At 34.2% G+C, this 72,089-nt stretch overlaps 2 long non-coding RNA genes across 3 annotated transcripts; both read right to left on the bottom strand.

Annotated features, from left to right (window-relative positions):
• Positions 1-37,941: 37,941 nt before the first annotated feature.
• Positions 37,942-42,184, bottom strand: LOC128556477 (uncharacterized). The gene is made up of 3 exons (XR_008370704.1): positions 42,058-42,184; positions 40,001-41,466; positions 37,942-39,348 (listed from the first exon to the last, which is right to left on the bottom strand). It is a non-coding gene; the product is annotated as an uncharacterized LOC128556477 (long non-coding RNA).
• Positions 42,185-61,061: 18,877 nt separating this feature from the next.
• On the bottom strand, positions 61,062-71,883 carry LOC123544354 (uncharacterized). 2 transcript variants are annotated; one of them, XR_008370703.1, is made up of 4 exons: positions 71,844-71,883; positions 67,153-67,293; positions 66,079-66,203; positions 61,062-62,194 (listed from the first exon to the last, which is right to left on the bottom strand). It is a non-coding gene; the product is annotated as an uncharacterized LOC123544354 (long non-coding RNA). The 2 variants fall into 2 exon arrangements; XR_008370702.1 differs by having other exon boundaries at positions 71,627-71,877.
• Positions 71,884-72,089: the final 206 nt, after the last annotated feature.

The following is a 72,089-nucleotide window of genomic DNA, read 5'->3' as shown; positions in this document are numbered from 1 at the left end:
CTATTTCGTAAGTTTTGCCTTACGTACCACCCACGTTGACAAGCAACAAATTGGTAAATAATTAGTTGATAAGAGGCAAGTGAATGGAATTCCAGAAACAATTGCCCAAAAAATAAACACAAATCTTAATATAAAATGGCTTCTAATGCATAATAGAAAAAGGATGACACTGAAAAGTTAAATGATTTGAGCCGCGCCATGAGAAAACCAACATAGTGCGTTTCCGAGTCTGGTCCATGCTGTTCGCTAACGGTTTCTCTAATTGTAATAGAGCTTGAAAGCAAACATCATTGATCATGACCAGACTGCACGGATGCACAGGCTGGTCTGCATCCATGCTGGTCGCAAAGCCACTATGTTGGTTTTCTCTTGGCGTGACTCATTTGTGTCATACGTAATCAAATTTATGGAACATAAAAAGGTGAATATTATTTTTATTATTAATAGTTACATTTTTTTCAGTACCTGATGCACTATGTTTACTAGGTAAATCTCTGTGATTTATATGGGAATGGAATACTGTCTGTATGTGAAAAATGTACAATTTCAAAATTGTACATCTTTGAGATAATTAGTGTTGTACAACAAAAACCTACCGTCTGTAGAGGGCTGAATCTGTAAGTCAAGACTTATGATTTACGAAATCAAGGAATAGCATCATACACACGATAATATTTGGCTGTACATCTTGAATTTAATTGGTGTTGTACAACAAAAACCTACCGTCTGTAGAGGGCTTAACGGAACGTGTTCCATTAAATGGATCGCGATTTTGAAGCGAGTTATTAACTTTACAGAGCCATGTCAAAAGGCTTTCTCCTCTTTTATCAGGAAACATATGGTTTTAATCCATCCAATGTACTGTAACAGCAGATCTTCTAGTTGCTATGGTTATGTTATGTAATCTCATCTAAGGTATAATACAGAGGGACAGAAATTAGTGCATTTTGTAGGTTGTGTAGGGGTTGGCCATACGGATTTACTGGAAGAGAAAATGGTGGTTGTTATTCATTTAATTTCTATGATTTACAACTAAAAGGTATTTTCTTAATACTAGTACTTACTCAATTAGATTTAGTTTTAATTAATGAATGTTAACATCTGTGATTCGTTCTTTACTGAGATTCATTTGTATGTTAGAATTCAAAGATTTATCAAATGCATAACACAATAGTTTTTGAAATGCTGATTCTAATGACCTTACTTTCTTATATTGAAACTAATTAATAAATACATTTTTCTCTTTGTCTATATCCATATTTCGCAAAATTTAAGATGGAATTTCTGTTAGCTGCAGGATTTATCAAATGATAAATTTGTATAAAACTGCATCCAAATGTATTCTCAGGAAAAATGTTGAATGATTGCTATATACATTATTTAACATATTTACCGTAATATTGAATAATTTTAACAGAAAAGGCTTTTCAAACAGTTACTGCATATCTCTGCAAATCCAGGTATTTACTATACCCAGTCTACATATAAACGATTTGCCAAAAACTGATATGCATCAGGTTTCAATTAAATACAGCCTGTAGGTTTAGGGGAAAAAATTGATCGTTGTGAAAAGATTCCATTGAGTGATCTATTAAGGATTCTGTTAGATATGCGTTCCATTAAGCGATCCATTAAGCGATCCATTATCGATCTATATTGAATTCCATTATACGATTCTAATTAGGCGTTCCATTGAATCGATCTATTGTGCACTCATTAGGCGTGTTAGTTAAATGACACATTTTTTTCATTTAGCGATCCATTAGCTCATTTGCATGTGAAATTGGAACTCGGTTTTGATGGTGTTTATTGGAATTAACAACTCGCTTGGGATTCATGGTTATATGGTTGTTTATTGACAGTGTTTATTGGGTCTTTTTTGTTTCGTTTGGGTTTATAACCATAACTGGTTTGTACATGTCGTTGAATCAATGCATATACGTTCAAACATCTGCCTCTAAAAACTTAGTCATTAAATCCTGATGAAATCAGAATAATCAGAATTTTATCTTCTTCATCTGAATTAATGGTTTGTACAGATTAACACAGGGATTATTTTCTTTGGATAACTATATAGTTTTTTAACAAGTAAATCAACAGAGTTGATTACATAAATCACGATTATTTATCGAGCATTAGGTCAAGGTCACAGGGGCTGAGTCATGTAAATTCATTTCTGAGGAAAGTTACTGAGAACCACTTGACCTATAAAAACAATACGAGTCTCTACTCTTAAGAGGCCAATATTTATCACAGATCTTTTATTACAAAATGATGTTTATTAAACTTTGTTTTTTCTTGTATTTCCCCCCCCAAAACTGCATTTTTTCGTGAATTTGCTTTAGAATTTACATCTTCCGGAATTCAAGGCGAGTTTGCTTCCGCATTTCAGATTTCAATGGCAATTGGAGGGCACATGAACTTTGTTTCATTAACAGATGTTGCATGAGTGTGTGTGTGTGTGTGAATGTATTTTACAATTGACTTTTTCATCATTATAAGTTTTCACTAACATTCGTGCAGGACAATTAAACTATTTATTTTGCAACAGTCTTTCTTATTACATTTACCAAACCTCCCTTTCCCTAGTCTAGGTTTATATGGTTTGGATTTTCCACTTCTATTACAGATGTATTGAAGGTATTTATGATTGTTGTTTTTGCTGTGGATTTTCTTATTTTTTGGTAAAATACATTAATCATTTCTGTCCTCATTTTCCTTCGGCTAAAGAATTGTTCTGAACTTTAAAGGGGCTCGTGGCCATGTGGTTAGGTCGCTGACTTCAAATCAATTGCCCCTCATCGAGCCTCACTCGGCGGCGTTGAATTTGCATGTGGAGCAAGCCATCCAGCTGCTTACAGAAGGTCGGTGGTTCTAACCAGGTGGCCCGCTCGTGATGAAATAATGCACGGAGGTGCACCTGGGGTCTTCCTCCACCATCAAATGCTGGAAGTCGCCATATGGACCTATCATGTGTCGGTGTTGAAGTTAAATCCAACCCCAAAAAAAAAATGAACTGTTGAAGTTTAAATTTAAGACAGAGATCAGCATTCCACGAGCCTTCTTAAGGTGATTCAACAAGAAGTTAACTTTTGTGAATGTGCTTGTACATCTCCTGTTTAAACAATTCACATGGCCAGTTCTTGTTGAAATAGAAACTGCTTTTGTAAAAAAGCACATGTCTCCCCCAATGCAAAGTCCTATAGGCAAGAAGTCAAAAATAGGGGTCAGTGAGCAGAAAGTCAAAGAGACACTGATGGGTTGGCTGCAATAGGGATCATCTACTTTGCATGTCCAGTCATCCCGCTGAATTTCAACGTTATTGGCCTAGTGGTTCTCAAGTCACTGTTCAGGCTCCTGTGACCTTGACCTTTGATCAAGTGACCTCAAAATAAATAACAGTCATCTACTCTGCATGTCCAATCATCCTATTAGTTTCAACATTCTAGGTCAAGTGGTTTTCGACGAGTTATATTTTCCAGGAAATGATTATACTATGACCAAGGCCCCTGTGACCTTGACCTTTAACGGAGTGACTTCCAAAATCAATAGGGGTCATTGTTTTCTTGCCTGTACAATCTCCTATGGAAGTTTCAAACATTCTGGTGTCAAGTGCGTACTAAAGTTATTGATCGGAAATGATTTTCTATGTTCTGGCCTGTGACCTGACCTTTCACAGAGTTACCCCAAAAAAACAATAGGGGTCATCTACTTACATGACCATTCATCATATGAAGTTTCAACATTCTGGGTCAAGTGGTTCTCTAGTTATTGATCGGAATTTGTTTTCCATGTTAGGCCCGTGACCTTGACCTTTGACAGAGTGACCCCAAAATCAAATAGGGGTCATCTTTCTTAGATGATCAATTCATCATATTAAGTTTCCACATTCAGGGTCAAGTGGTTTGTAGGTACTGATCGGAAATGTTTTCATGTTCAGGCCCATGGTGACCTTGACTTTAACGGAGTGACCCCAAAATCAATAGGGGTCATCTTCTTTGCCTGTACAATCATCCTATGAAGTTTCAACATTCTGGGTTAAAGTGTAACTAAAGTTATTGATCGGAAATGGTTTTTCAATGTTTCAGGCCCCTGTGAACCTTGACTTTCACAGAGTTACCCATAAAACAAATAGGGGTCATCTACTCTACATGACCAATAATCCTATGAAGTTTCAACATTCTGGGTCAAGTGGTTCCTAGTTATTGAATTGGAAATGGTTTTCATTTTCAGGCCCCTGTGACCCTCGACCTTTTGACCCCAAAACAATACGGGTCTTCTACTCTTCATGACCAATCATCCTATGATATTTCAACATTCTGGGTCAAGCGGTTCTCTAGTTTTTGATCGGAAATGGTTTTCAATTGTTCAGGCCCCTGTGACCTTGACTTTGACGGAGTGATCCAAAAATCAATAGGGGTCATCTACTCTTCATGATTCAATCATTCCTATTAACGTTTTCAACATTCTGGAGTCAGAGGTTCTCTAGTTATTGATCGGAAATGGTTTTCAATGTTCAGTGCTCTGTGACCTTGACCATTGACAGAGTTCCCCCCCCCCACAATAGGGGTACATCTATTTCTTCAATGATCAATCATCCTATTAAGTTTCAACATTCTGTTGTCAAATGATTTGTAGTTATTGATCGGAACTGGTTTCTTCAATGTTCAGCCCCTGTGTCCTTGACCTTTGACAAGAGTGACCCAAAAACAATAGGGCGTCGTCTACTCAGCCAGCCTAAACCCTATGAAGTTTGAAGGTTCTGGTCAAATTGGTTCTCCAGTGATTGCTCGGAAATGAAGGTGTGCGTACGGAGGACGGACGACCGACGGACAGTCAAAAACAATATTTTCCCCAGGAATGGGGGAAGGCCCCCCCCCCCCCTAAGTAAGGGGAGACATAATTACTTTTCAAAGAAGGTTCATTGTCGGAAAGCTTTTCATTGGAACCATAAGAATGATTTGGAACAGTTACTGTCAATTCATGCCCATTCAACAAGTTAGTTTTTCTAAGATTTTTTACCCGACATTTGTTAGTTTTAATGTGCCTCTTTAAAGAAGACTTAGTTGAAAAATATGTTTCACAGTGTTCACATGTTATCTGTTTTTCTTCCCCCTTATTTTTGATCTGTTATTTCTTTTACTGAAGAATGTTTATTTTTCAAATGTCTGTTTAAGTTTGACTGGATATGAAATGAAAAGGTTACATGTTAATGCAATATGTTGAATGGACGGTGACAGTTCTATATGTGATTGGTGTTTGACCCTGCTGCTTCTGGCTATTGATGGAAATTGATAAAACTTGAGGCGCAAATTTATTACAATCATATGAATGAGAGTCATCTGATGCCTTAACATGTGCAGTAGCCGATTCAGACGAGTTTACATCTAGATGTTCATGTTCCGCAAAAGGAACTTCAGCCACCAATTGATCGACAGTCAATATCAATGTTATTGGGTGTAACCAAAGATTCAGGCTGGGTTACATTGTTACCAGGATTAGATACGGATCTTTCGATTTCAATACCAGCATCATAGTGACAACCTCCTAAGTTGAGTAAATGAGAAAATAACTATGTGATCAGATTGTTCGAAATGAATGGTAAGTGACCTTGGATTTCAGGGTTGACCCACCAGAAATACTTTTAAAATGAATTATCTTAAGAGTTGACCCAAAGCTAAGCAATACATTCATAACCTGCAAAAAACCACCATCCTGTTCAAGATGATGCAGTTCGTTTTGCATGAAATCAGATGGTGATTGACCAGAACTAGGGATAATGAAGTCCCTAAAAGCATCGTAATTATCACGTATATAACCAATGACTTGAGACCGTAATTCTGCATACCTGTCCACAGGCACGAGTATCGGACCTGGGACAAAAATATGACTAGATTGATAAAAATCCTTGTTTTCATCCTAAATGTGTCGAAAATTAAAAATATAACAAGTAAAATATGTGCCCCCTTCAAAAGGATACATATCGTCTATTGCAGTAGGACTATGGTTCTTTGAAGGGGTATCATATTTCACTACATATTTTTCATTTTTGACTCAGTAGGTCATATATTTTGTCCAGGTCGGTTTACTCGTGCCTGTGTACCTGTCCTGAGTACTTTACAGACCAAAACTTATAGCCCTGAACAGGCAGTTACCATCCTTGTCCATACTTGCCTCGATTAAACCTCTGGATCTAGATGTTCATCTTGGCTTGAACATTTCACCACTTATGAGACCAAGATTTGAGGAAGGATCCGTGACATGAAAGATTCATGTAATTACAACCACGTCCCCCCCCCCAAATTACATGAAGGATACAAATCAAATTTAAAAGATAATCTTGATTAATTTCTTCTTTAAACACTTTCAGATTACTTCAAAAGTAATAAATTTACTGTTAAGTATGGTTTTAAATTAGTCATATAATTTTAGCAAATGCTCATATCTTTCACTTTTAATTATGCATAATACTTATGAATATCAATAAACTCAATGTTAATAATAATATTTCAAGCTGGCATATTCACTTTTTTCACAGTTTCAATGGAATGAAAAGATTGCCAGGATTTAATAAGCTGGAGCTATCACTGGAGTGTTTAATGACTCCTGTGTACAAGACTATATTGGACAATAGTTTTAGTCAAATGTATTTAGTAATATCGTAGACCAATACAGCACTGTCTTGTAGAGTTTGCTGACGTCATCCTTTTTTGTCTCTGATACAAGAGAAATATTGTCTACCCATGATTTTTTAAGTCCAAAAGGGGCATAATTCCTGCAAAAAGCAGGATGGAGTTCTGTTTCTTGCTGTACAAAGTCAGCTGTTGATGGCGAACAAGTGTTAAAAGTTTCAAAGCAATATCTTTGACAGTTTACGAGAAAAGCTGACATAAACGTAAAACTTATAAGGTAATGCAGATGCCAATCAAGTGATTCGAAAAATCAGATGAGCTAAAAAATGCATCAAAACTATAACCAGGCAATTAGAGGGAACGTGGGGATACTTTAACAAATATTCATTATAAAGAACTTATATGATCCTTGTGTCATCATTTGGCGAAGATGTTGACCAACAATACTGTACAACTACCTAGAAAATGTTTCACGCTATTTAAGTTAGCGACATTCCGCTGTTGATTGAAGTTTGTAACCGATAACTGCCAAGCTACCATGAAAACGCCAATGTTTGTAGTTTTCATTGCACATTACAATAGTGCTGTGATTTGCCATTTATCTTCTTAAGCCGGTTTAAAGAAAATGGTTTGCACTGGACAATTTTGACATGATAGTTTTACAAATTGAGATGGTTTCAATAATGTAGAAATTTCTTATACAGTATATTTATATTATATACATTGTACTTATATCACGGTATCAAGTAATTTAAGCAATCATGTGATACTGTTAGCGGGTTATTTCTTACAGGGGGAATATTTCTGCGTATTTCTGCGGTCTCTCGGTAGAATCGCAAAAATATTTCCATCAGTATATTCATCCAGCAAAAAATTTGAAACGCAAAAAATCTGCATTTTTTCATCAATGTTGTTTCACGATATGTTACAAATAGTAATCCGAAATTCACAATGGCATGGTCTAATTATCTGAAATTACCGTTGTCATCTTACAATTACCGATAATGGTATAATTAGGTGTGATGGTTAATCAAAGTCCTAACTAATAATCCCTCAGAAAACTTTTCTTATTTTGTTTGTTTGATTTTTTGTAAATGTAATAAACTGAGTGAATTTCACTCGAGTTGTTCTTTTTAATCCCTTATGAACATCTTCCGAACTACATCTTAGTAGCATGTATACTTGTCACACCCTATAAATGACTGTATTCCCCCTCTTCCTCTTGCGAGTGATCAAAACAATAAACAGACACGCAAAAGGTAAGAATCGTCTTCACATTCATTATTTGGCTCTGCACTGTATGTGTATTTAAGTTAAACAATAATCTAACATACATATGTGTATATGGTGATATAATAGATGAAACTGACTGGTAATGTTTAAAAAATGTTGACTGATCACACTCATTACATGAAAATTCACTTGACCAAGTCACGAAACTGAAGAATATCAGCCAAATTGGATTTGTATCCAAATATCCTGATGTCTTCTGTATAAGTATGCATTTTCCATAAATATATGTAAATAAAATGTTTCGTTTCTGTTGTGTTTTTGAATGAAATTAATTTTTATCTTGTCGTGTTGAAAAAACATTTACTGTATGCGAACTTGCAGTTTTGATATTTGATCTGAATGCGTATTTGAGAGAGATGATACTGTATTCCGTCTTGCAAGTACAAAGGCGATTTTGTCCTTTAAAGGTCGTAATGCAATAAAAAATAATATAATACAAATTGTTTTCTTTTGATCTGTGTCATTGTTTATAAGGTCATTTATTGTCGAACCCTCCATGAGATGCTTGTGTACTAATCCATTGCGGGTTGGGTGGGAGTGTCTGTGATCACTATCCCTACTTAATTAATAATAATTGAATGCTTCAGCGTCATTTCATGCAGTGTTCAGTGTTGTTTTACACACATATACTATCATATAATATGAATTAGAAAACTGATTGTTACACAGGGTCCCTACTATGCCTTGCAAGAAATTAACGTCGATTCCCTATGGAAATCACACGAAGAATGTTAACCTTTACGATTTTCAAAATATCGATGAAATGTGACAAGGAGTGGACTTTAGGTTGACCCCCGTCTGTCTGTCCGTCTGCAACAAAATGATCCTCTGATTAAAAAAATATTTCACCCGCAAGTATCCTGAATGGATGTACCAAGTAGAAAAGGATAACGGAAAAACATTATCAGAAATGTCAATTAATCATTATTAGTAATTCAGAAGTTAACCTTCATAGTAAACAGTCAACAAGATTCAAAAGTAGTACAAAATAGTTGAATGAACTACCCGGATTCCACTTCCTCAATAAGAAATTAAACATGTTATCGTTTACAAATACAGCCGTCGTGCGTACTTTACCTGTCATTATTTACCACTATTTCTCATGTTTGAATTAATGTAATTTGATAGTGGATAAGTGCACACATTGCGGGATCTGTCCTTGCAGATTTTAGTTCATTTTTCATTGCTAGGACCTTGTCAATCCACTTCCTGTTGTTTAAAAAATGGCCGTGAGTTTAACCTCGTCTTTGTTTCAGTATGATCGCCCAAATTCCGACATTTATCGAAAGCTGTATGTTATTTGGTAAGTATAAATGTATGAAAAAAATGATTATTAAATCACAGGGGTAGTCGTGGGGTAGGATTATCAGATATTGCCATATTTATGGTGATAGGGGTGTTAACAGGTTTTCTTTGATTTATTGGTGACTAAGTTTTTGACTCAGATTTGAAGTACCTATGATTATCAAGATTAATATTTAAGTTTCATTTACGATTTGGTCATTGATTGTGGCTCTAGAAGTGTTAACTTGCTTTTTCATTTGATTTGATTGGTGACCAAGTTTTTGACCCATCTGACCCGACTTGAACTCTACTAAATATCACAAAAACACATTTTGAAAAAAAAGTTTCATTTAAATGGTCATAAATCGTGGTCCTTGGTGTGCTTAACTAGGTTTTCCTTTGTATTTGACCTGGTGACTATTTTTGAACCCAGATGACCCAATGGCGAAACTGGTCAAAGATTTTATTGAGGGTAATATTCTGAAACAAGTTTCAGTAAGATTGGGACAAAAAATGTGACTGTTCTACTCTGTGTTAACAGTCATAATGTTGACGACGGACGACAACGTTGGACGGCAGACACAGGGTGATCCACAAAAGCTCACCTTGAGCACTTCTGCTCTGGTGAGGTAATAAGCCCTTCATTTCTTCCTCTAATGGCACTTCTGCTTGTAAAATGGGGACTTATATCATTCGTGGAATGTATTTTCAGTATAAAATAAGACAAGTTTCATGTTAAAGTTCATTGTTATGGCAAATACAAAGACCAAAACATAAAATAGAGTTGCTTTTTTACTGTGCGATACTATCAAGAAAGCGATCCACTATGTTAGTGATTCAATATGGGACCGTTCACTCCTAATCACCCCATTTTACTGTTCATATTTCCACACTTATTAATTGCAGCTGGCGATTATATATTGGTTTCTTGGTTTGAAAATTCTAGAATATATAGTCTTGTATGTGACACATCGTCGCATTACGGTGCTCATGATGGTGACATTTGTGCCAAGTTATTTCAAAATCCCTTAATGCAATAATGTTAAAGAAGTCATGGCAACTGACACGAAAAACAGACCATGTTTCCACCTTTAAGTTTCACTTTAAAAAGAAAATGGAAAATAATAAGATGGACATTTAACTTCATATGGCCGATGTTTGTATGAAACTTTTGAGAGAGGTGGGTGCAATAGCACTGAAGTAATTGCACACCCAACCCCCCCCCAATATTATGAGGACACATATACAATACAGAAACCGAACAGACAGACGCATGGTGACTGCTTTATACACCTCCTTTTCAACTTTGTTTGCGGTTTCTAAGTATGAAGAAAACACTACAGGAGCATAAGAAATGCCGATATTTTATAAGAAGTCACTCACAAAATACAGGCATTCAGTCTTTTTACAACTCGCAAGAACTTGTACAGTAATTAAGCAAGCGTACTACAGTCAGGGAAAAAACACGAATCTTTTCATTGACGGTTAATAAACAAATTGGTGGAATTTATCAATGATTTGATTTTATTTTACAAATCTAGTATTGTTTCTTTATTCAATGAAACAGTTGGAATTTACATTTAGGTCGTTATTCAAGCAAATAAGTACTTTTGACACCGACAATGTACAATTTCTGGACAAAATCAGTAATCACAAATCGGCTTTTTGCTATCATTCTACTCCATCAGGACTAACTCATTTATATACAGAAACAATCTGTTTAAGCTTCCAATAAAATGTATATATATATATCTTCAAAGCAAATCAGTCCACTTTTAAATTGCTGTTTTCAACTTTAGCTTGGCAGTTTATTGTTTTGATCACTGCAATAGAGCGAAAAGCATGAACAAAAAATAATATAAATTAAAATAAGAGATTGAAGAAATAATAAAGAATGTATAGTAAGAGAAATAAGAAATGTAAAATTAAAAGAAAGAAAGAAGAGTAAAGTTAATAAAATCTGCAAAATAAAGAAAATTGAAGAGAAAAATTGATAAATTAAAAAAAGAAAATTAAAAAAGAAAAGACAGAAAAAAGAATATAGAATGAAATAAAAATAGAAAAAAAAGTTAGTGAAAGAAAGAAAGAGGGGGGAAATGGGTAAAGAGATACAAAGAGAAATAAGAAAAAAAACAGAATGTAAAAAATTAGTAAATAAAAAAAAAGATAAAAAATTTTCAAGAGAAAAAGAAAGAAGGGAAAAAAGAAAGGAAAAAAAAGAAGAATTAGATAAGTAAATTAAATGAAATATATATTGGTTATTGAAAAAAAAAATAAGTAAAAAAGGATGATAAGGATAAAAAATCTTATGGTGTAGAATAAAGTTTAAAATATAAAGATATAGATAAAGTATATCATTATGTAAAATTAAGAAAATTGTACGAAAAAAAATATATATAATAGATAAAGTCGAATTAGTAAAGATAATATGTTGAAGAGAAGAAAAAATAAGAATAAAATAATATAAAAATAAGAATAGAAAAAAAAAAACAAAGAGGAAAAAGAAATAGAAAAAAAAAAAAAAAGAAAAGAATAAGAAAATGAAACAAAAAAAAAAGTCAAAAAAAAGGAATGAAAAAAAAAAAAAAAAAAAAAAACAAAAGAGGGGAATACAAAGAAAGAAAAAAAAGAAGAAGAAAAAAGAAACGAAGAAAAGAAAGAAAAAAAAAAAGGATAAAAAAAAAGAAGAACTAAAAAAAAAAGTAGAAAAATGATGAAAAGAAAAAAAAAGAAAAAAGAGAATGAATAAAAATAGAAAAAGGACAAGAATATAAAAGGATTAAAGAAAAAGTAAGATAAGTAAAAAAAAAGTAGCAAAAGAACGCTGAAATAAGAAAAGAAAAAAAGAGAAGATAAAAAACAAAAAGATAAGAAATAGCATGAAAGAATAAATAAAAAATAGATATTAAGAAAATGAAATAAAGATAAGAAAAGGAATAAAGTAAAGAAAAAAAAAAAGAAAAAAAGAGAATGAAAAACACAAGAGAATAAATAAAAGAAAATAATAAAAAAGAAGAAAGAAAAAGAAAGAAAGAAAAAAAAAAAGAAAAAAAAAAAACAAGTTAGAAAAAAAAAAAAAAAAAGACAAAAAGAAAAAAGAAAGGACAAGAAATAAAAGCACATAATAAAAAAATAAAAAAAAGAAGAAGAAAAGAGAGAAAGAGCAAGAGAAAAAAAAAGAATAAAAAAAAAGAAGGAAAAAACAAAGAATAAGAAGAAAAAAAAGAAAAAAAAATAATAAAGAAGTACTAGTAAAAGAAAGAGGGGATACAGTCATTATATAGGGGGTGCTGTGTAACCGTTTATGCGATATACGCAGTTTGCAGTTGTAGTGAGTAACCAATAATGTTGGACTTACGGTATATTTGGTCATTTCACATGTTATTTTATCTACAATGCTGTCATTTATAAAAGCCAAAGCTACTTAACAACAGTTACCGGTTAATTTAGTTAATGCTTTCTCATACGCTATCATTCTACACGACATCGATTAGAGGGATAATACATCCGCCTTGGTATCGAAAATGCAGAAATTTGATTTCCTTTTAAGTGAAGGGCAGAAATTAAACACGCAGAAATTTTTTCACAATTTACTGGGGAACCAAAACGCGTGAATATTTGACCGCAGAAATAACCCGCTATATGGTAAAAACAATTACATATCTTTGGGAACAGTTGAAAACATTTTTTAAGCGAAAATAGGTAATTATATGAAACACCGACAATAGTAAAATATTTGTTTGAGCATGTTATTTATCACCTCTGGCCATGTTACCGTATCAGACAATAATTTTATTGTTTAAAGCACTGTTTCTTGACTCATCAATGGTTCTTTTTATCACTGGGAATAATGCTTGTGTTTATTGATCATAATTGATATCACAAAAAAAATCCGCTATTGACATTTTGGTCTGCTTTCTTGTAACTACTATACAGTGATTTCGTCATTACAAAACGGTATTATATTGTGGGAATATGAATTTCACTCACGATCATTCAAGTAGGGTAGATTGAAAATATGTTAGGGATAGTTACAATTATAGTATTTGCCCAATTTATGTGCTCAGCCGCTTATATGTTAATTTACCTGCAAACATTTTGTTAATTGTGCTTAAAGCTATTAACTTTAAGCCAATTCGCAATCTGTTCGTATTCCGCGATTCTTCGTAGTTCGCTAATCGTCTGTCGTCATAAAAAACGCGAAATTTAGTGTTTGCGTGAATGTTTCTTAGGTTTACAGTAATCCCTCTTTGTAACAACAGGGATATTGTGAAAATGCATCAAAAAGAACCAGAAATTTTAGTGAAAAAGAGGGAATTAACTCATTTAAAATTGGGGGTTTAAGAGAGGTTATGGACCTTTTGTCATTTGATGGTCAGTGATGACGTTAAACATTAGTTAATGTTTTAATCAAACCATATTGTTATCACAGTGGAAGTGTGAAAGTGCATCAAAACTGTCATTTGAAATTTATGGATATGGTGGGTGAGGGTTGATAATCCATGAAATGTTGGTGTGAGACTTATAGCCCTTGTGTCATAAAAAAGGGGGGGGCCTATGTATTAGGATTACTGACTGACTATATTAAGTCTGTAACAATCCATGTGAAGATAACAGAGAGATGAAAAGTTTCATGGCCTGGACATGGAACTCAGTCAAAGACACCAGATAAAGTAAGGATAGCTCTCAATATCAATAGGAAGTTCAGCTGAAAAAATCAGCTGGATAATCAGTCTGAAATTCAATACAAATTTCAATGAGATATAAACCCTAAATGTTTGTCTCATGTGTTGACCAAGTTGGAATGTATAATTCTATACAAACTGATTCATTTTCCTATTGAAAAAAAGAAGGATCGAAAACAGTGAAATTATTGTACCATCATTTTTCTGACGCACAATTATTACGGCCACATAGCGGACTTGCACTCATTCAAAAACGGACAATATTTAATGAATGGTCATCAAGATGTACATTAAAATCCTTGTCATCAGAATACGTATTGTTATAAATTTATCACTCGGGCTGTGCCATCGTGATGTAATTCCCTTCGCATCTTGAAATCAAAATTCTTGATTTATTCAGCAACAAATCACTCTTGATGATATATATTATTTTTAAACAAATCCAATACGAGCATTGATCATGAAGAAATTAGTTATGTGAATATTGAAAGTAACTTTAGAATGCTTCAAGAAATGAATGATGCATTTTGCCAGAATACTTAACCTTGATCATACAACACACTGATCTTCTAAATCATCTTGAGTGACACTGAGTATTACAGGAGTCACCCAATTAATTTTTATGATTATTCGATTTTAGGTTCATTCTGCAATAGTACGGAGCTGTTTCCTCTGTGTTTAATGAAATACTTCATGATATATTTAACAACTACAGCATTAATGTAATAACTGAAAAAGAAAACTGAAATCAACGATATAAATATGCTGACTCGAGTAGTCGGTTTTTAAGCACACGAAAGTTGTGATTGAACACCTTTTCTAACATAACAGGTGTGCCAGAAACAACCAGTTAGTGCAAAGAATTTACCATGTCATTTCCATCTCTTCCTTATAATGGCATGGCTGGGTCCTGCCTGGTACAGGCTTGCTCTACCCTCCGACGGAATGACTGATGAATGTGATGATACAAACAACTTACTGATGTACCATTTCTTTTCCAGAGGAAAAGCTATTATTGAGTGCATACAATGTTGATTGCTTTGCCCAATATGGTTCCCATGCATGTATCATTATCTGAAGGACATACTTGGTTCTTAGCTTCATTCCAACTTGGACATTTGCATGGAAACTGTCCTTATCTTGCCTCCTACAAGTTTCTTGCATTTCTATTGGGCAATAGACGTCACGTGGAGAACTGGATATATTCCATATCACTGCTTGTACATTCAGTTTATGAATTTTGATTTAAAACAAAATACAAATTTTACTTGATTATAGCATGTGAGTAAAGGCGTAGTCGGCAAGATAAAATTGTTTACACAGTGTTGGTGACTGGAAACGGGATTACGCTGTCTCGAAAATCCATATCCAGGATCGTAGCTTCGCTCTCGCTGTATGGATTTCCTCGATAGCGTATATCCGCGTCCTGTCACCAAACAAGCAGTGTAAATAATATTATCACCTACCCAAATCTGTATAACATGGCATCTCTACAACTAGTATAGAAACAAAGCTTGATTTTTTAATTCCATAGCTACTTGTGCTGTTTACTACCTCTTTGTCTCATGACAGGTATTTGCAATGTTTTTTTTGGTACTTATATTGATATTTAAAAAAAGAAACTTTGCAACAAAAAATTAACATTGAAGACTTCAATAGCTTTTGCACAAGTTAATGTTATAGTATATCACTGTGTGAAATTTAATCACCACTGTAGATTTTGTATATATTCATTCACAATTATTATCTGTATTACAGTAGTGTCAATCAGAAAGTGGCTTTGTTATTTCCACATCAAAAGTAGAGACAAAAACTAGTTTTGATATTCATTCTAAGAATTACAGTTACAATGCAGTACTTTACCTCTGTTTTAGCATGTGAGTGCAATTAAGGACATGCGAACTAAATACTTCTCTTGCAAATCAATGCTAATACAACATATAATGATATACATGCTACATCAACTAAAATCACTGGTAAACTTCAAATTTTTTAGTAGCACTGAGATCGAAAAATACCTTTTTACCTCAATGCAGGGGATATACATTGTAATCAGATCTGTGTACACTCAAAACTGCTTTGAAAAAAAAGCAATGACCAGAAATACATTAAAATCTAGAATCTTAAGGCGCATACTCATTCATCAGTATACATTACCTGTTCAACAGAGGATATTATTCTCTACAGCAAGAAAAAATATTATTAATGTTAGATATTCATAATAAACTGTCGGCATCATTAATGTTTCATAAACATACATACAATAACTGTATCATTCTCTTCTTGGTTGATGACAATTTCCATATTCTCATTCTACAATAAATGTTATAACAGCATAATTGCAATGTGATTATAAACACAGTACACTGCACATTAATTATCCCTTTAATTCATATTATATTTAAACTTTATTCTATACCTATTTTATCTATCCAATCGTTCATTTGCAACACGTGACAGTTACAATATATACGGAATTTGGATTGCAGCGTGCGTACCAAAAAAATCTGTATTTTTCTGTATTCTGGACGCACGTGCGTACAATAAATCCTGTATTTTCTGTATTGTGGACGCACTGCGCGTACAAAACAAGAGCACCGCTTGCGGGTGCTGATCGTCATCTGATTTTTTTTGTGTAATAGAAATATTGTCATACCCATGATTTTCTAAGTGAAAAAGGACATCATTCTTGCAAAAAGCAGGATAGAGTTGTGTTTCTTGATGTACAGTGTCCACTTTTGATGGTGAAAAAACTGTTGCAAGTTTTAAAGCAATAGCTTTGATAGTTTATGGGAAAAAGGTGACTTTAACATAATACTCAACCAAGAAAATGATTTTCTAAGTCCAAAAGGCGGCAATAATTATTGCAAAAAGCGGCAGGGATGAGTTTTGTTGCTTGCTGTCAGGGTCAGCGTATGATGGTGAACAAGTGTTGCAAGTTTCGAATGCAATAGCTTTGATAGTTTAAGAGAAAAGTGACCTAAAATTAACTTAACTCAAGAAACTGATCTTTCTAATCCAAAAGGGGCCATAATCTTGCAAAAAGCGGACGGGTTATGTTTCTTGCTATAAGGGTTCACTTATGATGGTGAACAAAGTGTTGACAGTTTTAAAGCAATAGCTTTGATAGTTTAGGATAAAAGCTGACCTAATCATAAAACTTAAACCAAGGAAAACTGATTTTCTAAGTACAAAAGGCGGCCCAATAAATTCTTGCAAAAAGCAAGATGGAGTTATGTTTCTTGATGTACAGGGTCTGCTTATGAATGTGTGAACAAGTTTTCACAGTTTCAAAAAAATAGCTTTGGATAGTTTAGGAGGAAAAGTTGACCTAAACATAAAACTTAAACAAGAAATCTGATATTTTCTAAGTACAAAAGGGGCCATAAATATTGCAAAAGCCAGATAGGAGTTATGTTTCTTGCTATACAGGGTCAGCTTTTGATGGTCGAAACCAAGTATTCCAAGTTTCAAAGCAATAGCTTTTGATAGTTTAGGAGAAAAGCTACCTAAACATTAAAAACTTAACCAGGCAACGCTGCGCAGACGCCGACGCCGACAATCCGCCCTCAAGTGATGACATTAAACTTATCATTTTTTTTCAAAAATCAGATGAGCTAAAATCCTGTATTTCTGTATTTGGACGGTTCAACAGTCCATGTTAAACATACGATAAGACCGAAACGCGTGAAAAGGTTTGAATGTAAATCGGATGAAGTAGGCGGTCTGTTGTACAGGGTTTGATTATGCATCTTGAAATCTGGATTTAATTTGAAGTTTTTTTACAACACACAAAACGATTCAAGGGATAACAAAGATATCTGATTTAGATATTAAACGTTCGTTTATAATCAAAAACTTAAAAATACAGTAAAAAGGATCATTCAGATGTTGGGAAATTTGAAAAGTGCTTAAAGAAGCCGTTCCGAACAAACCTAGAAAATTGGTATCAGCTCTGACTGTCTGCAATAGCTAATTCAGTAGTTTTTATTTAACAGTTAAGAAACAACTAATGGATAAAGATTTTGAATGCAACGGACGGACGCGGTCAGCATCCAAAACATGTCTGCTCTAAATTCAGTTTTGGGTCGGGTCGTCACCAAACTTGCTGACAATGTTTGTGGGATTACATCTCGGCCATTTCGATACCAGCCAAAATTGTAACCAGGACACTCTTTGATTATAGTCCTTGAATAATTGAAAAAATGGAGGAATGTAGGCCTTGTCCGCCTCTTTTTAAGTCGGATGTTTTCCTCCGGGATCTTCACCAAATTTGCTAACAATGTTTGTTGGCATATAATATCACAGCCAAGTATTTCTACAACCCAAATCGCCCAAAGGATGTTGTTGGGAGGTTGCACCAATACTTTTTCTAATGATGATACGCTGAAAAACAACATTCAATGAATTAGTATGAAGTGAAATAAATATAGAATAAAAAGGTTATTTAAGGTCTTAACATTGTTCTGTATATATATTATTTGCACTTCTTACCCAAGCTGGGAAAATCTAGAAAAAAGGCTGAGAATACAATATTCAGTGAAACATTTTTAATTTTTTAAAATATTTTACTATAGAAGATAAAATAGATATATAAAAAGGTTATTTAAAATTTTATGTACAATAGAGATATATCTGGAATCATACCCAGTTGAGAAAAAACCATATTGATCTCGCTAGTGGCTCGTCCAATATGGTTTTTCTCAGTGGGTACTCGTCCAAATTATCTCCGTATTGTACTGAACAATGTTAAATTACCTAATAGTAATTCCTGACTAACAAAATTAATGTCTAGTGAGTTATTCTACATGCAATGTAATACAGTCAGAGAGCTTCAGTCAAGAGAAATGCCCTTTATATACTGGTAAAATAATACATTAAAATGAGGGAAGCACTCAATTTCTTGCACTTGTATGACACAAAATGATTTGTTGTGACATCAAATTCAAAACTTTGTACAAAGTATGGGAAGGAATTTAATCACAAGGGTGCAACCAAAGTGATAATAATAATACACAACAGAAATACAGTGGGTTGAAGTCAGCGGACTTAACTACTTGGCCACAAAGACCCGAGACAACAGCAAAGATTAATTATCTGACCTTATACCAGTTCCCTTATATGTTTTATAACTGTATTTTTTGAACCACCCATTCCTTACGTCTTCAAAAGCTTCAAGTTTTCCTCTTCTCAAGTCACATGAATGCTGCATCTCTCCCATACCTGAAGTTTTTAAATTTATTGGCTGGAGCAGTTTTAAAAGGAAAAGAAAAACCTGCATTCATATTGAATAATGTGTTCCATAAACCAGAGGACCATGATGGTCCTGAATCGCTCACCTGTTCCCACATGACCCAGTTTTGAGTAGACGTCGTTTTTTATTATTTGACATAGTGACCTCGTTTTTGAGCTCAGGTGGACCCTGTTTTGAAAATGACGCATAGATATTATCAAGATAAAAATTCTGGACCTATTTTCATGAAGATCTTATTGAAAAATATGGTCTCTAGAGTGGTCCAAAAGGTTTTTCTATTATTTGAACCTATTGACCTAGTTTTCGAAGGTACCGTGACCTGTTTGAACTTTACCTAGTATATCTAGGTGAACATTCTCACCAATTTTCATGAAGATCTCATGAAAAATATGGCCTTTAGAGAGGTCACGAGGTTTTTCTATTTTCATACCTCCTGGCCTTGTTTTTGACCGCACGTGACCCATTTTCGAAACCGACCTAGATATCATCAAGGTGAACATTCAGATCAATTTTCATGAAGATCCATTGAACAATAATATGGCTTCTAGAGAGGTCAAAAGATTTTCTAATTTTAGACCTACTGACCTAGTTTTTAGACCGCAGTTGACACGTTTTCAAAAACTGACCTAGATATCATCAAGATGAACATCAGACAACTTTCATACAGATCCATGAAAAGTATTGGCCTCTAGAGAGGTCACAAGGTTTTTCTATTATTTGACCTACTGGACCTAGTTTTTTAAGGCACATGACCCAGTTTCGAACTTGACCTAGATATCATCAAGGTGAACATTCTGACCAATTTTCATGAAGATCCATGAAAGGGTATGGCCTCTAGAGGTCACAATGTTTTTCTATTTTAAGAACTTCTGACCTAGTTTTTGATCGCAGTTGACCCAGTTTCAAACTTGACCTATATATCATCAAGTAAACCCATCCAGACCAACTTTCTTTAAGATCCATGAATCTACTATGGCCTCTAGAGAGGTCACTAACGTTTTTTCATTTTTTGACCTACTAACCTACTTTTTGTTGGCATGTGACACCACTGTTCGAACTTGACCTAGATATATTCAAGATGAACACTAGACAACTTTCATACAGATCCCATTGAAAAATATGCCTCTAGAGAGGTAACTAGGTTTTTCTATTATTTGACCTACTGGACCTAGTTTTTGAACCGCCACCTGACCCCAGTTTCAAAACTTGAACCTCGATATCATCATAGATGGAACATTCTGACAAAGTTCAATACAGGAATAACTGTCAAAAAATATGGCCTTTAGAGAGGTCACAAGGTTTTTATATTATTGACTCCTGATCCTAGTTTTGAAACCATGGTTGACCCAGTTTCGACGTGACCTAGTATCATCAAGGGGACATTATGTCAATTTTTCTTTGAAGATTTATTGAAATATATGGCCTCTAGAGAGGTCACCAAGGTTTTTCTATTTTTTGACTCCTACTGACCTAGTTTTTGACGCACTTACCCAGTTTCCGTACTTGACCTAGTTATCATCCATAGGGGAACATTCTGACCAATTTGTAAGAAGATCCATTCTACAAGTTGGGCCCTCTTGAGATGTCACAAGGTTTGTCTATTTTTAGTCCTAATGCACCTAGTGTATGACCGCACCTGATCCAGTTTCTAACTTGACCTAGATATCATCAAGATTGACTTTCAGACCAAAGTTCAGACTGTTCCTGTCAAAAAATATGGCCTTTAGGTGAGGTCACTAGGTTGTTCGATTATTTGACATACGGCACCTAGTTTTGAACCATGGGACCCAGTTCGAACTGACCTAGATATCATTCAAGGTGAACATTCTGACCAATTTTTTCATTGAAGATCTTATGAAATATATGGCCTCTAGAGAGGTCACAAGGTTTTTCTATTTTTTGACCTACTGACTAGTTTTTGACAGCAGTAACCCAGTTTCGAACTTGAACCTAGTATCATCCCAAGGGGAACCCATTCTGACCAATTTTCATAAAGATCCTATGAAAAATGTGACCTCTATAGTGGTCACAAGCAAAAGTTTACACACGCACGGACGGATTGACGGACGGACGATGGACGACGGACGCTGCGCAACACAAAAGCTCACCTTGTCACTTTGTGACAGGTGAGCTAAAAAGTTTATAAGCCAAAATATGTACCATTTTCACAGAATGTTTTGGAGATAGAAACTTGATGTAAAACTTTAACAGGATTTTCTAAGTCTAAAAGGGGGTAATAATTTGCTCAAAATACATGTCAGAGTTAAGGGACTGACCAGTGGTGTTGGTAATTGAAACTCCCCCCAGAAAAAAAATAAGTTTTCAAAAGCTATATGCCTTTTAGTAGGTAATTGATGTATGTACTCGATGCAAACTTTAACCAGAATTTTCTAAGTCCAAAACGGACATTATATTGGCCAAAATGAGGTCAGTGTTATGGAATTGCTGCTTCACTAGTTTATAACCCCGAAGACAATGTGAAGTTTCAAATCAATATCTGCAAACTTTTAGTTTTGGAGATAGTAACTGGCATTTGTAAACTTTAACCAGAATTTTCTTAGTCCAATGAGAGGACATAATTTTGATCAAAATAGATGTCAGAGTTATGGAAAACTGACCCAGTGGGTTGGGAATTGGACCTAGAAAAAGAAAAAAAAAGTTTCATATGCTATATACCTTTGAATGATAGTTGTATGTACTTGCATGCAAAAACTTAACTAAGGTGTGACGCCGGCGCCTGGGTGAGTAAAATAGCTAGACAGGAACAACAAAGGGAAGAAATTTAACCAAAAAGAAAAAAAAATTCTTACAAGATATAGATATGTCAATATACACCTAAAAATTGGAGGTACCATCCATGTTGTACCACAGAAAAGTGGTCTCGGTTTTTCCCTACAGCCAATAATAAAAAAGTTACTAAAAATAAGCTATTTATAGTATCGTAAAAGTGAAGTCAATTAAATAAATATACTGTAGTGAACAAAGAAGGGATCTGCCAAATAAATCTGTTGACATAATGAAAATTTCAGTTCAGTATCTCTCATTAGTAGTTAATGAGAGATTTACCATTGTATTTGAAATATTAAAGGGATGTAATTTGACTTAAAATTCAGTCCTATAGTATCTACCCTGATTGTCTCAGTCCAACTAATAACAATAATGAAATTTCAAACAAGTCTATAAAGTACTATATCGATAAAAATCCATTTTGATTACAATCAGGGGAGGTAATCAGATATAAAAAAATAATCTGGAACTACGATTGGATTAGGATTGGTCATGGAATCCAAGATTTATTGTTTGCTGAGATATTTTGGAAGTTTGTATCAAATAAAACCATAATGAAGTCTCTATATGGCTGCAAAGCCAAAATAGCAATTTTGGGCCTTTAGGGGCCAAACTATGGTTCCCATGAAGGCATCTGCCCAGTTTAAGAAAGGAAGTAGATCTTGTTTGGTGATACAAGTGGTGATGGCAAGTTTGGTTAATAATTCTATATAAATGAAGCTGCTATTGTGCAGACAAGGTCAAAATAGCTCTAACTTTGGCCCTTTCAGGGGCCATAAACTCTGGATCCCATTATGGGAATCTTGCCAGTTCAAAAAAGGAACGAGATCTTATGGTGACACAATTGTGTGCAAGTCTTATTAAATTTCAATCATTATATGAGTGCTATTGTACAGACAAGGTCAAATTAGCTAAATTTTGGCCCTTTTAGGCGGCCATAACTCTGGAAACATAATGCATCTGCCTGTTCAAGAAGGAACCATGATTTATGGTGATACAAATTGTGTGCAAGTTTGGTATTTTAAAATAAAAAATCATAAATGAAACCACTACCGTGCAGACAAGAAATTGTTGACGCACTCTGACAGACTGACGAAATATGACAGACGAAAGGTGATCACAAAATGCTCACCTGGGACACTATGTGACAGGTGAGCTAAAAATAAGTTTCAAAGGCTATATGCTTTTAATGATAGCTGTATGTACTTGCATGCACAACTTTAACCACAGGTGTGGACACTAATGCCGGACACCAGGGTGAGTAGATTAGCTAGAAAATTCTATCGAACAGATCGAGCTAAAATTGTTGTAATATGGTCAGAACAATACCAGAGTTTTTAGATAAAAGATGGAAAATAGATAAGACAAACACTGATCCCCTGTTTTTTTTTTAAATCAAGACAATAATTCTGTACAAGCTTTTGTGAGTCTGAGAAGTCTTGCACTTTTTGCAATGTGTTACTGTATTGCTGTGATCATGCAGCAAAAAAAATCTTTGACACAGTCCAGTTACATACCAAGACTTCAAGATGGAGAATTAGAGATCATAACACAGTTTTCAAAGCCAGGTGTGACATGACATGAGATAGATAAGCTCCCCTTAATTTTTAAAAAGTATAGTACATGTATATATTAAATATAGGAAATGAATGCTACTTTTGTGTGTTCTATACAGATTCATATAAATTTTGGACTTCTTCAAAAAGCTATCTAAGGGTCACAAGCAATTAAGCATGATTTCATGGACTGGCAAATTTGATTTCTGCTTGTATAATCAATAATCAACCAAAAAGTGGCGTTTAATTCTTAATAATTTTCAACTACTTCAGACTTTCTTTCCTACCGTAGAGGGGACAGTAAACGTTTGTCTGAACACATACCAGAAACAGTTGTATATAACCAGTCCTGTGTTTCCTTGGAATCAAGCACTGAGTGTACTGATGGTGGCGGTGCATTTCCAGATGTTTTTTGTAACAATTCTTAGAAGGAAAGTCTAATATTATATAGGATCCTGTGTCTTGCGCATGTGATTTCATTGACTGCGCATGACAGTCATGCCAATGCATGATAAATAGTGAAACACCCAACCCCCATCCCGAGCACTGGTATAAGCAGAATTTATTACCATGTGTTGAATTCACAGCCATGATTTTATCAATTTTATTCAACAAGTTTAAAAATTCAATGTGGATAGTCACAGGTGTAAGATGAATTCATTTTATCACATGTTAGCTTTTCTTGTGGAAACACAAAGGATTCCAATACTTTTTCTGATATTTAAAACAAGTCATTTTGAACTGGAGTAGCTTACTAATTCAAATGACGTCTATGTTCAAAGCTTTATTACATACTAGTGTAGTAATGTTTTATTTGAATGGCTGGTAATTACACTCCTGCATGTCAAACATGTATTAAATAGAGAATATTAGGTTACTGTCATATAAATTTAAAATTTATAAAGTGAGTCAAAGATAAATATATACAAGAGGGCCTGTAGGCCTGTATCGCCTCACCGGACCTACTGTCCTAAAGATCATCAAGATTAACATCTCTGACAAGTTTCATTAATATATGGTCAGTAATGTGGCCTCTAAAGTGTAATAGCTTTTCCTTTGATTTGACCCAGTGATCCAGTTTTGATGTGACATGACCAGGTTTCGAATTGACCTAAAGATCCTCAAGATTAACATGCTGGCAAGTTTCTGAAGATCATTCTTAAAATGTGGCCTCTAGAGTGTTACAGGCTTTTCCTTTGATCTGACCCAGTGGACCTAGTTTTTCAACCCACCTGACCCAGATTTGAACTTGACCTATAGATCTTCAAGTATTAATATGCGACAAGTTTTATTAAGATATGGTCATAAATGTGGCCTTACAGTGTAAATAGCTTTGCCTTTGATTTGACCTGGGTGACATAGTTTTTTTCTACATGGACCGATTCAATGTGGACCTTGAATTCATCAAGATTAACATTCTGCCAAGTTTCATGAAGAGATAGTCAGAGTGTGGGCCTTACAGTGTTTTAACAGCTTTTCCTTTAATTTTGACTGGTTGCCTAGTTTTTGACCATGGATGAAACTATCAAACTCCGTCCAGACTTTATTGAGGGTAAAACATTCTGCCAAGTTCATTAAGACTGGCCCAAATTGTGACCTCTGGAGTGTAAAACAAGCTCTTCCTTTGTTCTTACTGGGTGACATAGGTTTTTGGTCCCCAGATGATCAAATGTCAAACTCGTCCAAGATTTTTATTGTGGGTTCCATTCTGACCAAGTTTCATTAAGATTGGGAAAATTGTTGTCCTCTAGAGTGTTACAAGGCTTTTCCTTCGATTTGACCTGGTGACCTAGTTTTTAAACCCCCATATGACCCATGTCGAAAGACTTGTCCAAATATGTTTATTAAGGTTACATATTTCTGACCATGTTTCAATATGATTTGGCAAAAATAGTGTTCTCTAGAAGTGTTTACAAGCTTTTTCCTTTGATTTGACCTGGTGATCCTAGTTTTTGATCCCAGATGACCATCTAATACTTCGTCTTATTTTTTTTTTGTGGGTAATCATTCTGACCAAGTGTCATTGTAGATTGGCTCAAAAATTGTGACCTCTAAAGTGTTAACAGTCAAATGTTGACAATGACGATGCAAAGGGCATTCACATTAGCTCAGCTTTGAGCATTTTGTGCTCTGGTGAGCTATAAAAATGAGGCTCAAAATTCATTGTTTATTACATTCTAACTTTTCAAACCAATTTGATCTGAGTCTGCCTTGCAGTAATTATGGATACCATAACTAAATAGGTCTTTTTTTTACTGATGGTGTTATTCTGTTAGTTATGGATGTGTCCTCTTTCAAAATCTTACGGTTTAAGATCTGCACATAAAATGCGAGATCGCATTAGAATATTGCAAAAAAAGTAATGTCTTCATATAATCGTAATATTATTCAATGTTTTTGTCGAAAAGTATTTTGTACTAAAACCCACATATATCGATTTAATGCTGAAAATGGCATTATGCACACATGGGTTTTCTCCAGCAAATTGGGAAGAGGCCTTGAGCCTTTAAAATTGGGAAATTTCTGCGCGTTAACCCTCCCGATTGGGAACAAAAATTTGATATTTATGGAAAGATGGTGTTAGTGTAATAAATTTAAAACTGTATTATATATTTTATACTCAATTTAATTTTTACTGTTTACTGTATATTGACTTGACTACTGCACTTTATTTTTCAGACTCAAGTTTCACAAATCAATCACAGGCCGAGTCTTCGCGTTATTATTCTGGTTACCTCGAACGCGTATTTTAGCACAGTCGAACCATAACTTGATTTCTTTGATTTACCGCCATGCATTTATGTTTGATTGAGTAATAATTTTCCGTCTTATGACAATTTGAGTTGGGAGATTAATCAACTGGAAGTAAACAGAGAAAGTTGAATTGAATTTTACCTCCCCAGAAGTCAGACTAAAAATCTAAAATCCGGGACAGGAACATAACAGATTAGACTGGTATGCCACAACACGCAGTACTTTGCGCTATAGTAAGACAAAAAGTCTATACCCGACAACCGCTTCCCCCAATAAAACTAAAATGTTAAAACAAAAATTTAACCATTTGTTGGTGTGATTTTGGGGAAATGATATTTTGGGAAGTTCTCTGCCAGAGTTCGTTTTTGGAATAATAATCCCTTGATTAAAATTGAATAGGCCAAGTTAAAATTTGACTGCATTAACATCCACCAAATTCATGTAGTTTAAAATGAGTTCATGGAAATGTTGATTTTATTTTTCAATTAAGACTTAATAGGGGAGATCGTGTTTGTATTACATAATCCGTTGTGTATTTCTATTTATACAACTGATAAGAATAAGATTGGTTGGGCAGACGCCGTGGTGTACTTGTTTTTGGTTAACTGTGATGTTTTCCTAATGGCTTATATTTTCTTTAAACCACAATGATATCAATATGTTTGATCATTGGAAAGGATATACAAATATGCATTTATTGATAACTTTTAATTTTCATTTCGAATATAAAACAGATTTATTATGAATGCTTAAACTTACAGTGTTTTTCCTAAAAGTTAAGGGGCATCTTACGGCGCTATTTAATTTTTAAATTTATGTCATTTAAATCAGATATTCCTTTTCATAGATATGTGAATAACAAAACATGAATATCAAAAAGCATTTCGAAACTTTCTGATTTTTTAAAATCCATAAATGAACGAAAAAGTTATTAAGAATTAAAAATTCTGATCCCATACACAATGTAAAATTATTCGTTTTGCCCACAACCAGATAAAGAGGTGTTGATGTGTGACGTCAGGGTGATCTCTCCTATTCGATAAGGAAAATTTTGTTTGTTCTGGGTTTAACGCATTTTTCAACAGTATTTCAGTCATATAACGGCGGGCAAGTCATACCTAACAGTGTCTGGGATTTTCTGGACAGTACAACCTGTTCTCTGCAAGTAACTTGGCCAACGTCCCATTGTATCAGAGGTGGAGGACGAATGATTCAGACACAATGTCGTATATCAATTAGTCACTGAGAACTTAGGCCCCGCCCAAGGATCAAACTCGCGACCCGTGATCCGGAGACGACGCTCTACTACTGAGCTAAGCGGACAAGTCTCGTTAGAAAAAATTGGGTACAAAAAAACAGTTGATTCTTTTCTTAATTAAGATTTAATTTGACATGGAATAAAGGTTGGGAAACCAAAAATCGGTCTCGTGGTTTACGGAATACCTCAGTTATTGTCGATTCCGAAAAGGCAGTGGCTACGATTACGGTACCATAATCCTAGCCTCCGGTTCTAGGTAACGGAAGTTCCGTATTACTAGACAATCCTTATGGAGGAATAGGCTTGGGATTCGGAGTATTTAAGAGGCATCAAATTTATGTTAGGGACATGCATAAATGGACCATTTTAAACTTACTCATTTCACTTAATTTCTCTAATCATTTCGTGCTATCGATCGGACGTTTGGGTTAGTATAATCTAATGGCAGTGCACGGAAACTATTAAAGAATTATCTTTGTTTCGTATACACCTGCATTTTTTTCATCAAAGTCAACTACAAATGGTCTTTAATAACATACAATTTGGTTATAAATCATAAATTCAAAGTATAGAATTTTTTTTTTTAATTAACATTTGACATATATTTTTAATATATTTCCGCACTACGCCTTTGAGGATTTACTAATCCCATAACGGCGGATATGAAAACACGATTTAATTCCGCAGGCATGAAAATTTATGTGACTTGAGTAAGTTTACAACATCAGTGATGCGTGTTCCTAACTTTACGTGTTGCCTCTTATAAATACTTCAGTATCCTAGCCTATCCTCTTAAGGTAGTCTAGGAATACGGAACTTCCTTAATCCTAGAACCGGAAGTTTTACGGAAGGATTACGGTACCGTAATCGTAGCCACTGCCTTCCGAAAATGGCAAATTGATGGGAAAAACAGTTAACTGGAATGGTATTTATTGCTCAAACATTTTGTTTTTTTTTTCCAGTGTACCCTAATAGAATGTGGGAACCAAATTGTGGGATACAATTTGTAATAAATGTGCTTTTTGTTATTTAAAACGATTGGGGGGTGACTACGTTGGTGTCTTTACACCTGTTGACTTTCCAAAGAAACAACTGATTTTGACGATGAAATGAATGTAATGCTCATGATCTTCATCAAGTCCTTCGACACCTGCATAGAAATCTGAAAAAATTGTTACTTCAAACTGTTTCTAATCTACCTATTTATTTTGCATACCCCTCTTTTACTATTATTATGTGCAGCTGTAGTAGGATTGGACAGGTGAATACACATATAAATCAAAATAATTACATTAAGAGCTGAAAAACAACCTCTAACCTTGCTTTGCTTATGCCTGACCTCTCTCACAGTTTTTCTCCCCCCCGCCTTAACATTATTGAATAGTTTTAATTTTGCTGCAAGTAAAATTTTGTCCGAAGTTCAGTTGCATACCGAATTACCCATTCTCACCATGCAACGTTTGACATGACTATATACATACGTCATAACGCGCTTGACAGAACTAATAGGCAACACTGTATCCTCGATGATTTTTTATAACACTCCATTCCAGAATGTAACATCTTCCTAGATTGAATTGCAGAAAGCTAAAAATCCTTAACAAATTGCTAACACGAGTCACTTTCCATTTCCTCGCGTTTCCGTTACAAAATTTTAGTAGTAAATGCAATTACGGTACTGGCTAGCGTCCTACAATCGGACATTTGGGAATATTTTTCTAACTTCCCTAATAACTTTTAGTACAAATGAGTCACACACAGTCACATACTGAAATTTATGTATTGTTTTTGGACAAAGCCTCTGATTTATTTTCTTTGTAAACATATGGTAACTTAAAAGGTAACTTCACTATAAACTCTAGTTACAAAAAAGTCACACACAGCCACATACTGAAATTTTTTGATTTTTGTCAAATCATCTGATTCTTTTTTTCTTAGTTAAATAGGTACAAAAGGTAACATCCCTATATAACTCTAGTAAACAAAAGAGTCACACACAGTCCACATCTGAAATTTATTGATTTTTGCAAACTTGATTCTATTTTCTTACTAACATAGTTAACAAAAGGTAACATACCTATATAACTCTAGTTACAAAAAAGTCACACACAGTCACATACTGAAATTTATTGATTTTTGACAAAACCTCGGATTCTATTTCTTAGTAACATAGGTATCAAATGGTAAACATCCTATATATCTCTGTATCAAAAAAGTCCCACACACAGTCTCATAATAATATTTATTGATGTTTGACAAAACCTCTGATTCTATTTTCTTGTAACATAGGTTATAAAAAGGTAACAGTCCTTTATAACTCTAGTATCCTCAAAAAAGTCACACACATCACATCTGAATTTATTGATTTTTGACCAAAACTCTGATTCTATTTTCTTAGTACATAATAGGTAACAAAAGGTAACATCTAAATACTTCTAGTACAAAAAAAGTCACACACATCCACATACTGTAATTTATTTATTTTTGACAAAACCTTGATTCTATTTTCTTAGTAACATAGGTAACAAAAGGTAACATCCCTAATTAACTCTAGTAACAAAAAGTCACACACAGTCACTATACTGAAATTTATTTTATTTTTGATAGAGCTCTGATTTTATTTTCTTAGTATATAAGTAAAACAAAAGGTTACATCCCTATATAACTCTAGTAGCCAAAAACACCAATTAATATTATATATTTAAAAGTTTCTTTATTTTCTTTCTATTATGGAAAAAAAATTGTTCACTTTATATAGAATCTGTGTGCAGTAACAATTAAATTACAATAAACTGTCACTTTTATATCTGAATGCAGAGTGTAATGTTTTATTTGTAATGGAAGGTGTTATACAACATCAAACTTTTCATTTTTAGCTCAGTGATGCACTATGTACAATATTTAGGTGTAAAAGTTTAACTGATGAAGATGGTTGGTGCAATTGGGAATGCACTTGATTTATTCATGGAATGTGTTTTACATGTAAGAAGACTCTTTTTTCGTGCTTCCATTCGAATGTTTTCTACTTGTCACTAGGAAACAAAAAGTAGCTCTAGATCTTTTTTTTTTCTGCGAACGCTTACTGAAATGTAAATATGAAATGAAATACATTGTTGTGTAAGTGGAGCTAACGTCATCTGACTTACATTTTACGCATTCTATTCAACTCCCCATTTTCTGTTTGTTGTTTTTTTTTCTTCTTTTAAAGCGAACCATGGATGTTCTTGCGGAAAATTGGCTTTGATAAGACAATTTTTAATACTGTTTACAAAAAAACAGAGAACTATTTCTTTTAATGGTATGTAACCTAGAAGCAGGACTTTTAGAGGTTTTCTTCCTTAATGCCGCAACACGAACATTAAAGATACTGTATTGATTACTGGTAGTCGCAGATATTTAAAGGTGATTTGAGTTATCAATTCTAAATTTAAAATTGCAAAGAAAGTAATTACGTCAGACATGTTCATTATATTGTTGTCTAGTCTTTTTCTGTGTCCTTGCCATACTGGTTGCTGACCAGTTACCTGGTACCGAAAGGAAAATTATACCGGTCAAATTTAATTATTTTGCTTACATGAGTTAGGAGTTGTCAGTTAATTGGAAACTTTTAGTATTTTGTTTTCACGATCATAATTTTAGATCTTGCATGACTGACAAGGAGACTATATTGATTATCATTACCAATCCTCAAAAACTTCTCTTACTGGCAACGATTCATGGATTTGTAAATCCTATACAGTTGTTTCATTTTGCATGGAACACAGAAAAAAATCATTTCATTTCTATAAGAAATCCGAGTGACGTGTGACGCATTAAACTTTGTTTATCTGCTGTGGGCAAATGTTTTTGAAATGAAACGGGATCGAATTAGTAATTAAGTTCTTGCTTATTTGTGCACATTTTAGATTTCAAAATGCAGAAAGTTTTTAGCAAAAAAATACTCATGTAAGCAAATTATTAGGCTTAGAACACATCTCAGTTTACATAAAAAAAAGATGTCAGCTCTGCCCACCCGATCCAATGTCTTATCAGTTCTAAAATTTGAAATATGACGGATTTGTAGCCAATCATGATCTCTCCTATTGGTGAATAATATACTGTACTGTTGTTACACAAAATGATCAAACACATTTGCATCATTTGCTTGGCTGCGTGTTAAAAAACATCATTCTGCTGTGAATAGGCAGTAACATCTTGCTCTCCGTTAAAAAATTTATCCCATGTCCTATAGACACAATTGGCATTTTTTTTCATATAAAAAAAACTTTAAATGGATTTAAAAAGAAAGTGAGGGGAACAGCTCCTCACTATTTTTTCAGTTAAAGGGAGACAAGGATACAAGACTGCTAACACATCGTATCTGAACACACGACTGTTCATTGGCATCCAAGTGAATCTTGTGTCATCACTAATGCTCCCACCGTGTTCTGCAAATGCTGACTGTGATTGGTTGTGGGACGAAATTAAATGGTGGTGACGGTGACATAGCATAAGAACTAGACTGCGGCAGGTATTTCATGTTCTCTTAGTCAATTTTCTCACTGTATGTAGATTTATAGGCCATCCATGTTATCCATAAGTAAATCTTGTGTGGCTTTTGCCATTAAATGTCGGTCTCGCCAAATGGTGTTGACATATGTAATTGTTCTTGCTGTACTGACAGTACATTGCTGGTCCTCCGCTAAAACGCTACTGATATCCGTTTTATGTCTCTGAATAGGATATGCTAGTGGTGTTACAAATTATTGACTTCAATCAAAGTTGAAAAGATTTTATAGGATGTCTTCATTTAATCTACCAAAACATTTGACTCGACATGGTGAACAAACAACAAAACTGTCCATAGTTTACTTACAACTTTACTGCCTCATCATTGGTCTTATGGCTGTGACTGCTTGCAGCTTGCTTTCTTTTCATAACCTTAACTGCAAATGGGAAAGTGTTTACATAAGTTTCATCATCATCAGCACAACACAACCAACATGTAAAACAACTTAGCCCATTTTAGCTAGCAGTGACTTATTATGAAGGGAATATTGATGTGTTTTTTATCTGTTTTATTTTACAGTATAGTCTGAAGTGCATAAAAGCTGGATTGAAACAACCTCTTTGGGTTAAAATGAAGCTTTTGTAGAACTTACCAGTTATTCCACATACTTTAACACAGTGCACGTGCTGGTGTCCCTGCCGGCTCCACCTTTTGAAAGTTGTGGTAATTAAAAATTGTAGCAACTTACAGTTATCCACATACTTAAAAGTGACGTGTGTGTCCCTGCTGGCTCCACATTTGAAGTTGTGGTAATTAAAAATGTAATTACGAATATGAAAGAGTTTATTGCATAAAACAAATTACATTGTTTCTTGCAAATTTACAATTACGAAGGTGCTGGTGAATATAAATTACAGTAAATCATGTAAACATCAAAGATGGTTAACAGAAGAGTACAGGAATACGATAATAAAGTTGACATTTGGTTGATTTTCTTTAACTAATGTCTGGTAGATAATATTATTCAGTATGGTTTTTTTGTTTTACTAGAGCTGGACGAATATACAGAATATATGTGAAAAAAGTAACGAACTAGTTCCCCTTCGCTTGAATAGCAAAGTACTAAATTAGCAAGGCACTGTATAGATTTCTTGATTTTCGAGATAAAAAGAGTTTCAAACTTGTTCAAGGATGGCCAGCGGCAGAAGTAATAGATAAATATTTTACTCGTAAGTCTCTGTATTTAGGACATATCAAACAGAAAATGATATTCTGATTCTAATCGGTTCATATTTACAAATCTACAGAGTCTGTCATTTTGGGGCATATTTTGTATCTTCCGATTCAAAAGTAAGTTATGTGAGGTCGTTCTGAATTTCGTAAGAGATATTCTGTATTTAATTGTCTGGTATACATGAAAAATATTTCTCTATACCGAATTCATGTTTAAAAAGAGCATAGACTGTAAGTGGCTTGAATTGTTAATTTCACTATTCCATGTTTGCTTGTAAGGTCAAGTATTCTATTTTTATGGCCGACCAAAAAGGTATGTCTATTTCAAATTGGTGATCCCAGAAATATCCAAATCCATTGGTGTACTAAAATATTTTAATTTGAAAGGCCCACATTTTCTGTGTAGTGAGTTCTATGTAAAGTTCTACATCCTCTTTCAACATTACAAATGTTTGCTTAACAAGTGAATTACTTCCTTGTTTGAGTATATGTTATACAATATTTGAGCATGCTGGGATTTTTCTTACGTTACATAAAGGGCATTCTTCCTGTTTCTCCGTAAAGCGAGCTAAAATTAGTGGGATTGTTTTTGCATAAAATGCGCCTAAGAAAACTTTGTGTGTATAACTTTAATGGTCTCGGTGCCGTTATGATAACCCCAAAACTGGTAAGCCGAAATGAAGGATTGGACCCAACTGGAGTATCAAAAAGCTAGTTTTTGTCAACTAAAAATCCAGCATGTTCAAATAATTTAAAGATAGATAAGGTAAATGATGCATGATGTGATAAGCATTTCTGTGTACGAATCAATTGCATTTCTTGGACGCGTGATCCCTAGATATTTAAAGGAGTCAACGGTTTCATTTGTGAGTTATTTATATAAAATTTATGATACGTGTGTCTCCCGTTCAAAAATCATTGCATTTGTTTTTCGACGTGTTGATCCTTAGCCCCCCATATATTACAATAATCAACAATACTATCTAAACATTGACTGTAATGATTACAGGGGATGTTGCTAATAACACTTGGTCATCGCATACATGATGAGAAATGTAATTTGAGCTCTTTAATGGTAAAATCCATCAAGATCCGCATTAATGTTCTGTATAACATCGTTGACAAATAGCTTAAAGAGAAGCGGCGAACCTGGATCCACCCTGTTTCAAGCCTATTGTGTATTGAAATATTCAGATATGTATTTTTGGTATCTAACACACGATTTGACGAAATTAGACATAGCTTTTATTGCCATCACAAGTTTTAGAACTAACCTATTCGGCAATTAATTTCTGCCAAGAAAGTGACCTTTTCTATTTTTATCGAAACACTGTAGATAGTCTATAAGATGCGTATAATTTGGGTTACCAGAATTCAGAACCTTTGTATTAACAGATTGTAAATAAGATACAATCGTTATTAGATTTCCCTTCTGAATCCAAACTGATCTGCGAAAGAGTATCGTGTGATTTTGCCATACATTTATCTACTGAGTAATAATTGAGTGTAAACCTTTGCTAAAATATTTAAATATAATCCCTTGTAATTCTTTGGGCCTCATTTACATTGCCCTCTTAAATATTGTGGGCTAGTATACCCTCACTCCATGATGCCGGGTAGTTACCAGAGTTGAAAATTTGATTAGAAAGACTGAGTAAAAATGGCGATATAATGTCATAGCAAGATTTTAACATTTCACTAGTAATCTTGTCAGTACCTGGAGACTTATTATTGTTTTGAGAGAAAATTGCCCTATGCAGCTCAGTTTCGCTAAAATTTCTATCTAATTCCTCATTTTCGCGACCCCCAGTCTCTGTATCCCCCCCCCCCCCCCCCCCCCCCCCCCCCCCCCCCCCCGGATGAGATTGGCCCGATTCTCCAAACAGTGTATGAAAATGATTAAAAAGATCATTTACTGAAAGGAAACTTGGGACTTCTTGAGTCTTTTTAATAGTTTTATTGACTGCTTTCCAAAACTGCCTTGGGGTTTTCTTAGACAGATTTTCTAACCTTTTACCCTCGTTAAATCTATACTTTTTTCGAGCAAGTTTTTTTACTCTGTTATATTTCATTCTAGCACGCACAAAACTTCGCCTAGACGCATCAGATTTATCTTAACGAATGTATGTTCCTTGCATTATAAACAGTGTCTTTTCCTTGGAAACAGTTTCATCAACCACTCAGATCAGTTTATTAGTGCTTAGGGGTATCTGAACTTACGCCTTGACCTGTTCCACCTAAAACCTCAATGGACGCACATTACTCCTAAAATTGTTGTAAAATTGTCAACAACCCGGAGACCGGGACGGATTTCAGTTCATGTGCGTCAGTTTACTAAAATAATCCACGTGTTGTTTTACAACAAATAATTCGGCCTTGCTAGCATCCCAGATTATTCTTCGAGTGTCCTTGCATGATCCATTATCTTATGTTGGTTCATCCTTTCAACTGTTACGAGTGGGAAACTAAAGCTCACGGTGCGTGTGATCCGAAAATTCAGTAAATGATAAAATCTCAATACTTAGTCATGGTATGTAAATCTTCCACTGCTTAAAAGTAAGTAATCACAGTGCTTTCCTGGTGGGAACAGAAAGTAAAATTAACAATTTCCCTTATCTGCCAACAAGCGCCTGTTAGCGATTACACAACCTGTGCAAATACATAGATCAATTTAGCGCCTACCTTGTGCGTCAGCAATTTTATCTCGACTTTTATGAGGTAAAATATCTGCCCTGTTTACAAATGACAAATGCTTGATCAATTTGTACTTATCAACTTGATATAATCTGCGTGAAAACTGAGGTACGACTATTAAAGTCTCCGGAAACGTAATTTTTCCCAAGTTCTTTGTATTTTAAGATATCAGATTCAAGTTTTTCAAAAAAATTCATATTTCTTCTTCTGTTAATAACATTAGAAGAAGTCGGTGGAAGTAAATGACAGATAAATAATCTTCATGAAAAAATAAAGAATGTTCTATCTAATTTTAACCCGATTTTATCCATACTGACTTTTTCAACAATAGTTATATATCTTTTCATGTAGTGTTTTTAATACAATGAAATTCCACCACTTGACCGTCCTCTGTTTGTATTTTTTGACTTATTACCTAAAGTATGAATACTGTCAAAAACCCTCATTGTCATATTAAGTATTAGTTTTTGATATCATTGGTTCATTAAAGAAAACCAAGTCAGAATTCGTTAGTAATTACAAAAAAATCACTGTCACATACACTCACTTTTAAACCCATTTATGTTCCATGACAAAATGTTTATAGATGACTCTTTGTGACACCTCTAAGAAGATTCTGGTTTTTGCTCGACATTATCTACAAATAGTTTTTTCCCTACAAAATTAATCTGACTGATTTGCCGTCTTTGTAGCTTGCTCCATAACGGGAAATAATGGTCACACGACTGTGGTGTGGTAATTGCAAATTAAATTACATTTCTTGTAATTGAATGTAATTTGTAATTGGGTCATTATCACTTACATGTAATTGTGTTTTTAATTCATTACAGAGCAGTTTTGGGGTGTAATTGGGACAATTACATTTCAATTACTTTCCTAATTACATGGCACAGCTAATCCAGTTTTTGTTGCAAATAGTATATATTACATTTATAAAACCAGTGACACTTCACTTTAACATGCTAAATTGTGTGCCATGTCATAGCTATGAAAAGTATTAATTTAGGAATATTTTGTAGTGTCAAGAAATAAAAATTTAAATATAGGTTTAAAAATGTAAATGATTAAATATCTGAAGTTTACTAGTTAAATTAGAAAACATATTGCAGAACCATGATCATATAAACTTCAGAGAAATTTCAGACCTCAGATAAATACCTGACTTTACATGCATCATTCTTCTATACCGAATTTGCTTGACAATGTATTAAACTATTAAATTGGGCTGACTTTTTAGCTCCTTTTGCAATAATATTAAAGACTGATGTGATGATTTCCTGCAAAACACACTTTTTACTTTTGAGCTTAAATATTTAATTTTGAATAAATGAAATCAGTTTAAGGTGAATTATTATGTATAGTAGTACAAAGTTAAAGAACTTTGCTTAAAATACAGTGTTCATGTAAGGAAGTACCACATTTGGTATTGTATGAATGTAATTAATTACAATTTGCTATGTAATTGTAATTTAATTAATTACATTGTTAAATTTGATATAATGGTAATTGTAATTTAACTGGACATTTCTCAATGTAATTAATTACATTTTGAAGTAATTGACCCCAGGTCTGCTTCCTGGGGTGGTGCCTCTGTATCGGCTGAAGGCTGTGTAGTTATTACTTCTGGGCCAGGTAATGGTGCAGCTTCTGCGTCTTCTCGAGGTGGTGCTACATTAACTGTCATGGGTGCACGTGGTGCCTCTACAATACGTTTGCCAGGTGCCTATTGAAAAGGAATGGCCACAGGTGCCATCTGGTGCTCTGAATAAAGTCAAAACAAAGCTTTATCAACATGTTGGCATCGTTTAAATATTGACTTGAAAGCCGATGTGTCTAGCTACCAATGATGTGTGTTATAGGTGGTTTAATAACATGTTGTAATGTGAAATATTTCCATCACTTTCATTGTGATAAAGCTTGAGTAGTTTTTCTGCTGTAACAAGTTTATTGCATAATAGTGTTCTAATGTCTTATGTTATAGACAAAATGGAGATGATTTACCTGTCAGAATGTTTTCTATAACTGCTGGCCTAAGACCACAGTTATTTTTACTATATGTTCTATATAGGCACTGGACACTATAGCAATTTTGCATGCATTCCAACCCCTATAAAAATACCTGAACTCAACAGAACTATCCAAGAGAAATAATTCCAGCCACAGTAAACATTGGGTTGACCGGCTCTTTTTTCCACCATTTTGAACCAAATCACATGCGTATGAAGAATACTCTCTAGATGGCCGCAAACAGGCAAAACAGGCCCTATCAAAAAGTCATGTTATGCATATTCTGACATTTGCATTCTGTCAAATTGTACATGTACCTACTATTTCATATCTCTTCTATTAAATCATGCCATTTATTGCAGGTCTTTCACTCAAAAATTCACCAATATTCACCATCAAACAGAGGAACTATTTTTCCGCATAACCACTTCCGTATTGTGGTCAACCAAGGGCAAATAACTGTGGTCTTGTGCCTATTTAGACCTATTTTTCTCTCCAAACTAAAAAATATTTTACCAGTATAATCTCAGATGTATAGCAAATTAAATCTGAAAGTTACACCTTTGTTGAACTATGCACTAAAATTTGACAGCTTCCAATGTTACACATGGTATCTGTCAAATCTAAGCAAAAAAAAAGTTCGCGTACTTTTCAGATGAAAAAAACGCAAAATTCTATAACTTTTTTGTTTGATGAGATTTTCACCCAAAATAAAAAACAGCATGTTTCCTTAATATACATCTATCCAAATTAAGAGCCACTTCAAGTCTGATTACAATATCACTGTTCCAATTTTAAGGAAAACTATTCATATTACAAAAAGCACGTCAAAACGCGGAGTCTACTCACACGAAAAAGTCAAATGTGAACTAAGAAAAATCCTGTAGCTGTCAAATTTGCCCTTTTTAAGCAGCCCAGTATGTGGCAAATATGAGAATGAATAGCTTTTGTACATATATGTGTCATATACTTTTCAGTGATCATTCATTTATGGCTACCCTAGGTAAAATGAGCCAAACAGCTCTGAAAAATCCAATATGTGAGCTTACTAAAAAGCTTATGAGTCTTTCTGGAATGAATATTTCACTCAAATCTTACAGTTTACAGGCATTCAGTGCACTCTGTAAATGAAACATGCACACCATGACCATTTACACTGCACAAAATCTTACATTGTGTATCACAGTTGAGCATTCTGGCAAAACAGCCCCTATCTCTATAAAGAATGATTTTAATGTACATCACTGCCTGCTGAATGTTCCAAACTGGCTTAATTTCAGCAAAAACCTAAATAAATATCAACTTGAGAAAATACAACTGGTGCTCCTAATTTTTCCTGTGACTAATATCAATGGAAGTGACCCTTCGTGTGACCGAACCAGGATCTTCTGTGTGACTGGAAGGCCTTCGGCCGAACAACATCTAAAATACGAGTCGAGCTAGTCATAATTTCTTAGAATGAATACTTAATCAGTTTACATGATTGTATGTATGTGCAAAACTATATTTCAAAACAATCTGACTGCAAAGAAAGTGTGAAATGCTAAAAGTGCCCCTCAAAGCAACTTTTCTATGAATATTTATATCACAGTCTCCTTTCCCCATACTGAAACTGTCATAATGTAATATTAAACCTCAAATTCAAGTCTTATGTAAGTAAAAATGTGTCATAACAAATAGTCTGAATAACAAAACTATCAATCACAAAGCAGTCTGTCCAGTTTCCTTGCTTTACTGACTGCTAGATCTGAAGCAATGTTTACTATTTTCAGGTGAAATTAGCTACAATCAGAACTTAGTATTCACACTGGGAATACAGCTTACTGCATCAACAATTATGAACAAATTCCTGTCCAATTTCATGGTAACTGATTATAAATGTTATCTCACTACCACACATGATTTAGAAAGTAGTCATTATGGCAAAACTGGCTGAAATAATGTTATTCCACTACAATTCTATTTTCTGGCTTTTTTCTGCTTGCCGATGCAATTTAACGAAGTCTATTAAATTTTACAAAATCACAGAAAGTACCTGATCTTGATTAAAAGCATCTAAAATGGAATTATTTACCCATTCACAACACCGAACAACTGTCTTCGGTCAAATCTGAGAAGCTGTAGACATATATGTACAAAGGCGGTCAATCCCCGATTATGCGACAAACTTCACATTGTCCGAGCGCTGTCATTTCAGGTTTTTAGGTACTAAAAGTGTAAGAAATCCAACAGAATAAGTAAATATACAATTCAGGACCTCAGCTATGATGATTTATGCTCAATTAAGCATTAAGGAAACCAATATGCAAGTCTAGTGTGTGAAAATCTGCCTGTTTTCCTTCAAAATCAATTAAAATATGCCAATTTCAGGCCTAATCTGTCCAATTTTCAAGCCCTTGAACTGATTTTTCTTGCACAGATTATGATTACACATATTTCACTATTCAGACTGTGTGTACTGTGTAAATTCAAGTAACCAAAAGAGCAATTTTATGTAAACAAGAATAGAAAAAAATACATATCTGACTTTAGATCAGATTTCCTCAGTCGCAGCTCAAATTTCTAAAAAATCAAAAAATATCACATCGCGGCATTTGTAATACCCCATTTTGTTTTCCGCATACCGTATTCAAACAAAGAACTTATAAAAATGCATTTCATGCAAGAAAACCTGCAAAATTAGAAAAAATCCAGAAATATGTAAACTGAAAGTAGGATTTTTCACAAGTTTCAAGTGCATGTATACTTTTTATCCAAACTGAAGCAATTTCAGCAAATGTAATGATTAATCTAAATATTTACCAGATTTCTATGCCTACCAGCCATTCACTGTCAAAATTTCAGCCATGTAGATTGAAAAATAACAAAAATATTGACAATTTACTTTCTGACATTTTCCACTATATCAGGCCTAAGACCACAGTTATTTTTACTATATGTTCTATATAGGCACTGGACACTATAGCAATTTTGCATGCATTCCAACCCCTATAAAAATACCTGAACTCAACAGAACTATCCAAGAGAAATAATTCCAGCCACAGTAAACATTGGGTTGACCGGCTCTTTTTTCCACCATTTTGAACCAAATCACATGCGTATGAAGAATACTCTCTAGATGGCCGCAAACAGGCAAAACAGGCCCTATCAAAAAGTCATGTTATGCATATTCTGACATTTGCATTCTGTCAAATTGTACATGTACCTACTATTTCATATCTTCTCTATTAGATCATGCCATTTATTGCAGGTCTTTCACTCAAAAATTCACCAATATTCACCATCAAACAGAGGAACTATTTTCCGCGTAACCACTTCCGTATTGTGGTCAACCAAGGGCAAATAACTGTGGTCTTGTGCCTATTGCTGCCTCTACATCCACATCAAAAACATGGCACTTCTTAGCCTTCTTCATAACCCCCATGCGGACATTTTTTGTTCTTCCCCCAGGTAGCTCAGCAGCGCGCTGTTGAATCTGGCTGGCAGTTCGACAGTTCTCAGTGTCAGACATGAACCATTCAATTTCACATACTCGGGGATCTGGAAAATAAACCATTATATTATTAATACTATGTGAAAGATAAGGGTATTTACAGTTGATTTTCCTAACTATTTTGGATTGAGAGACAGGGACAATTGTAGGGTTAACGCACGTTTTTTCGTGTAACAACATCTGCAGAATCTCAAGGGATTGGTTGGTGCACGAGCCCGTAGGGCGAGTGCACCAACATAGCCCTAGGGATTCTGCAGATGATGTTTCATGAAACAAACGTGCGTTAAATGTATTAACTATTAACTTGGGCTGACTTTTAGCTCCTTTTGCAATAATATTAAAGACTGAGTGATGATTTCCCACAAACACACATTTTACTTTGAGCTTAAATTCAATTTTGAAATAATTGAAATCAGTTTACAGGTGAATTATTATGTATATGTAGTACAAAGTAAAAGAACTTTGCTAAAAATACAGTGTTCATGTAAGAAGTACCACATTTGGTATTGTAATTGAATGTAATTAATTACAATTTGCTATGTAATTGTAATTTAATTAATTACATTGTTAAATTTGATAGAATGGTAATTGTAATTTAACTGGACATTTCTCAATGTAATTGTAATGTAATTAATTACATTTTGAAGTAATTGACCCCAGGTCTGCTTCCTGGGGTGGTGCCTCTGTATCGGCTGAAGGCTGTGTAGTTATTACTTCTGGGCCAGATAATGGTGCAGCTTCTGCATCTTCTCGAGGTGGCGCAACATTAACAGTCATGGTTGCACGTGGTGCCTCTACCATACGTTTGCCAGGTGCCTACTGAATAAGGAATGGCCACAGTGGCCATCCGGTGCTCCTGATTAAAGTCCAAACAAAGCTTTATCACATGTTGGTCATCATCTTTAAATATTGACTTGAAACCCGATGTGTCTAGCTACCAATATGTTTGTTTATAGGTTGTTTTAAAAAACATGTTTGTAATGAGAAATCTTTCCATCACTTTCATTGTGATAAAGCTTGAGTAGTTTTTTTCTGCTATAACAAGTTTACTGCATAATAGTGGTTTCAATGTCTTATGTTATAGACCAAAATGGAGATGATTTACCTGTCAGAATTTTTCTTTAACTGCTGCCTCTAACATCCACATCAAAAACATGCCTTCTAGCCTTCTTCTAACCCCCATTCGTACTATTTTTTGTTCTCCCCCAGTAGCTCGTCAGCCTGCTTTTGAATCTGCTGGCAGTTCGAACCGTTTCTCAGTGCATACATTAACCAATCAATTTCACATACTATCGGGGATCTGGAAAATAAAACCATTAAATTATTAAACTATGTTAAAGATAAGGGTATTTACAGTTGATTTGCCTAACTAATATGGATTGTGAGACAGGGACAATTGTAGGGTTAGACGCACATTTTTTCGTGTAACAACATCTCAGTATCCAATGTATTGTAGGTGCACGAGCCTGTAGGGCAGTTCACAACATAGCCCTAGGATTCTGCAAATGATTTTCATGAAACAAACGTGAGTTATTGCTATTCCTTGCATAAAACAGAACAAAAGTGCTGGAAATATCGAAACAAGAGTGTCATGATGACTCCTGATCGCTCACCAGAGTAATATAGCTTCCATGTTTCAAATGTCAAACTGAAGATTTTTTTTTTAGATTTTTTTTGGAAGATTTTCTGATGTAACAATCAATAAACCCCGGGGCAGGGCAAGTTTACCCACCTGGTTCATGAATGGAACAAAGTATTAAGATAGTCTCCTAGGCAATGAAAACATATCATATATCTAAGACCTAGGCCTTCTGGTTATTTTTAGAAAAATTTTGAAATTTTTCCTAGAAGCAATCAAGATGACCCCGTCCATGGGGCGGGGGCAATTTGACCCCGTGGTCATGATTTTGAAATTTCTTTGTAGAAGTCAACTAGGCAATGCTACATGTCAAACATCTAAGACCTAGGCCTATTGGTTTATTTTAGAATTTTATGTAAGATATCCCCGTAAGTAAAAATCAAGTGACCCCTGGACGGAGGGGAGGTCAATTTTGCCCCCGTGGACAAGATTTAACAGATTTGTAGAGGTCTATCGTAGGCAATGCTACACTGAAATATCTAAGCTGAAGGCTCCGGTTTATTTTAGAAATATTTTAAGAATTTCCTATAAAAATCAAGAGACCCCTGGCCAGGTGGGGTGTGGGGTGTGGGGGGGTCAATTTTGAAACCCGGGGTCATGATAAGAACAAATTTTGTAGAGTACCAATTAGGCAATTCTACATTCAAATATCTAAGCTTTAGTCCTTCTGGTTTATTTTTCGAAAAAATTTGAAGATTTTTCTATCCACAATCAGTAACCCCATTCGCGGGGTCAATTTGATCCCGATGACATGATTAGAACAAATTTTGTAGAAGTCCTACTAGCAATTCTACCAATAAAATAACTAAGATCTAGCCTTTCCGTTTATATATAGAAAAATATATTGAAGATTTCCTATGTAAAATCAAGTGTACTCTCTGGGGCGGGGTCAAATATTACCCTGGGGGTCATGATTATGAATAAATTTTTGTAGAGATCCCTAGCAATGCTACACGAGACATATCTAAGCTCTAGGCCTTCTGTTAATATTAGAAAGGATTTGAATTTTTTCCTATTTAACAATCAAGTGACTCCCAGGGCAGGGTCAATTTTGGACCCCGGGGTCATGATATGACCAACATTAGTAAGAGGTCCTCCTAGGCAATGCTACGAGTCCAAAATCTAAGCACTAGGGCTTCTGGTTTTTGAAAATGAAGATTTTCCTATGTACAATTCAAGTGACTTCTAGGCGGTAAACTTTACCCCGTGGTCATGATTTGAACAAAATTGGTAGAGTTCCACTATCAATCATCACACCAAAAAATCTAAGCTCTAGGCTTCTGGTTTTTGAGAATAAGATTATTTAAAGTTTTTCCTTTCTGTTTGCCAAGGCAACCAGAGAAGTTCTGCATGGAAATGCAATTCTGTTGAACAATTTTTAAAGAAGGAACCATCGCAATGAACAACCCTGTGAAAGTTTCAATCAAAATCTGCCTGTGTTTTAGATGAGAAGTTTGATTTTAAAGGAAAGTGTTGGTACGTAACGACGGATGGTACGACGGAACTGTTAAGCTATCCACAATAGCGCACCTGAAGCAATTGTGCTCTGGAGAGCTTAAAACAAGACTATTCACTGCCAAAGCCGACTGAAGTTCGTCCGATTTCATGTAGGTTATGACAAACGTTAATTTATTGCATTACCAGGCAAACAGAAACAGTGCATTTTTTATACATGTTTTCGAACGGACAATCTTGTTGTGGTAATTTCTTTAATTTAAATGTAAGTAACATAAGTAATACCTCCCTTTTACGTCCCAATATAACGGTAGGAACGTTAGCTTTTAGAGCTCGAAATTATGAGAAAATGCATACACGCATCCTGTCCTTTACACAATTAGCGATGAGGTGCCGACAGAACACAACTCTCTTGGTTTAAATTAATATCTGTCCCTTACGCTTTTTAAATGTAAACATTATCATTAGTATAAATTGGTAACGATACCTATATTCTTCATATCGTTAAATGAAATCTCTATGCCTATAACACACAGAAAATTTTGGCTTTGGACACCTCACCCATGCGCGAACAAAGTTTGATAAACACAAAAATTTGAATTTTTATTCCAACATCGATAAAATCAACTTAGATTGGATTTATAAACACAACATGGTTTGGAGATCTACAAATAAATTGAAAAACTAAATAATAAATACCTTCTGTTCATCAAATGTTCAATAACTGTGGAAAAATCCTTCTAACTTTACGCATCGTCAGTTAATCTTTACATAACACACCAACACTACATCAGTAGACTGCATAATTTGTAAGTAGAACAACAAACTTTGTTTTTAAAAGTTAAGTGTAAGATTTAAAGTTAGGCCAAGACCAACTTTCACGACTAAAATTAATTTGGAAAACATAATTTGTAATTTTTGTAAATGTTGTTTGCTCTATCATAATTCAGGGATTAAATCGCGCGTGTAACCTACTTTGAGCCAAATACGCGCAATAATACAATAATATGAACGACACTACTGCATTGCGCTTATCAGCGAGAGTAATCACTTATTAACAAGTTAATAGTAAAGTTAGTTGAAAAAAATGATATTTTTAATAAAATGCAGATGAAAAAGAATTCATAAATCTCGACCTTTCGACTTCGGCCAAACTTGCTTCGGGATCCCTAATTTGCTTAACGTTGGGACCCGCAACAGCATACAAAACGTTTCACCACACAACCAGCGCGTGCTCACCATAAATTCTCCCTGTTTGTACATGTCTTTTTCCCCTTTTTTGCATGCCCGAAATCGGCAAAAAACAAAGATTTATGCAAGCATTCTGTTTCAATAATCAATCAGTTTTATTTCTTTTGAGGCAAACATGCCTGTTTAGATTCAAAGATTAATTGGCATGTATTTTTCCTTGGGAAATCTATACTTCTGTTCATAAACATTATAGTAGCTACTATTTTATTCTGAAGATGTATTTCAAAATAGTTTTGTCCAAAATTATTTTAATGTCAGAGTTAAGTTTATTTATAAACAGCTCAGGGTTATACCTGCTCTGGGCCCAAGTCAATACTATGCATGATACCGAGCGGACCAGAAGGAGTTCAATGCAAATGGGATGGAATGTATTTCCTCGTCTGCAGTATGTAAAAAGTTCATCTGACCATGAATTGAGGTGCTTCAAGTATCCTGAAAACAAGCGTTATTGAAACAAGAGTTTGGCTAATATTAATATCATTTGATAAACATCAAATAAAATTAACATCTTACTACAAATACCAGTAAAATTGAAAACAGCATAAACCTAACCCACCTTGGTAGTCCAGTGAAACATTGCTATATCAGCGGGCTATGTGTTGGTTTCAATCCCCAGCCTTGTCATCTGACGACGTGAAACATTGTACAAGTGGTACTCTGATAAGTATCTTCAATACTTGTTGCTCGGCATTAATAGCCTGGTGTCAGTACCATATTAATGATTTGGGTGACATGCTATTGCGTGATATTCCAGTGAAGCATATCACTCACTGCCACAACCACAGACAAAGTCAATTAATACGTGAACTTTTTTTTAAAAAGATGCCAATCACACCAAACAAACCTGAAAATGTGGTTTTATCATATAATACTATGTGCAATGATAAGCCATTCCAGCTTTCTTTTTTTCTCCACTCTTAGAAAGACCTCATGTAAAAAATAATTCCATTTTCATATTCATAGTTTTTTTGCATTGCATTGTTGAGACTAACTTGCGCGTCCTGACACAGGAGTGTTCGTATAGTTGAAGGAGTGAGTAGATGTCGAGTTACCGAGGTGTTTACAGTGTGAGATTATCTAGGGTCTACAGGGAGTACAGGCTACAGTTCACATAGTACATTTAAGGTGTGCTGGGTTAGGAGGCTGTACTGGAGAAGGGGAATTGGCGCACAGCCATACCCTCAACCAGCCAACTTCTAAACCCATCAACAAGTCATAATCTGAAAGTCATCTTCCATATCTCAACTGCTGTAACACCGTCTGTAAGACTTAACAATCCAGGTAGTGCAGCTTGAAGCTTGCGTGCGCCATCCTCAGCTGCATCACAGGCCACAATCACTGACCTCTGCTTCTTGAAAGTAAATTGAGATGGTTGTAGCATCTTGAAATTACAATTAAATTGTGTTTCACGTAATATATCATCTATTATATAGGTCTAAATAGGACAGTTTTAAATTTCAGTAATTGGTCAAGCTACTTCTTTTTAAGAAACCATTGTTTTCATTAGTTGAGTAAATTTTCTAGAGTAACTTTTATCAAGCTTGAAACTATTTTTTTCCATTAAAAGATGAGTAAGTACACTACAAACCATAATACCTCTGAACCTTATAAGGATACTTACCGTTTGCACCTTTAATTTTTAGTACAAAAATGCATTATCCTAGTCACATGCAGCATGTGCAATATTTCTGACTGTTGTACATCGATAATTTGATTAAGAACCTCAGTTACCATTCCAGACCATATTGTCAAAAACTTACAGAAAGCATCCATTTTTTAGTTTTTAACATACTTGAAAAGCACCCATGTTTTTTAAACAGTAAGGAACATTGATCATATCATAGTTTAAAATCCTATAATCAATTCTTTTGATAAATGAAACAAAAACTTACTTCTTTGTTTCCCCCAAATCAAAGTTGGCAGTCCACACAACAACCTGTCTGGGGCTGTAGATTTGCGATCATGGGTTCCCACTAAAGGCGCCGGTTCCCAAGTCCGATTGCCAGCTGGCTCACATCAGCTTGCCCTCAGTGGGTCAGCCCATACAACTGGTATCGTAGACATTCTGCACATCCTCATTTCTTGCAGCCAGAGTACATCTGAAATATATGTTTGCATGTCAGTCTAAATAACATTCCCCCTTGTAGCCAGTCCTTTAAGTAATTAAGCCAGTTTAACCATTTTAGAAAAACTGTCCTCTTCATGTTCTTTGGTTTGTATCAGGTTATCTTTGCTTTGTAAAGTTGGTAATTCAGAGAGCAGTATTGAAAAACTTGCAATATTTTTAACACCATTTTGTTTTGGCGTAAAATGCAAGGCCTTACTGAAACCTGTTTGAAAAAAAAAAAAAGTGGTATCTCTCCACATCATTAAATTCATTTCATAAAATTGTTTTCGCTCACCTAAAATTGAAGCAGAAGAAACCTCAGCTTTTACTTTTCAGACAATTACCCGAGCAAACACCTATAGCAAAGCCCTGTTTTAACAAATCAAAACCATACGATAAGGTTGTAAGTGTAGACCGAGTAATATACACAGCATATTTGTAGAGTGATGAATGGTTTAATCAAAGGCCTGAATGGCCTGAGTCGGCTAATGATTGATGTACTGACAGAATAGTCTACCAGTTTCAGTTTGTTTTTAGTTTTTTTCTTAAAATTTCATAACACTGCTCGAATATTACCCAAAATATTTATATCCGGATACTATTAACCTTTTCTCCAGTTTGAACAATAAATTTACAAATTGTGATGATACGAAGACATTTAGCATCAGTAGGCCGTATCTGACACTGAAGTTTTACGGTTAAAATAGAATTCTACCTCTATTTAAATCCTTTTCATAAAAAAGTTATATTTCGTTCGTGACAGCCAGCCAAACATAGACAATCCTACTTACGATTCAAAAACTACAAGAAAAATACAATTTCCTGTTTCGCCGATTTGTTTATTACTCGAAAATAATAATATAAAATCATTTTTAATAATCAGTAGTAACTAAACAAACCCGTAATAGCTTCTTCTTCCGATAATTTTATCCGTTAACGGACTGCACAATTCAACCCACGCAAGTTTAATAGAAATCATACGATGCGTGTTTACGTTTCAATATGGGAGAAATTAAGGCTGACGTGCTAGGTTTACCTAAACGCATCATACGATTCCGAGATTAGATTTTTAAAAAAGCAGGTGTGCGTTCTGTCAAATTTTATATACGTTATTAATACGCATAGAAATTATTAGACATGGCGTATTTGCATTCTTCTATACGTAATTCGCAAATACGCATCTATCTGAGCCCAGTTTAACAATTTTTGTCTTTCGCTGGATGTTACCCAAGCTTTTTTTTATTTTGTAAGCCTGCGCAATTCATAAAATGGCACATTAATCTAAAAGAGTTTTACATTCGTGAGAAATTGCACAATTACTAGTCATAAATATGACAGATTACCTGCGTATATTGTCAAATGCCTAAAGGACGCCTCTACACATGCAACACAACTTAACTTCATTCATGTCAGAGAACTGGTTGAAGTTTGAGAATCTAATGGAACTACATCCCTCACTGTGTATTTGTTCCATTTAGAGACACGTTCGTTTGGATAGCAATTACTGCGACAAAAGGCATTCAGCCTTAACGACTCAAAAATTTAGATGTTACAAAACAATCAGTCAAATCCATATTCGATTCTGTTTGACTAATATGTATTTTATGTTTACCAGTAGATAAAAATGGAAACACTATTTCATGGCACATAATTTATTCATTTAATTATAATTTTTTTGGGTTTACGTCTCCCGACACAATTTTAGGACCAATGCGACTTTCCATCTTTAATGTGGAGGAAGACCTCAGGTGCCCCCTCCGTTCACTATTTCATCACGAGCGGGCACCTGGGTCAGACGGCACAAATATAGTAGATAGACATGACATCATGTGTAAAATGTTTTAACAGGGTTAAAAACTGGTGGAATTAAGTCCCTTGAAATAACTTGCGTAGTGAAGTCTTGCTGTTATCTAAAAGGACTAATAGAAACATGTGTTAGAAGTGCAAAACTCCATCTAGATATCAATAAAAACTGAAAAGTCTATCTATGAGAAGTATCAAATTGGGGGTAGCAGACTTGAATGTATGTTATGGGGGGGGGGGGGGCGGTGGGGAACATCATTTCTTTATATTTATTTCTAACAATGCAAATATTCTGAAATAGCTTCACCTCAACACCGCCCCCAGAGAACATTTGATTAGGGTTTAGCAAGTTTATGTCACTGTTACGTTTGTCTTCCAACGTACTGAACAAGCGTCTCTTGAACAATGCATCATCTGAATAAGTTTATTATCATATTTTTCATTGTCTCTTCCCAGTTCAATCATTAATTACAGTTGTAGAGTTCATTCATGGTAGATAATATGATTTGGGCATTTTTGTGACCATATATTACTTTATTGACTCGAATTTCCAATTATGTATTGAAAAAAGCTTCTTGCAGACCTGCAAACCTTTCAAGACAGATTCACATTCATAATTCACCAATAAGAAAACAGTTTTCAACCAACAATTTGCCTAATGTCCACTTATCATTCTCAATCTTGCATATACAGCATTTTGTTTTAAATATGCCGTTTTTAGTAGTTATCATATCAGAATGGTCATATAGTCCGTGCCACGGGAAAACCAACAAAATGGTTTGCGACAGCATGGATCCAGACCAGCCTGCGCATAGCCGCCGCAGTCTTGTCAGGATCCATGCTGTTGCATTTAAAGCCTATTGGAATTGGAGAAAACAGTTAGCTAACAGCAAGGAAACCTGACCAAACTGTTCGGATGCGCAGGCCTGGTCGGACCATGCTGGTCGCAAAGCCACAATATTGGGTTTTCCCATGGCACGGCTCATATAAATAGTAATACGACATAGCATATTTTTAACAAACATTTTGTTTTTATATTACAAGAACTTGTTTGTTAGATAAATGATTATGAAAAAAACCCGTTCTGTTCAATATGAGACTGCACTGCATAGTAATACTTTCTGAAAGCAACATTACAGATGTGTACACAGGTCCATTAATTCAGTTATGTGTATGCTTTGTCTAGTCATCATAACACTGAAATTAATATACCTTGTTCTCGCAGAGTTCTGACACAGCTTGCATAATTAGAAAATCTCCATCTTAATGAAAGTTGAAAATAGACCACCCACTTCCATTATCCATCCTACACAGAATGAGGACTGCAATCCCTTCACAAAGTGGGCCAACCTCGTTTGTGGCCGAGACTCTTATAACCAGGCAGTCCTGCAACAGAAAAACAAGTAAATTATAAAAATAGAGTTTGAAATTTCCCTGTACAGAACAATTTATTAATCTAAGGAATGTGATAAAAATATTTTTCACTAATAAAGTATTTAGAAAAATATACAGATCACGTTAATCCCGGTAGGACACTATGACAGCCTCCTTGACTTTTTCCATAACTCAAAACTAACAAAACCTTGAACCTGTGATATATTTTCAAGTCAGTTGAAAACACACTGAGCTAGCTTACTTTAGACTATATTAATTGGACACAATATAAAATTCCTTAATGATTTAACTCCTTTTTTGCTCATGTCAGTGCTTAAGCACTTTATTTAGCATAGGGTAAAATGTACTTATGGTGTGTCATGACTATATTGTTACAGTAATACTGTACTTATTGACATGTTGATATTGTTAAACTAATAATTATTTTTATTATATACAATGCCACGTTGATTAAATCATTTTATTTTATGTTTTTCGGCGGTTTATCGAAATATAACGGTGAATTATATCCTGATAAACTCACTGGCCACTCAGTAAAATAATCCCATACAAAATTCCTGTGGGTGGAAAAATTTTACCAAGGATTAACGTCAAAAAAGTTTACCGTGAGCGTACGTGAAAGTCCGGAAACACTATGACATGACGTTGTAAATATGACGTCATCTTTGGCGATGCATCCTGATAAAAATTTTCACGCATATTTTGACATTTATTGAATAACACAACAACAGTAGAGCATATAGACATAAAATAAACAGAAAAATTGTTGGTAACGATGTAAAAACACGGAAATTTCACTCGTGACAACCAAAAGTATGTTATTTTCACTCGTGCCTGCGCCACTCGTGAAAAACACTTTTTGTGTGCCCACTCGTTGAAATTATAACTTATATTACACCGAAACCAACAATTATCCTCTAACTATAAAAATTGTGTTTTACTCAATTAATTCAGTTTTTTATTTCATTTCTTGGCCTAATGGAAAAGTAGATGAGTAATATTGAAAATTATAGATTTCCAACTACATAATGCAGTTTATGGCCATAACATAAATTTTAAATGAATAGTTACTATCTCTGCATTAAACACAAAAAATGAAAGCAATATGCTTAATGGCACATTGATAAAGCACATTGTTTTGCCTGGATTCAATCAGCATTATATTTTTTTCACACAATGAAAAGACATTTTTAATGGAGTAATTACACATCAAACAAAGTTGGTATGTTTAGACTATTATTTTATTTATCAATGGTTTCAGTCCTTCAATCAGGAAAACAGCACATTAATTAATAACTATATCTATCACTAAAGGTGATGACTGTACCCCCCGCAGCACTGTGACCAGTACAATGCAATCTGACACACACAAGACTTCAATAATAATTTTGACTGAATGAATATAGACTGATGTATACAGTATAGTAAACACAAAACCAAGTCCCATAAACTATCAGAATTTTTATCTAAAAGAATGTAACATGCACCCATGCACAACTAAGGTTGTACTGATCACTTGTGTGAAGTTTCATTAAACTGTGTGGCCAGGTTTGGTAGATAGGCTCCACAAGATTGCATAAGCATCCTGAAGTACATAGTATGTTAACAAGAAACAGAAGTCCCATAACTCTGCAATTTTGTCCGCTGAAAGAACCTAACATCCCCATGCACAACTACTGTTGTTACAGATCAGTTGTGTGAAGTTTTCAAAAAATGTGTCACGGGATGTAGGAAAGATGGTGCGCACAAGATTGTGTCCTATGAATAAATAATAGTCACAAAAAACAAAGTCCCAAAACTCTGCAAAATATTTATCTGAAATGAACCTAACATGAGCACCATTCACAACTACTGTTGTTACTGATCACTTGTGTGAAGTTCATTAAATTGTGTCAAGGATGAGGACAGATTGTCGCACAAGATTGTGTCTATGTATATAGTAAGTACAAAAAAACAAAGTCCCATAACTCTGCAAATTTTTTTCTAAAAGAACCAAAAAAGAAAAAAAAAAAAAAAAAAAAAAAAAAAAAAAAAAAAAAAAAAAAAAAAATAAAAAAAAAAAAAGAAAAAAAAAAAAAAATGTAGAAAAAAAAAAAAAACAAAAAAAAAAAAAAAAAAAAAAAGAAAAAAAAAAAAAAAAAAAAAAAAAAAAAAAAAAAAAAAAAAAAAAAAAAAAAAAAAAAAAAAAAAAAAAAAAAAAAAAAAAAAAAAAAAAAAAAAAAAAAAAAAAAAAAAAAAAAAACAAAAAAAAAAAAAAAAAAAAAAAAAAAAAAAAAAAAAAAAAAAAAAAAAAAAAAATAAAAAAAACAAAAAAAAAAAAAAAAAAAAAAAAAAAAAAAAAAACATGCCCAATGCACAACTACTGTGGTACTAATCACTTGTGTGAAGTTTCATTAAAGTCCTGTCAAGGGTATAAGGGATGGTGCGCACAAGATTGCGTCTAAGACAGACGAACAAACATACAGACAACCTGAACCATAACCCCCCCTTACAACTTTGATGTCGTGGGTACAATGAAGTGGGTATTTTTCCAGTCTTATACAACATAATACATTCTTACCCTTGCTTGTTGTCAGCAGATCCTGACTATGTCTACAAAGATATCCTGGCCCATTAGGTAATGTGGTTCAAAACTTGTATTACTCATTGAAACGCAAAGTTGTTTTCTCCTCAAAAACAACCGTTCTTCAATGACACCCCCAGTCAGGACGTGTTCCTGTATCAGGAGACTTCACTGACTACCTGAAATATATGAATGCAAATAGGGATAGACATATCCATTTTCCGTATATTTCCATGGATTCACAGGAATTTCATAATTAGCCATTTATCTTCACAAGTTTTTTTATAAAACCAAGATACCAAATTACTATTGAAAAGTCGTCAAAATCATCTATAAAATGGTGAAATTTTATCTTCTATCCCCATAATGACTGGATTTCAAGTCAGATCACTTTGAATTCTGACATTGTTCCAGTAAGTAGTTTTTCCAGATTTGTTTTGCATTTCAAACCCTGTTTTAGAAGTGGTAGTTTCTGCAATGGTTTTATGACAGTATTTAATTTCCTAAAATTAGAAATTAATATTTAAGTAACGAAAAAGATCCAAAGAGTTTGTACCTTTTAGAGATTTAGTATATATATTATTATTACTAACTCACTACAAGATGAAAGTAATAAAGCTGAGTATTTCTTCTTTGTTTTTACTATAACACATATTTTTTAAGGGATTTAAGCATTTTGCAAGAGCACTGGAATTGGGAAGTAGCAAAATTAATATATTTTTAATGTGATTCAGCAGCTACAAATCAATATGACTTGAGAAGTTATAAATGTATAGGAAAGGTTTACAGAATGGATTGGCAAAGTATACAAATATATTGATTGAACCATTGGAACAATTTACTTATTAAGTTGGATTCAGTTATATTGAATTGTGGTAGCAACATTTTCTGTAATATAGTAAAGTATATATAGTGAATTACATCAAATGTGGATTTGCAATACAAATGTATTATGGTATTCCACATAAAAAAAAGAATATGAACAAATGCAAATGTAAAGGTTCCGTATCAGCTGTGGAAATGTATGGATATTTAAGTACTTACCAGAAACAAAACAACTGTTATATTACAACTATGTGAAAAATGATAGCTTAATTTGAATGGACACAATTTTTTAAATGTTTTGATAGAAGCTTACCTAAGCCCTTACAATTCTAAATCTTCTATAATGAACAGTCCCATCTTACAAAATGACAACCCTTACCTGTTTAAAGGGGTGCATACCAAAAAGATACTGCCTGTATAGCTAACTGTGCAGATCAGGAACAGACTGCATGGATGAGCCTTGAACTACACTAGGATTGCAAAAGCCGAATCAGTTTTGTTTCCAGCATGGGTAATGGTTTAAGGAATTAATTTTAGAAACAGTTCATTTAAAATAAAATCTGTGAGGATACTTGAAATGATTATATGATTTTCTAACAATTAACTTACAGTAAGAAATATGACATGAGGAAAACTCACATATCAGTTGGGAAACAGTTGTTTAAAATGCAGTAAACGTATTCAAGGCCATCCACTGCACTAATTTCTTAACCACAAAAACATTTTGAAATAACAAAATAAATTATTAGAAAATTCCATGACATTTACAGATAAAGTGAAGTACTTCTATCTTAGAGGCAAGACAATAGACAACTTTTCATTTGACAAGTGCCCAAAAACAAATACATGTTAAATTCAAATTCAAAAAATTATGATAAAAGCTGAAAACTAAATGATAGTAATGCCATACACCAGTAGCATGTATGAAAAAATTGTTAGAAATGCCAAAATAAACCAATCCTTACTGTCAAATTTTCATAAGATGTGAGCTCATGATATGTATAAATATTTTATAAAAAATAAAATCTCTCATATGAAGAATCCTATTCTGTAACTCATGAATGTACCTTTCCAATCATCAACATAAAATTCTACAACAGTCAGTTTGGATTACATTCCTACTAACCATGTACAGAAACTGCTTAAATTCTGGCCCAACTGAATAGCATGGTATCACACCTTGGGTTAAAGTTATGCATGCGAAAAGTTTAAATATGGCTATAACTAAATGCATAATATCTTTGAAACTTATTTTTTCTTTTCAAGGTCACTTACCAACCTCCAACTTGTCAAGTCCACAACACTGACCATGTAATTTTGGCCAAATTATGCACCCTTTGGTTCTTTAAAATCCTGGTTACAATCTTACATGCAAGTTACATTCACCACATTGCAGTATATGAATTGAAACTTCACATGTTTATCCTTGTTTATAAATCTTGTTAAAGCTCAAGTCCATAACTCTGACAAGCAATTTGCCCTAAATATGCCCCCTATGGACTTTAACTTTTGCATGCAAGTTAATTCAAACTTGTGGCAGTTACAGGATTGAAACTACTCTAACATTTAAGGTACCGTGTAAAATTACCTTGCTTTTGGGACAACAATTCCAACAGTCCAGGATTGTCATACAGACATCTCATTTAAAGGTCCAATGTTCTGTGAAGCAGCTATGGTTTGTCAATTCTACTTGGTCTGACTATTAGAAAGGAGTGGGGTGGAAGTGGTGTCAGTGAATTTACTTGTGAGCCCAATAAATTTTTGCTTTTCTGATTTTTTTCCAGAAAGACAGATATGTTTTGCAGAGTGATCAAAGACAATTCTTTTTCATTTCAAATATTTGTTAAATTGTTAGGTTATTCAAAATTAACATTTGCAATAAGTCAATATTGAATCTTTTCCTAAGAACAATTATCTTTGAATAATTTTATGAATAAGAATCACTTATACATAAAAACAATTCCTTAATTTTGAGCACAGAAATATACTTATCCTAAGCAAAAATGGTAGAAAATACTGTTTCGATGTTCATGTATTACTTACTACTGACACTCAAGGGGCCCCCTCACCAGCCAAAACTTGGATAAAAATGGGACAAATAAATGGGATACCTGCCACATGCTCCCTGGAAAAAAACAACAAGTTATTGCCAAAGACCTCTGGTGAATTTCACAATGTATACTAAAAATAATCAATCGCGCCTTCGGTGTTTAATCATCTTATTTACTATTTTTTAAGATTTCCAGAATGCCTTAGGAATAGCACCATGAGTGCATAAGATAAAGAAGCATCTGAACTATGAACCATGTTAAATAAAGACGATACACCATCCGAAGGCCTTGATTATTATATATTCCTACATGCACCTTACAAGTTTTAATAAATATTTACACTGGACTTCATCCACCCCAGGCGAAATTTTATCCGCTGTCATGCGGCAATATGGTTGTCATAAATGCCATCATAATGCTCCTCTTACTGGTCTGCGCATCTACAGTTGTTTATCACAGATTCAAACACGGCTCAATTTGATATACAGTTAAACAAAGAATAAGTCAAGCTCTATATATTCTGTATTCAAACAACGGAGCGCGCGTACCGTAAAGTAGCACTATGACTTCAATATAATGCCTTCAAATGGCCTCATGACGTCCGACACATGTACTCTCGAGTAAATGAAGTCCAGCATAATAATTATTAAAATAATCAATGAGCATGTCCAGATGAAAACATCAAGGCATTCAGTGATTTATCGTCTGATTTAACACTGGTTCATCGTTCAGATGCTTCATTATTTAAGCCACTCGGCTAACGCCCTCATGTTTCAAATCCTACACATCCAAGACTCCGAACGCCTGGTAAATCAGAAGATAAACAACTCGAAGCCTGATTATTTTTAAAAATACAGAGCTTAATTCCTTCTTTGTTTTACAGGAAAATCAAACAATGCCCATAAAAAATCAGAGATATATTTTCCAAATTTCAGATTTTTTTTATGTAATAAATTATTTATATGAACTTCCTGTCTGACATTTGTGTGGACTTGTCTGATATAAATGAATTAAGTTAACACTTATTTTTAATAATAACAGCTTTTTAGGTAAAATCAAATGTAACAATTAGCAATATACCAATTGTTACTATTGATTCACATAAGACATTGCCTTCAATGAACTGTTTCATTTGAGGATGACTCGTTGTGGAAGACAGAACTGTATGTCTCTGCAAACCCTGAGCAGCACAAGGCATGAGTTTTCTGAAAATAGGTACTGTAAAGGAATATTTAGAGTCATTATCCTTCAGCTATAGCGCTATTGTTTACGATGATGGAAAAGTATTTAATAGTCGCGTGGTCCGGAGTTCGAATCACGACGTGGTCATCTTTTTTTTCTGATTTGAACTTTTAAAATATGTTAGAACAAAAATATCATATCTATTTCATAACATGATCAAACTTAAGTTTGAAAGAAGGTTACTTTTAGCCAAAACTGAGACAAGCTGCTTAAATGTAATATCACTTGTCCAACAGAAAAACATGTATTTCATGATTTCTGAAAAAAAACCTCCGTAAATGTATTTGTGCAAATTGCTAGTCTATGTTATAGTTCAATTATTTTCGAATTCATTTAAAAAAGGCTCAGTCACATGAGTATTGGCCTAGCAGTCAGTGCCATTGTCAAAGTTAGATATCACATTGGGTCCCAACAGGCAACAAGAATGACCAGATTTCCATGTGTAAAAGAACACAATGTTCCACTTAAAAAGAACCAAAAGTTAGTAACAACCCCAAATCACAGAGAAGCACAAACACATCCTTTGGTGAATTTATACTCTTCCAGATGCCGAAATGAGATCTTGTTGTAATCTTACTCATAAAACTGACTGACCACCGAATCATGGAGAAATTCCACAGGAACTGTGAAATCTTAAACATTTATTATAAATTCTAAATCACAATTTGATTATAAGAATATTTCCTGAAGCCATAAAAACACAGTAACAATACTACTAACAGAAATGGCACAGGATCCATTTTGCTTACAGTAATAGTAAAATTATCTTCCTTGACCTAGTAAAAGCAGAGACTTGTTCCCCTTGATTTTGTAAAAGAAATTGCTTACATTTCAAAAAGTATTTCAGCTGAAATAACCAAATGTCTCATTATTATCAGTAGCACATGATCTTTGCTAACATCATGGCCGAGTAATAGCAGAGTTTTCCCCCTTGATTTGGTGCAAAAAGAAATAATGCTTATAATTCAGAAAGTATTTTAGCTAGAATCACTAAACCTGACGATTCTTCAATAGCACCAATCTGACTGAAGTACATCTCCTATTACGCTACGCTTAGGATCTGAAGACGAACTATTGATAGCCTCATTCTGACAACCCTTAATTCCCCTAGCCAATCAGAAGGCTTACCTACGACATTTTGTTTATTTATTTTTATATCTATATTTAGCCTGGGTTTTTCCTATTTACAATTCTTATGACGACCACATCACAACTACGCCCTCATATTTTGACAGAACTCATATGTCATGGTACGCACTTGGTCACGTAAAGTGTCAGATAGCCAGTTAGCTCAGTCGATAGGGCATTTTGTAAAACGTGATAGAGTAAAGAAATAAGCGTGTCATGCATTAAAACTGAGTTAACGGTCACCGCGTGTTTCCATACACTGAAGACAGTTATTCAGTGTTATGTGTGATCGTTACTTTGTTTAAATTTCGATGTTTTTCCAAGAAAAAACTCGTAAGGATAAAATTACCGAGGCATTGACACAGTGTGCGTAACTAGTCTAAAAGCCAACGCACGTGACCGGTATCATATACACGGCAGATACTTTGTGATGTTTCCTCATTCTTTGACGGAATTCTATAAAATACAATGTGTCAAAGTGAATTACACGACACATATTCTCTGCTAAACAGTCTCAGTATTTTAAGAATATTCTGCCGCGGACCGAATGTGTACGTTATATGAACGCTGAGATCGAATTTCCCGCATGTGTAGTACCAAAAGGTCATGCGTGTTGGCCACGGATATTTCATTTCACTTATGTTGTCCTTCAATAAGCAACTACATTTTATAAAGTTATATGTTCTCTTCTGATGTAAACAAAATTTCATTTTGAAATGTTTTTTAAAAGACCGATTTGATAAACAGCGCCACTCTGGTTTTCTTTATCATCCGTGTTTGCCAGTCCATTTTTTTTCTTTTTCTTTTTTGCACAGTCAGGTTGCAAAGACGACTGTCTGCACCTGTTTCAACTGGAGCCCCAACAAATGAATCTTGTAATTTTTTCAATCAAGTAATTATAAAAAATATTTTGATCGGTTTTCCGTGTGATGTCTCATTAAATCAAAGACCTATAATGTACAATTATAGCTCTTTGATTAAATGCAGTGACCATTTGTTTTTTACCGTGATCAAACATAGCCTTTTGAAATAAACCATCCGTCGGATTCTAAATACAAAAGTGGATCCCCGTTGAAATGATCTGGATCCAGTCAGACATATTTGGAAACCAGTCAAAAATGTTTAAATACATTGCAGTCGGCTGTCTGCAAACATTAAAGGATGTGCCGCGCGAGCACTGACTGCGTCACGTGCTAATTACGGACTGATTATCAAAGTGACAATCAGACCGTTTGACACGTTTATTGATTATCTGAGGGTGCGACCAACAATTTCCTGCTTGGCAGTAGATGGTGTATTGAGATATCAGACCGAAATGTATACTTTTCTCCATTTTGACGGGACCGATTTTTTTCGTTTTTTCACTTCATGAATCGGTCTGAGAAGTCAAAAATCGGTCCAAAACCGACAAATTTCCGAAGCCCTGCTGTGGATATATTTGTCAAGTCTGTTGATAACACACTGAGCTAGCTTACTTTAGGCTATATTAATTGACACATATAAAATTCTTAATGATTACCTCCCTTTTTTGCCTCATGTAGTGCTTTAAGCACTGGTATTTTGCAATAGGGGTAAAATGGACTTAGGGGTGTGGTCATGACTTTTTGTTACAGTAAGACTGTAATTATTGTCATTATTGATATTGTTAAACTAATTATTATTTTTATTATGTACAATGCCATTGATTAAATCATTGTATAAAAATGGTGTTTAATCAATTTATTCAGTTTTTTTTTCATTTTCTTGGCTCTAATGGTATAAGTTGATGAGTAATATTGAAAATTAGAGATTTTCCAACTAATAATGCAGTTATGCATAACATAAATTTTAAATGAATAGTTACTTCATCTGCATTAAACACAAAATTTAAAGCAATGTGCTTATGGCACAATGATAAAGCACATTGTTTTGCTGATTCATAGCTTTATATTTTTTCACACAATGAAAAGAAATGTTAATGGAGGAATGACACATCAAACAAAGGGGTATGTTTAGACTATAATTTATTTATCTACTGGTTTCAGTCCTTCATCAGGATAACAGGTCATTAAATAATAACTAGAGCTATCACTAAAGGTGATGAATGTACCCCCCGCATGCACTGACACAGTACATTGCAATCTGACACACACAAGACTGCATAATTATGTGGACTGTATGTATATAGACTGTATGTAACAAAAAACAAAGTCCCATAACTATGCAGAATATTTATCTAAAAGAATGTAACATGCACCATGCACAACTAAGGTTGGTACTGATCACTTGTGTGAAGTTTCATTAAATTGTGTGCAAGGGTTTGGTAGATTAGGCACGCACAAGATTGCATATGCAGACTGTATGTACATAGTATGTTAACAAGAAACAAAGTCCCATAACTCTGCAATTTTTGTCGCTGAAAGAACCTAACATGCCCCATGCACAACTACTGTTGTTACTGATCAGTTGTGTGAAGTTTCATTAAATTGTGTCAAGGGGATGAGGAGAGATGGTGTGCACAAGATTGTGTCTATGTATATAGTATAGTAACAAAAAAAACAAAGTCCCATAACTCTGCAAAATTTTTTTCTGAAAGAACCTAACATGCTCCATGCACAACTACTGTTGTTACAGATCACTTGTGTGAAGTTTCATTAAATTGTGTCAAGGGGATGAGGAGAGATGGTGCGCACAAGATTGTGTCTATGTATATAGTATAGTAACAAAAAAACAAAGTCCCATAACTCTGCAAATTTTTTTTCTAAAAGAACCTAACATGCCCCATGCACAACTACTGTTGGTACTGATCACTTGTGTGAAGTTTCATTAAATTGTGTCAAGGGGATGAGGAGAGATGGTGCGCACAAGATTGTGTCTATGTATATAGTATAGTAACAAAAAAACAAAGTCCCATAACTCTGCAAATTTTTTTTCTAAAAGAACCTAACATGCCCCATGCACAACTACTGTTGGTACTAATCACTTGTGTGAAGTTTCATTAAATTCTGTCAAGGGGATAAGGAGAGATGGTGCGCACAAGATTGCGTCTACGGACACACAGACAACCTGAAACCAGTATACCCCCCCTTACAACTTTGTTGTCGGTGGGTACAATGAAGTGGGTATTTTTCCAGTCTTATACCAACATAATTCATTCTTACCCTTGCTTGTTGTCAGCAGATCTGACTATGTCTACAACATATCCTGGCCCAGATGGTAATGTGGTGGCTACACTGTATTTCAGTTGAAACGCAAAGTTGGTTTTCTCCTCAAAAACACCGTTCTTCATGACACCCCATCTGGTCTTGTTCCGAGACAGGATGACTTCACTGACTACCTGAAAATATATGAAGCAAATTAGGGATAGACATTTCCATGTTTCAGTTTATTTCCATGGATTCACAGGAATTTCATAATTAGCCATTTTCTTCACAAGTTTTTATAATACAAAGATACCAATTTACTATTGAAAAGTCGTCAAAATCATCTATAAATGGTTGAAATTTAATCTTCTTTCCCCATAATGAAGGGATTCAAAGTCAGATCACTTAGAATTCATGACATTGTCCAGTGAAGTAGTTTTTCCAGATTTGTTTGCATTTCAAACCCTGTTTTTAGAAGTGGTAGTTTCATGCAATGTTTATGACATTATTTATTTTCCTAAAATTAGAAATTTATTTAAGTAACAAAAAGATCCACAGAGTTTGGTACCTTTTAGGGATATATATATTTTTTTTTATTATAACTCACCTTCAAGATGAAAGTATAAAGCTGAGTATTTCTTTTGATTTTACTATAACTACATATTTTTAAGGGATTTTAGCAGTTGCAAGTGCATTGGAATTGGGAAGTTGCAAAATTAATATATTTTAATGGATTTCAGCAGCTACAAATCTATATGATTTGAGAAGTTTAAAATGTATTGGAATGGTTTACATATTGGATTGGCAAAGTTACAAATATATTGGATTGAAGACATTGAACAATTACATATTAAGTGTGGATTCAGTTATATTGAATTGGTACAACAGTTTCTGTATTGTAGTAAGAGTATATATAGTGAATTACATCATATGGGATTTGCAAATACAAATGTATGGTATTCCACATAAAAATATAGAATATGAACAAATGCAAATGTATGGTATTCCACATAAAAATATAGAATATGAGCAAATGCAAATGTATGGTATTTCACATAAAAATATAGAATATGAACAAATGCAAATGTATGGTATTTCACATAAAAATATAGAATATGAACAAATGCAAATGTAATGGTTCCGTTTCAGCTGTTGGAAATGTATGGTATTTAAGTACTTACCAGAAACAAAAACAACTGTGTTATTACAAATATGTGGAATAATTAGTAGCTTAATTTGAATGGTCACAATTTTTAAATGTTTTGATTGAAGCTTATCCTTAGCCCTTACAATGCTAAATTTCTATAATGAACAGTCCATCTTTCAATTTGGACAGTACCATTAACTGTTTAAAGGGGTGCTTACCAAAAAGATACTGACTGTATAGCAAACTGTGCAGATCATGATCAGACTGCATGGATGTGCTCTTGAACTACACTGGTTGCAAAAGCAGAATCAGTTGTTTCCAGCATGGTAAGGGTTTAAGGGAATTATTTTAGAAACTGTTCTTTTTAAATATAATCTGTGAGGATACTTGAAAGATTATATGATTTTCTTAACTATTAACTTACAGTAAGAAAATATGACAGTGAGGAAAACTCACATATCAGTTGGGAAACAGTTTGTTTTAAAATGCAGAAACGGTTCAAGCCAGCCACCTTACTAATTTCTTAAACCAAAAAAAACATTTTGAATTTACATATAATTTATTAGAAAATTCCAGTGACATTTACATGGATAAAGTGATTACTTCTAATCTTAGAGGCAGACAATAGACAACTTGTCAGTTGACAAGTGCCCAATATCAAATACTTGTTAAATGCAAAATTCAAAATATGATGATAAATGCTGAATACTAAATGCCATACACCTAGTGCTATGTATGAAATATTTGATTAGAACTGCCAAAATAAAACAATACTTACTGTCAAATTTTCAAAGTTGTGAGCTAAGGATATGTATAATCTTATTTATATTAAAATCTCTCATAGGATGTATCTTTTTCTGTAACTCATGAGTGTACCTTTCAATCATCAACATAATTTTCTACAACAGTCAGATTTGGATTAACAATCCTACTAACCTGGGACTGAAACTGCTTATATTTCTGGCCCAACTGAATAGCATGGTATCACACCTTGGGTTAAAGTTTTGCATGCAAGTATATATGGCTATTATCTAAAGGCATATATCTTTGAAACTTATTTTTTCTTTTTCTAGGTCAATTACCAACCTCACTTGGTCAAGTCCCATAACTCTGACATGTAATTTGGCCAAATTATGCACCCTTTGGTTCTTTGAAAATCCTGGTTAAAATCTTACATGCAAGTTACTTTCTCCTAAGTGCAGGTATTGAATTGAAACTTCACATGTTTATCCTTGGTTATAAATCTAGGTTAAAGCTTCAAGTCCCATAACTCTGACATGCATTTTGCCCTAATTATGCCCCCTATTGGACTTTAACTTTTGCATGCAAGTTACTTCAAAACTGTGCAGTTACTGGATTGAAACTACTCTAACATTTAGGGTACCGGGTAATATTCCTGCTTTTGGGACAACAATTCAAACAGTCCAGCATTGTCTTACAGACAGCTCATTTAAAGGTCAATGTTCTGTGTAGCAGCTATGTGTGCCATGCTACTTGGCTGACTATTTGAAGGAGTGGGGTGGAGTGGTGGTCTGTGATTTTACTTGGAGCCAATAATTTTTTGCTTTTCTGATTTTTTTCCAGAAAGACAGAATATGTTTTTGCAGAGTGATCAAAAGACAATTCTTTTCATTTCAAAATATTTGTTATATTGTTTGGTTATTCAAAATTAACATTTGCAATAAAGTCATTATTGAATATTTTCCTAAGTACATTTTGATCTTTGAACAATTTTTTGAATAAGAAGCACTTAGACATAAATAACAATTCCTTATTTTGAGCACAGTAATATACTTATCTAAGCAAAAAATGGTAGAAAATACTGTTTCGAATGTTCATATATTACTTACTACTGACACTCAAGGGGCTCACCAGCCAAAACTGGATGTAAAATGGGACAAATAAAGGGGTTCGGCCACATGCTCCCTTGGAAAAAAACAACAATTATATTGCCAAAGACCTCTGGTGAATTTCACAATGTATATCTAAAAAATAATCAAGGCCTTCGGGTGGTTAATCATCTTATTTACTATTGTTTAGATTTCAGATGCTTAGGAATTGAACCATGAGGGCATTAGATAAAGAAGCATCTGAACTATGAACCATGGTAAATAAGACGATAAACCACCCGAAGGCCTTGATTATTTTTATTCCGACATGCTCATTGACATGTTTTAATAAATATTACACTGGACTTCATTCACCCCAGGAGTAATTTATCCGACGTCATGCGGCAATATGGTGTCATAAATGACATCATAATGCTCTCTTACTGGTCTGCGCATCTACCGTTGTTTATCACAGATTCTAACACGGCTCAATTTGATTTTCAGTTAAACAAAGAAGAAAATCAAGCTCTATATATTCTGTGATAAACAACGGTTGACGCGCGGACCGGTAAGAGAGCACTATGACGTTAAGTATGACGTCAAATTGCCGCATGACGTCCGACACATTACTCCTCGCGTAAATGAAGTCCAGCATAATATTTATCAAAATATATCAATGAACATGTCAGAATGAAAACAATCAAGGCCTTCTTGTGATTTATTGTCTGATTTACCACGGTTCATCATTCAGATGCTTCAGTATTTAACCACTCGGGCTAACGCCCTCATGGTTCAATTCCTACACATCCAAACTCTGAACCCTGGTAAATCAGATGATAAACAACTCGAAGGCCTTGATTATTTGTTAAATATACAGAGCTTAATTTCCTTCTTTGTTTAACTGGAAATCAAATCAAGCCATGTAATAATCTGAGATATATTTTCCCAAATTTCAGATTTTTTTTAATATAATAAATTATTTATTGAACTTCCCTGTCTGACATTTGTGTGTGACTTGTCTGATATAAATGCATTAAAGTTTACACATATTTTTAATAATAACTGCTTTTAGGTAAATCAAATGTTACAATTAGCAATATACCATTTGTACTTGTGAGTCTCATATGACATTGCCATGCAATGAACTGTTTCATGTGAGGATGCTCGTTGTGGAAGACAGAACTGTATGTCTCTGCAAAAGCCTGTGCAGACACGAAGGCATGGTTTCTGAAAATAGGTAGTTGTAAAGATAACTATTCATTTTTATACTCGAGTAAAACTTTTATAGTTGAAACACTGAAAAATTAGAGAATGATAATAATAAAGAATTTTTATATTACTGTCACTTTTTTCCTTCATACATACCACAAAACACAAGTTGTTGCAATGACCTCTGTAATATCTGTCAGTGCAAGGTCAGTTGGCTTAAAGCAGCATGACTCCAGATCATTTGACAACAAAATTTATTTTTTTTAAATTATGTTTCTTGAAATAAATGCTATATTTCTTAAGAAGGCTTTAAAACTTAATTACTGACAAACTTTGTTACGGAAACACACGAGAATTTGCTGTTTTTACTACTTTTTACGACAAAAATTGAAAAGTGTTTGTCACGCTTTTACTCCAGGTAAACTGTCTCAGTTATAATTATCTATATTTTGGAGTCATTATCACTACTTCAGCTATAGCGCTATTGGTTACGACGATGGGAAAATGTCTTTATTGTCGCAGTGGTCCGGAGTTCGATTCCCGACGCGGTCATCTTTTTTTCTTGATTTGGAACTTTTAAAATATGTTAGAAATAAAAATTCATATTCTATGTTCATAATATGATCAAACTTCAGTTTGAAAGAAAGATTATCTTTTAGCCAAATGTGGAGGCATGCTGCTTTAAAAGTAAGATCACTTTGTCCAACAGAAACATGTATTTCATGATTTCTGAAATAAAACCTCTGTAAATGAATTTGTGCAAATTGCTAGTCTTTGTATAGTTCAATTATGTTTGATTTCATGAAATAAAGCACAGTCACATGAGTATTGGCCTGCAGGTCAGTGGCCATGGTCAAAGTTTGGATATCACATTTGGTCCCAAACAGGCAACATGAATGTCCAGAGTTTCCATGTGTAAAAGAAAACATTGTTCCACTTAAAAAGAAACAAAATGTTAGTAACAAACCCCAATTCACAGAGAAGCTCAAACACATCTTTGGTGAAGTAGACTCTTCCAGATGCAGAAATGAGATCTTGTTGTAACCTTGACTCATAAAACTGACTGTCACAGGAATCTTGGTGAAATTCACAGGAATCTTGGTGAAATCTGAAACATTTATTATAAATACTAAATCACATTTGGTTAAAAGATTATTTCCTGAAAGCCATAAAAACAAAGTAACAATTCTAATAACAGAAATGCACAGGTTCCATTTTGCTTACAGTATAGTATTATCTTCCTTGACCTAGTAAAAGCAGAGACTTGTTCCCCTTGATTTTGTAAAAGAAATTGCTTACATTTCAAAAAGTATTTCAGCTGAAATAACCAAATGTCTCATTATTATCAGTAGCACATGATCTTTGCTAACATCATGGCCGAGTAATAGCAGAGTTTTCCCCCTTGATTTGGTGCAAAAAGAAATAATGCTTATAATTCAGAAAGTATTTTAGCTAGAATCACTAAACCTGACGATTCTTCAATAGCACCAATCTGACTGAAGTACATCTCCTATTACGCTACGCTTAGGATCTGAAGACGAACTATTGATAGCCTCATTCTGACAACCCTTAATTCCCCTAGCCAATCAGAAGGCTTACTTACGACATTTTGTTTATTTATTTTTATATCTATATTTAGCCTTGGCTTTTCCTATTTACAATTCTTATGACGACCACATCACAACTATGCCCTCATATTTTGAGAGAACTCATATGTCATGGTACGCACTTGGTCACGTAAAGTGTCAGATAGCCAGTTAGCTCAGTCGATAGGGCATTTGCCCTGTAAGCAAGGGAACCGGGGTTTGAGCCCTGGACTGACTGCACATTTTTCTTACTCTTTGACATTCAACGCTATATTGATGGTTCAGCCAAATGCTTGTTGAAACAAGTCGTCTGATTGATTCAAATAAAATCAAAGCACTGAATGTACTGGAGGATCGATTGTCTCTGAACAACACAGATTGTACACATTATGTGTAAATATCAGCAAAACCTTTCCTAGTGTAAAAATGTACACAAAGTTTGACATTTAACCATATTTGTGAACTTTACTTTTGATGCAGGAACGGACGGCTTGCCTTTTGCATTCAGTAATCATATTTCACCATCCTATGACCTATCACAGCAGTATCTTGAATGGTAATCGAGAAGTAGATTTTAACAAAACTGAACTGAAAATTCAAATTTAAGCTTGCACAACAGGTGATATTAAGTTAAACGCACTTTTTGTGAAATCAATTCCATATTTATTCATTGTCTGTAAACAATATTATTGTTGAATATAACAATACAATCATATTAAAGCTATGTATATTGTATAGCTTTTGACTTTGGTATATTAGTGGTGGGTGTTACACTATAATTTTTACATTTCCCTTTTAGTCACTTTTTACGCAGAGCAGGTATGTTTTTATCCAGTCTACATTTTTTATACCCAGTAGTAAAATACTCTCCACTGGGACTTGATCCCAGACCTCCTTCTACATGGTGTAAGAAGCATTCTTACATTGAAATATGGAGAGGATTTAGCAAAATATTGTAATACTTGAAATACAATATCAGAAGAATTCAAAACAAATGTACACACATTAGAATGACAAAGTGAAAATGTATTGTTATGCCTACATGTATTTTCCTCCATCTATTTTATTTCAAGAAATTGAAAATCATGAGATTAATCCAAAATTAAATTCTTCAACCAAATGCAAGTTTAAGAAATTACCTATGTAATTATTTTGAAATAGGATGAAAATTCTTCATAAATACTTTTAGGTCTGTTGTGCAGCATTTTTTAAACCTATAGTTCTCTTGTAAAACTAGAAATACTTCAGTCACACTGGTAAAATTCACTAAAACTGAGTTGTAAGAACATACAAATTGGACACTGACTGTTTTTGGCAATCAGGAACATAAAGCAAAAGCACTTAAATGCAGTGCCACCTGCAATTTCAAAGGTGAATATTCATGCAAAGTTACATCAAAATCCAACCATGCATGAAGAAGAACTTAAATTGAAATTTGACCCCCAACTGTGACCTTGATCTTTGAGATAGGAACAAGGGGTTTATGCATGTCATATCTTCTAACTTAGATAAACATTCATGCTAAATATAAACAAGATGCATGTAAAAGTTATGATCCAGACAAAATCGGACGATCGCACAGACGAACAGATGCACACACAAACATCTACTCCCCAAAATGATGACTAAGTCCAGCTAGCCAAGCTCATCGCAGACAACTCATTTCTGTTGTTCAGAAGCTTACTGTTTCTTTTATATTTTTGCTTAATCTAGAATTTACACATGTTCAGTTAAAGTTTACTCAGGAACCAATGCTTTTCTAAAATCTTGTTTCGAATCAAAATTTTGTTTACACATAAGTATCAATATCTTTAGTAAATACATTGTAACAAGTATCAGTAAGTTTCTTCATTAAGAGAGCCGCGTCATGAGAAAACCAACATAGTGGCTTTCCGACCAGCATGAATCCTGACCAGACTCAGGGCGGATATTCGCAGGCTGTCCGGTCACCGGAGAGCGCGTCAAAATAATTTGACGTTCATACTGTTTTATATTTGTGATACTCCTGGCAATCTTAACATCAAAACTTTGAAGGACCAAAATAATGGAAGATATAATTGTTTGTTTTGGGTTTAACGCTGTTTTTCAACAGTATTTCAGTCACGTAACGACAGTTAACCTAACCAGTGTTCCTGGATTCTGTACCAGTACAAACCCATTCTCCGCAAGTAACTGCCAACTTCCCCACATGAATCAGAGGAGGACTAATTATTTCATACACAATGTCGTTTATCAAATAGTCACGGAGAACATACGGCCTGCCCGAGGATCGAACTCACAACCCCGCGATCCGTAAACTAACGCTCTTACCTACTGAGCTAAGCGGGCTGGCTGGAAGATATAAATAAAAAATTACACAGTCATGTAAAGTTATTGGTTTTATCACTTAGGCGAAAAAAAAAAACATTGTTTGTTTCTGGTATCCCGACCTACCCTAAATTTTTCACCCGACCCTAAATTAATGTTTTTTATGGCCTTTGAGAATATTTTTAACTTTTTAACAAAAAGATGCAAAACTGCACTTTTTAAACTTTAAATATGCCCAGTGATGTTGGTAATCAACTTACTGATGCTCTTAAGGCATAATCCCCTTATTTGTTTTCATTTTTTGAACAAAAATAATTTCCGAAAAGTCTCTCTGATAAAAAAAAAAAAAATCAAAAAAAAAAAATTTCCGAATTACCCACCCTATTTTTTTTTTTTTAGCATGTTACCGGAAACAAAGAATTTTTTTAGGCCTAACTCACTTGTGAAGTAACAGTAGATGTTAATCGTGTACAGTACATACATAGGTTTAAATCACCATAACATTTGTAATTTTGGATATTATTTGATAATTTTTACATAAATCAATCAGGAATTGAATCCCCTTTTGATACAATGTAAGTTGCATTTGAATTTGTTGCCAATTCCGTGCAAAAATTGGCATTTAAACCTATAGCATGTGACGCATCAGCAGCGATGAAAGTTTCATTGGAATCGCTTCAACTATTTTGGTCTTTTGAGTGTTTGACGTGAGTGGGGATATTGCCCATGTGAAACAAATATCTCAATATTTCTGAGGAAAAGTCAAATTAGTTTGACTACTGAACGCCGAGAACTCAGGCTAGTAGTAGACATCCAGTTACCTGATGACGAGACACTTTCAATGATAAAATATATATATAGCAATTTGTACACCATAATCAGAAGCTTTTCTTAAATTCATATTTGTCTCGGAACTGATTGATGAAAATAATTAACGTTTCCTTCAGTCAAAGAACTATAAAATACAAAGAATGGCAACTGGAGATACTTCCGCATCATCGCATATATGCGCGTTATCTTATTTCAAAGCGTTTGCCAACTTGATCAATTGTGATCAAATCAACAGACGCTTACCTGAAGTATAAAACAGACGGTACGCCTGGTCCTAATATCGAGTCCATTTTTCAATCAACAACTGTTGATTTGCCAGACTTCCTGTCATAAGTTCATTTCTTCCCCATGTAGAAAATACTCATAACAATAAAAAAAAAAAAAAACACCATTATTATTGTAAACAAACATCCGAAATTAATCTAATTTCAAAGCATTTGCCCACTTAATTAATAGTGATCAATGGACGCTTACAACGAAATCTCATTCAGTAGTCACGGGATGTTGGAAATATTTGTTCTATATGCCTTTCAAATTGCCAATCTATTTATTTTTTTTAGCTCTTTGCTCCAGTAAATAAGGCATGGAGTGTGCTCATGACTTGTTGTAATTATTCAGAATTACAAATAAAACATTTACAAAAACCGTGATAACAACTAATCATAATTTTTACAAGCAATTACTTTATACACTTGCTTTACAGTACATAATACGTACATGTTACTTATTGTATATTAAGTAACGGATCTCTAACCAATTCCATTAAAATTGGGGACGAACTGACTGGGGCGAAATTACGCCTTCATCCTGCATAAACAGATATTAACAAACTACAGCAGAGTCTAGAGCATTTACAGATTAAATCAGCATGTCTGTTGTAAAATAAAGTTATGATTTGCCTGTTGATTTGAAAAGTTGGAATGAGATACTAAACTCTTTTTGTTCGTAGAAAAATTATTTCTGACATGTTTGCAAAGGACGTAAATGAAACGAAGGGAGGTAACTTTTTAAAGACGAATCGAACTACAGCTGTTTTCCTTGCTATCTTGGACCAAAGGTGTCCGGCACATGAATGGATTGAGTTTAATGACTTATTTTTGAGTCCTAGAGCCATAATTATGAAAAAATCCATTGTGTACACTACGGTAGCGCTTTCATACTGTCGCACTGACGGAATGTG

Source organism: Mercenaria mercenaria, chromosome 4 (assembly GCF_021730395.1).
Source record: "Mercenaria mercenaria strain notata chromosome 4, MADL_Memer_1, whole genome shotgun sequence".
NCBI classification, from domain to species: domain Eukaryota; kingdom Metazoa; phylum Mollusca; class Bivalvia; order Venerida; family Veneridae; genus Mercenaria; species Mercenaria mercenaria.
Note: the sequence above shows the minus strand (reverse complement) of the source record. Positions and strands in the feature narration are given on the sequence as shown.